Source organism: Vespula pensylvanica, chromosome 1 (assembly GCF_014466175.1).
Source record: "Vespula pensylvanica isolate Volc-1 chromosome 1, ASM1446617v1, whole genome shotgun sequence".
NCBI lineage: Eukaryota > Metazoa > Arthropoda > Insecta > Hymenoptera > Vespidae > Vespula > Vespula pensylvanica.
This window is the reverse complement of record NC_057685.1, coordinates 19,282,814-19,354,902: the sequence shown is the minus strand read 5'-3', so window position 1 is coordinate 19,354,902 and position 72,089 is coordinate 19,282,814. Positions and strand designations below refer to the sequence as shown.

Below are 72,089 nucleotides of genomic sequence, written 5' to 3'. Positions count from 1 at the left end.
TGTTTATGATTCGAGGAGTTCGAGTCAAGGATTCGTCGGAAGAAAGTACAGTGATGCGGCACTATGACTATAGAGCTTCGATCATATAAATCTTCGCTTACTTCGAACTTTGTTCGTTCAACTGGCGTCTCGCCCTCGAATCGCACATACGCTCGAGCAATAAAAAGGAATAGCATGTAAAACGAATAGTAATTTATCATAATTTTACAGAAACGTTCAACATGGAATAATCTAGATACACGAACGATTAATATTTCTAGATCTTATAGAATTCATTAAAATTCGCATGTTTGTCCGAATGGCTACTGATCTTTCAAGAAGAATTCGATATGAATTAAATTGCATGTAACATTGCTTTCTTTGAGTCGTCGAAACGCTTCGCAAAATAAAAAGATATTGAGCTATCACGGTCGCTTAACATCAACTACGTATTAAAGGCTACGAGCGTATCTCTCGTTTAACTTCGTTCGCAAAGATTTTTTAAAAAAATGAGCGCAGGCTCGAAAGTTCTCTTTCCGATTTTCAACGTTTCCGCTTGTTCTCCATCGGACCAAATATTTCAAAGCATCGTAAACTTCTTTTTCTTTTATTTTATTTTTTTGTATTTTTGTATTTTTGTATTTTTTTATTTTTTTTTTTTTATTATTATTGTGCATTCATACGTCCACACTTTACAGAATTATATAAATTTTTACGCGCACCGCGCTCTAGGATACATATTCGTTAAAATTAACGAGGTTTTTTTTTTGGCACCGATGTCATGCTATGTCGATCAAACGTGAGTCTACGAGTTACGTATTCGTCCCTTTCGTATTCTATTTGTCTTCTTTTCATTCTTCGTTCGCGTCTTCGTCGATTACTAAAGAAGGAAAATAGGAATTTATTTGACCGAGAAAAGCAGGAAACACAGAAAGTTCACTAAAGCGTCACGCGATAGAAATCCTTTTCTTTCTCTTCATCCTCTTTTAGAAGCTCGCGAGAGCTCGGAAATGAGAAGACATCGTTAATTGCTTCCTTTCTGTTTCTTAACTGTTTCTCTTTCATTGATTCTTTCAAGGGGAAGCAGAAATATCGCCACTAATAGATCCATCTAGAACATATAAATTTGTTCCACGTTTTCTATCTCTAAAATCATAAAAATATTTCTATCGTCTCTCACATAGACGAAAGCGTGTCGTACACGCGTGATCAGCGGAATATCCCAACCGATACCAGGGCCTCGATTATACACTTAAGGGTGACAATCTCTTTGTTAATGACAATGAACAATTAATGATTAATCGGGATGAAAAATTGTAGAATCGAAGAATTGGAAGATAAGAAGTTAGATTATGATAACTCCGAGAATTAGATTTTCTTTTTCCAGTCTTAGGAACCGACGATTGGAGAAAATATAGATATATGTATGTACGTATATGTGTGTGTGTGTGTGTGTGTATATATATATGTATATATAGTATATATATTGGGGGTAAGTAACGATTAGAGGGTGAACATATTGGGGTAGAGATGAGGTGGGGCCGGAGGAACGCAGGCTCGCACGAAACGTGATTCTCAACCACGATCGCGACTTGTAATTTTTTCTTCTTCGCACAGGGCCAAAAAGATCGATAGATTTTCTTCGAGTTCGATCTTCGATCTCTCGATCTTCTTCGACGCGATACGAAAGTATCTCCTCTGAAGCTATTATTCTTTGTTTCATATCTTATGGGTTTCAAGTACTTTTGCGAGCCCGCCATGAAATATTTTCCAAAATTAGATTTATCTCTTTCTTTTTTTTTTTTATTCAATAACTTCTTAAAACGTCCTCTGTTTTGTCTACTTTTTTCTCAATTTCCCTTTAATTATATCTGAACAGTTTCATTTTTCTCTCTCTCTTTTACATTTATTCTTTTTATTTATTTATTTATTTATTATTTTTTTTTATTATTATTATAATTCTTAAAGAAATATAGATACGTATATGTAATAACTCTTGCATCCTCCCCGTATCCTCCCTCGCGAGAGATTCGTTTCTCGATTTTCCTTCCCCTTTTCTTATATCCTCACGCACGCGCGCACACGCTCGTTTCTTTTTCCTCTGTCTATTCGCACGTTTAAAACTGTACGCTGTCTCGTCGAAGACGAACGATTGTAAAATTGCCCATAGAGGCTAATATTTTGGTTCTCGCGATATTTCGGTTCTCTCGAGATTAATACTACAGGCGTATGTACGTAGGTACTTGCCAAGGCTCGTTCTACCCTTCCAAATGGACGTCCTTTCGAGGTTCTCGCAAAGGGCAGTATCTGATCAATACGTGGTACTTCGTATGAAAAGAGAAAGAGATGGAGAAAGAGAAAGAGATGGAGAAAGAGAAAGAGAGAGAGAAAGAGAAAGAGAAAGAGAGAGAGTGAGGGGAGAAAGAGAGACAAAGAGGGAGAATAGGAGGATGAGGAAAATGAAAATAAATCGGAAGAAACAGAACGGCGCGAAAGTTACGCGAGAGTATTTGTTCGTTCGAATAAAATCGCCGAATCAGAATTGGGCAGGTCGTTGCACGATTAAAGGAAAACTTCTGCGCGCGTGCGTACAATGGATCGAGGATCGAACATTCGCGATATAAAAAAGAAAAAAAAAAAACGCTCGAGCGAACTCGAGTTAAATACGGTTCGATGCTCGATCCTTCCTTTCGACTCCATTCGCTTTTATCGATAAATTCTAGAACATACGTACGAATACGAAACTACGAAATATGCATAAATATTTTGTATATACGTATATAATATATTATGCTATCAATTATGCTCCATGATATAAATTACCATAATATAAACTAATGAAAATTATATGCTTCTTTTCGTCTCATAATATACCATCTCTTCGGTATTTATATACATATATAAATACATCATATGTATATTAATATTTTTAATTCATATATATATATATTTTTTTTTTATAAACTGATTATATCGTCATATATTCCTTTCATTTCTTTCATCGTCCTTTTTTCGATAATCGTTTGCGCAGACACGTTGAATCGTTTTATGCGGAGGAGAAAAGTAATTATTAGAAAAGAAATTACACCCGTTCCCTCTTTTTATCTCTCCGTCTCTTTCTCCTTATTCCGTCGCGCCGAGCATTTCTCCGCATTTCTCGTTACAATTATGGAGTGCCATTGCGCGAGTCGTACGAGATTAAGATTTTTCTTTGTTTTAATCTATTTTTGAAACGACAGAAAACAATTTTAATCTGTCCTACTACGTTCGTCGCTGTTTAAAAAGAATCGATGTAACATGTGAGAATGTGAAAAATTCGCGTACCATAGAAGCGACTTTATTCGTTCTCTTTTATTTTCACCGGTATAAGTAGGCGCACAAAGACGAAAGCTGAGGATTCGAACGGAAATTTCGTTCCTCTTCCTTGCGCGACTCTTCACGCTTTTCGATCGTTCAAGTTTTTAAAAAAGAGACTATCAGTCTTTCGTGGATCACAGAAAATTTGGATACGGTCTCGCGACTCTTTACGAGCGCGATTCCTCGCGATCGCTTATCGAAGAAAATAGGACGATGCTCGAAGATTCTTTCTATTTCCTCGCTCGAGATTAAAGGATGCTGCGTGAGAGAAATAGATCGAGCGCGCCGATCGAGTGCGCGAAAGAATTGAGAATAGCGGAAACGAAAGAAAGAAAAATAATGGACACTGTGCTTTAGAAGATAATATATATTTTCTTTCAATATTTTATGTATTCTACATACATAAAGCAATATATAAATATATTATCGATATTACGACACAATCGTTCAAATTAACACATATACGTTATTACAGGCAGGATATGCGATTTTCTGCAATTTTTACGAAATACCTATGACGAGTACTCTCTCGCGAACCCTTTCACGACGCGAGAGAGAAACCGATCACTAAGGAATTTTACAAAATATCCGATGCCACGCTCGATCTCTACGGCATACTCCATAAATATACATCATATATCGTAATATGTCATTATATAAGTCTAATATACAATCTCCGATAAATTATAAAAATATTATGACGATGTACTATAATCTGTTCCAGTCTATATCGCCCCATTGAATTACGTGCGATATTCAAAAACAGGAAGCTTAAACCAATTGAGACTCGAAGAGGGGAGTTTTTCTTATATTTTCTTTCCTCTTTTCTTCTTTTTTTTGTGCTTTTTCAATTTTTTTTTTTATTTTTTCATTTTTTTTTTGTTTTTTTTCTTTGACGATATACTACGAAATAGCCACGCCGATTTATACTTCTCTCTCTCGGTCTTTTTTTCTCGGTATATTCTTTTCCTTTTTCTCTTTTTCTGTTTCTTTTTCGTTCATTTTTTTTTTCTCGGCGAACTCGAGCGTACGCGAGCAACGAATCTACTTCTCTCAAGAACGACCGTTCTTTAAAACGTCTTATATGTAAAAGCGCCAACTAGATCGAAATTCGACGGGAAACGTCGGATTTCTCTATCGCCGAGTAAACATCGAAAGGGAAAGAGAATCCGATAGGTTAAGCGTGAAAAGCCCAAAGATGCGGTGGTCGCGATAAAGATCTTTTTCTCGTTTTATGGCACGTCGCGATGTTACTGGCTCGTTAAAAGCTATAATAGCTGTGCTCCGAGCGAGAGTGATAAAAGCGCGAAAGCGCACCGACGTCCCCTTTCGTCTCTTTTATTTTTCCCTCGTTTCTTCTCTCTATGTTCGGCATTTTTCTCTCATCTACGTAATCTCAAGTTTATCACAGTAGACATTCGAATCGATAAATAAACGGTATTGCCATCGGAATAGTGCGAATGCCCGTGGTTCTTCGATCGCGTCGATCGAAGATTATACGTATTTATTACTCGTCGACTCGATCGGCCGAACAAAATGTAAGTTTTCTTACGGACCGTTCGAGCATGAGAAAACGAAAGAAACCGGAGAAAGAAGCGATCTCCCGATGGTTCACGGGTCTCCGACTACTTGTCAGTCTTTTTGTAAATTTAATAGGGACGTCGTGGCGCGTCCATTGCTTCACCGAAATTTACGAGGAGAGAGAGAGAGAGAGAGAGAGAGAGAGAGAGAGAGAGAGAGAGGCGGGGGAGGAGCGAGGAAAATCGATAGGAGAGAATACGTTCGAGGATGGGAAAGGTGGATGATCGGATAGACGGAAAGAGAGAAAATCGGGCGATGAGTTCATCGACGGAAAAAGAAAGGGGGAATGAGACGAGAAAGAGAATCGAGAGATTATCTTTTTTCTTTTTCTTTTTTTTTCTCCTTTCTCTTTCTCGTAGATAAAATACAAGATCGACGTGACTATGCCTCGCGATTCGTCAAGCGTCGCCGTATGATTCGTCATCGTCGTAACGGCCAAACACAAAAGTTCATACGCAAATCCATTCACCCTTGCACTTTTGACGAATGCGAATTTTTGCCTCTCGTCAAGACGTCTCATTCACACGGCTAGCGTACCTTAATTAATTTCATTTATTTATTGCTTTGAAATTCCGTATTGAAGACGCGTCGGTCTACCTCATATAGCCGAGGAAAAATATCATGGAGATGATGTATGAGAGGAGTAGATGAAATGGAAGGAAGAGGAGGGGGAGAAGGATGTGCTGTCAAAGAGGGAGAAAGGGCTCGAAGAGTATTTTCAACGGGAACATGATAATTATCTGGGGCACATCGTTAGACAATTAGTTAGACAATGACCATGTAATTCACGTAAAAATGATAGATTATTAGCGTATTAAATACCGTTAATATTTATATATATATATATGTATTTCTTTATACGTGTACGTGCTTGTATAAATATTTAAGTTCGTGTACGTGCGTGTGGCTGTGTGTGTATGCGCGTATGCGTGTTCCTTCCCCTTGTCGCGGAGTGTTCGTGTTTCATTTTTTTTTACGCGTGTGCTGACGCACGCATCGTATGTCTCTTTTTTTTTTTTTTTTTTTTTTCTTAGGCCTTAATCACTCTCATCGCATACTTTGAAAGTATGCAAGAAGATCTTCGAACGTGCTTTTTTCCATCGAAGTCGTCCTTCCTTTAAAAATTCGGAATCCTTAAAAAGACCGCGCTTTAAACCGAGTAAAAAGAAGAAAAGTATGTACGCGCGTATCTCGCGTCTTTTATGTGCCTCCTCTTTCCTCGCAGGAAGAAATCATCCAAAGATCGCTTTCTTTATTTATTTTCTTTCCTTTCATTCTTTATCTCTTATCCTTCTTCGTAGCGCCACGAGTCGAGACAACAAGACTGTTTGATTGTTTCCTCGCGAATGGACGTACAACGGTGCGAGTTTCGTCGCGAGCGACGAAGTCGAATTCTTTCGCTATCTCGTCCCTCTTTAACCTCTTTATTTCTCTCTCTCCCTCTCTTTCGAAAGCATCGTAAAATATATCAATCTCTTTTTTCTGCCGATCGTACATCTTGCGTTCTCACTCTCCTCCTCTCTTTCTTCTCTTTTACTTTCTGTATATATATATATAATATATCTATCCCTTTGATCAAGGAGCCCGGGTATACATATATCTATATATATATAGCGATAATTAATAACGAAGATCTCTCGATGGTGATTAAACGGCGAGACTATTTGGACCTGCTCGAATGAGAACCAATCCACGCGATGGCCAAGCGACTACGTGCGACAAATTTTAAACGGCAATAAATTTTATTGCTTTTCCGTTTCTTTTCTTTCCAATTTATTTTCTTTCGTGAGGACTGTGCGAAAATACTTTTTCCCGTTCTTCCTCTTCTCTCTCTCTCTCTCTCTCTCTCTCTCTCTCTCTCTCTTCTTCTCTCTCTCTTTACTCTCTCCAACTATAACGAATCGCATGAACGAACCACCGTTATACACTGAATTATTATTATTTAATATTATTATTATTTATTACATCGTGTCGGATGTCGTGTATCCTATAGTGTCTTTACAAAAATATATATATTTATATATATATTTCAGCACGTTGCCTATTGAAAACCTATCGTTAAATAATACTTCTCGACATTGGTCCGGACGCGTCAAATGATTCGAGAACGATGCCAACGAATTGTCCAGCTAGTGTGAACAGAGCTTAATCGTACGCAAGACGGTATATCTTTTTTTCTCTTTCTTTCTCTTTTTGTTTTCTTTATTATAGTTTACTTGTACGTTCCCGATTTATAGTTATGTATCTTTTCTCTCGTGTTTAATCGCGTTCCTCACTTGCCGCTTTCCATGTTCTTTTATCGTGGATTGGCGTCCGTACTTTCGCACAATCGAGGACTTATAGTCTCCAAGAATTTCGCCTTGCATTTTATCAGCCCGCACAGTACGCGAGGACTCTCGTCTGACACAACACGCTGGTTAGTCCTCGCGACAGAACAGATCCGCTTTACTCTCTCCGCTATTCTTCGTTTCTTCTTCTTCTCCTCCCCCTTTTCCTCCTCCTGCTTTATCTCCTCTTTTCTTCCTTCAGCTGCAATATAGCGTCGTGTAGTCTCTTTGTGTATAATTATCATTCGATCTTCCGTCGTGAAATTTTTTTTTTATTTTCATCTTTCTCACGTTACGATAATCAGTCGAAAAGCTATTCGCATATCATATTCATATACGTTTGTAAATAAATATATATATATATACACGATAACGTTAAATATATATATATATATATGTATGCATATGTATGTACGTACGTGTGTATGTGTGTGTGTGTATGTACGTATAATATATAATATATATATACTATATGTATATGTATATAAATCACTTATTTGCACGAATCAATTGCATTTAGCCATTACTTCTTTTAGGTAATTAATACGATAGTGAGCGAGCGAGCGAGCGAGCGAGCGATTTGGGAACGACCAAAACACATCTACGAGGCTAGAAACCTAATGGATGACCGTAATGAGCTTTCGTTTTGATCGCTTCTGTTTTTCTTTTTGCAACTGTTTCCTTTCCCATCATCCCTTCCTCCCTTGCTCGTTTACGCACGGTTACGATAATAGACAATAACACACAACACGACTGCCGGTGAGAAACTCATGGCGGCTGCCCTTCGTCCATAAGTCGATACGAAATATAATACATTTTTTCACAATTTTCTCTTCTGTATTTTTCCCTTTTCTCTTCTTTCCTCTCATTAATGCTTCATGCTATTGTGTATTCTCGACGAGACTCGCTTGGCTTATATCGTCATAACTTCCTCACACACGCAGCCTTAAATAAGTAACTATAGGCTATAGGAGCGTTGGGCAGTACATGGATCCTCTTTTCTTTTTTTCTCCCTCTATCATTCTCCTCCTTTTTTTTTGTCATTCTTCTCCCTTCTTTTTCTCTTTCCCCTTTCTTTTTTCTTTTTTGTTCTTTTAATCATTATCAAAGTGGTGCCGTCGCGTTTTTGGGCGTCGCTCGACGCGGCCGTAGATAGTAGCATCTGTATGTATCGTTTCTCTTTTTCTCTTTTTTTTTTTTTCTTCTTTTTCCTTTTTACTTTCCTTACTATCTTCCTTCGCCTTACCGTCTTATGTGGGTTTAATTCGTAGCTATGAAAAGTCTCACGGTAAGCGCGGTACCTCGTTAAAACTACAGAACAGAGGAGAAAAATGGTACCAACTGCGATGTTTTACAAACGAGATGGGTAAAGGTGGCACGTGCTAGGTAGATAGGCGTATACGTAATGTGAGATTAACGTAATAGCTGCTCATTAAGGGCAACAAGTAACTCATATCTTTTTTTATTTTTGCGATATACGCGAAAGGAGGATAATCGCGAGGAAGATGCAAAGGGACGTTGAATTCTGTGATACTTTTGTCACAGGAAACATCGTGTAATTTTTTTTTCCTACGTTTAATGTACCACCGATCGATCCGTTTATTGCTGAAAAGATGCTGCCATTCGACCACAAGGAAAGACGTCCACTGTAGTCATATCGCTAATTAAAAATCTATGGTGTCTGATCTTACAGTTCTTTCTTAAGTATTAACACACTACATTGATAATAATTATATACTATATATACGTATATATATATATACACATATATAATAAATATATATATATATATATTTAATGTACGTTTACGTCAAATAGTATTTTTACTATTTTATTATAGCTTATGTCGGGAATGTGTATTACGAACGGGTCGATGTCCTCTAAATTCGCATTCTCGGACTGCTCGAGAATTTCGAGAATAGTAAAACTCGTTGGATTGAAATCTCTGAGGATAATTATTACAAGGTTTCGGAATATAGTTTATACGGATAATATCAATCTGTAATTGTATCGTATCGCGACGAATGCGGTATGATCGTCGGTAATACTTCGTTACTCGTATTACTAGAATAATATGTATATATATATATATATATATATATATATATGTATATATGTATATATATACATATATACTGATAGATATCTATATATCATACACAGAGCATAAGTATATAATATTCATCATCATATATATATATACATATGTATATATATATATATGTATGTATTTAGATTTAAATATTACTTTTAAACTTTTATAACGTTTCATAGATCGAAAAATAAATATAAAAATAAACCGGGCATTTAGGTATTAATATTTTGTATCAATAATCTTTTTATTCTCTCCATCTTCTTTCGTTCTCAGCCTATCTCCTTGTTACCCTCCTCGTTATCTCGCATTTCCGTCTGATTTGCTCATTGCTCTTTCCTTCGTTTCTAAATTTCGGCGTAAGATCTGACCAACGAACGTTTTCTTTTGCATAATCTCGCGTTAACGCGTCTATTTTCCTTTCGTGTCGTTCGAAGATTCGTTCGATTGTGCGTTGTTGAATCGATAAAAATTCATCGTTGACCCCAAGAAAACTAATAATATCTTAACATCTCCCGTTTTCCAGTCTCTCTTATATATCTTAATAAAATATCTCGACGTGCTGTCGTCTAAGCCGCCTGTGTCTAATAAGAAATGAAATTATTCAAATATTCATATATTGCTTCTATGAGCGATGCCCTTGGAGAGCACGTGGCATCGTCCTACTAGTTCAACAATATTTCGCTTCGACGACGTCTTATAATTGCAACCTTTTCCGATCACGAACTAGTTCGCGTGTAGTTCGCGTCGTTCGTTCATCGAGACACTTAACGCCGACGATCGTATATCCCCCACGTTGAGGCCAACACAAATCATATATAATATATATGTCCCAGCATATCGCGAATTCGTACGCCAGTTCATCGATTACGATAAATAAGATTTTTTTCTTTTTTCTACTTTTATCCTTCGTCGAGCATATCTCAACGCTCCACGAAAAGGTATAAAATTAATTATTCTTTATCATATTACACAGCGTGTTTCATACATCATACATACTCGCTCGATTCTTCTTCTTCTTCTTCTTCTTCTTCTTCTTCTTCTTCTTCTTCATCTTTTTTTATTTTTTTAATTTTTTCCTCATATTTTCCTTATGGTCTCCCCATCGAGTTTATTCTCTCTTAAATATTAATTTTTAATAACACTGCGCGCGTCTGTTTTTTTTTTCTTTTTTTTTCCCTTTTTTTTTTTTGCTTTTTTTTCTTTTTGTAGTAATTTCAAGTCGTCATCGCGAAACATCGCGCTTTTTTTTTTCCTTAACCGGGCAGCGAGTTGGATTTATCCACTCGCCATGCGGCTTCATCCCTTAAACATCTACATACTTATATGAATATATTTGGATCGATACATTTTATGTATAATCGTGTTGGTATGTTCACACGTGCAAACAATATTCACTCGAACGCACGCACGACGCGCGTTTCTTCGTGTGTATGTATGCGTGTATGTTACGCTTTTACGTGTCTCTATGCGGCTGAGTGTGTGTTTGCGTGTCCGTTTATTACCTCGATGGATACAGCAATAGTAATATGCTAGCCGAAAAGCTAGGGATTAACTTTTTTTTTTCGTAACGCGTCGTATCGACAAAATGCTCTATCACCTAGATTATAGTTATCATAGTAAAATAGAAAAAATCCCATTCTTAAACGAGATTACTATTCTATGCTCTATTACTAATAATAATAATAATAATAATGATCATAATCATAATAATAATAATAATAATAATAATAATAATAATAATAACAACAATAATAATAATGATAATAATAATAAGAATAAGAATAATGATAATAATAATGATAATCATAGTAATAATAATTAATAATATATAAATATCTATATGTTACGCGCATTACGACACACATATATAAGACACATAGACAATGTACATGATAATATTTGTAATACAATCGTGTCGCGTATCTCGTTCTCTCGCCAATGAGATCCCTGATCGATCGTGTTCGATTTCACCAATTTCGTGTGTATCTTTTTTGAAGTATCTTTTTCGTACCATTTAAAGGATCCATCTCCTGACGCTCGTTCGTCGTCTCTTTATCGGTTCGTCGGTCGATTAGAGAACGATCAATGAGCCGTGCAAGAGAAAAGGAGTCGTTCTACCTAGCGGACCCTTTGCCTCGAATTAATCGCACCACGTAAAGCGGACAGGATGTAGTACGAAGATTAATTGCGATAAATTAGACAGAGTCGATTAATCTTCTGTACGCCGATGCTGAACTCGTTGCACCCATTCATTCGACACGTTCGATCGCACCTGTGCGGAAAATAATGTTGCGGCTAGCGTTTACAAAGACCGCACGCGCCGGCATGAATTTTGAACGTCGAACGAATCACACGTGACACGTTCTTTAGTCTACCGCGAAAAAAAAAACGAATTTTAAAGTTTCACTGTATGTGAGTCCTGTAAATAAACTATCGGCATACGTGTAAGCTGCAATAGAATATAATCCTAGGATTTTCATTGATTTGTAATTATTTAAACCGTATTTAAAGCGTTAAGTCCATTCGAGATATCATCTTTTTTTTTTCATGACGAGCAAACCGGACTTTGAACGGAATTCATAATCGAGCTTCACTCGCTACGACGTAACTCTTTGTATTTATTACCGTCGAAACAACTCGACTACGTAATAAAAATCGACGCTCGAGCAGAACACAAAAGTTTATAAAGCATTACCGCATCATCGCCCCTCTCCTCGATCTTTACATTTTTTAAACACATTTTTTCTATGCTAATCACATCTGGATATATGTATATATATATATACAGACACACACACACACATATATATATATATGCACTCGTATGAACAAAGAAAGTCAAATCAAAATTATTAAAATGATTACGCTAATGAATGAAAGTGATGAGTGAAAAAATAGTAAAACTGATATCTCTAAGTAAAAGAATGGCAAGTTATTGACATCAAAACGACGAATGGAAGAAGGTCATATTGTATTACGTGCCGGAAGGCCTTTCAGTTTTCTAAAATACATATTGCCAATAGTTACGAATCAGTTGTCTTCGATTGAGAGAATTTAATGTTCATAAATCACATATATATGCATGTATATAAGTTTCTCCATTGTAATCGACAGGCCTAACGTGTACGCGATGGAGTTGGGTATACCTAGTTTATATTTTTCTTCTTCTTTTCCGTTGGTGTAGCATGTATTGAAAAGAAAATTTCATTTGAGGCAACCTGCGATGTGATTTTTCTATGTAAAAGATCAGCCGTTGAATATACATTTCATGCAATTTTATTTCTGGTCTTAATTATGCGATTTAGGCTTTACGGCTTGTATATGATATAGAAAATGAATAACGTGGTGTTTTTCAGTTCATTAACGATGTAGAGAGCAGGTATATGGTCGTCGCGTCTCTGCGACCCTTACGAGCTATCGACCGAGAACGGAGAGGGGAAAAGAGTCAGGGGAAGAGATTGCGTGAGAGAGAAAGAGAGAGAGAGAGAGAGAGAGAGAGAGAGAGAGAGAGAGAGAGAAGATAAGAGGTGAAAGAGGGAGGTATTTGCTATCTTTCTTTAAAGATTCTGTATTGCTCCTCTTTCTTGAAGGAATCCCGCCAAGCTCTTAAAAAAAAAAAAAAGAAAAGAGAGAGAGAGAGAAAACGCGCGAAACGTTTGAAAAAGGAACGAAATTAAATCGATCGTCCTCTGAGCTCTCCGGCAAATATAATCTCGAGCGCTTGGCATTCTCCGTGTTTCAAGATATTACGTTTGTTGTGTCTTACGTAATGCAACCTTAGGTCGTTTAAATATGAAATAATTCTCTTTTCCCTAATGGAAAAAAGATTGTATTATCTAGTCCCGTGAGAATAAAAAATAATTTATCTCTATAAAATGAAATAATAGATGAATCGAGTTAGTCCGTGAGCGGTCTTCGTAAAAGTCACGTTGCCGTTCTAGCACAGCACATCTAAGACTTCGTTCTCAATCACAGAAGTATATCCACGTCGAGTATGGGGACAATAACGACGCACTGACCTTCAAGTCGAGATTATACTCCAACGGGAGTCGCAAAGTTCGAAATGGGAATAGTTTTCTCTAGTAGATCCGACCGAGTTAAGAACGATATAATGTTATAAGCTGCAAATTTAAGGATCTTTGTTAGATATTTTTCGTCGATTTACAAAGAATGTTAAAAAAAAATATATTTATGTATCGAGCGTAAAAGAATGGCGAAAGAATAGCGTGTCGCAAAAAAAGGTAGAGGTTTACGGCCCTGGAATCGGCCTCGGGGTGGCTGCTAACCGTCTCTCTCTCTCTCTCTCTCTTTCTTCCCCCCTTTCAACCCCTCACAGCGGAGAATGTTCTCTGCAATTTTCCAGCGACGCGTGCCAGGCCTATACATACATCAGGCCGAGTAGCGCGAGAGCGAGCACCATTGCTGCTATCGATCTACTGCGGAGCAATGGAGGCTGCTGCCGAGAGTATAACGTCGAGGGGAGAGAAGAGAGGGTTGAAAGCGACAAAGAGAGAAAGAGGAAAGGAGAGAGAGAGAGAGAGAGAGAGAGAAGAGAGAAAGAAAGAGAGAAAGAGAGAGAGAGAGAGAAGGGAACGACACGACGGTCGGTCAATTCAACGAGGAGAATGTGTTCTGTCGTGGCCATTCGAGTTGTTACGTGACGAACAAACTCCCTTACTATTGCATTATTACCTCCCTTACTACTGCATCTATTACCGATCATAATAAGTTTTTGTTCGATTCAAAGCTATCAGCAAAATTATTAATTGTCATCCTGACCGAGGGAAATAAAAATTTGGAAGGATTTGTTGAAAAAAATAGAAATCAGTCTATTGTTCACGAGGAATTTCTAAATGATAGATGTATACGAAACGTTTCTGATTAAAATATGATAATTAGAAGAAAATAGGCGAGGAAGTACGATCGGTAGCGAACACGCGATCGCAAATCATTCGTGAAACATATAAGATATTTTCGAGGGACGTTAAAAAGGTTCGAAAACGCAAGAATCGAATAAAATAAGGGTGGAGTCGAGCACGAAGTCGAGCATGGAGTCGAACAGTACGGCAACCTCGCAGCCCGATAAGCCGCCATCGTGAGGACGGCGGCATCGACCGCAGCCCTAACGCTGCAATGCGACGTTGCCATCCCAACGGGCAACAACCCTCGACCAAGGCGCTATCGTTGTGCGAGCCACCGACAAATTTTCGCGGCACGCTCCTGCTTCGTGCGCTCGGTCATTGGTCGACGCGGACATGCGACGATCAGGGCCGTCTACGCTACTTTCATTGCCCGGCTCGACGATCTTTACATTTTTCTTTCTTTTCTACGACATCTTTTTTCTTATCTTCCTTTGTCTGGATCGCGCGGAGAAGCATATATGTATATTCTTTTGAAAATCTCAAGAAACTTTTTCGTTCCTCCTTTCTTTTCTTCTCTCATTTTTTAATATACTTTACGAGCTAAATTTATATTACACAGACAGTAATTATATATACTTATGTGTTCGAAAAGCTTTTTCTCTAACGCATGCACACCTTCGTATCTACGATAATGTATATATGTATATATTGTCATAGGAAGAATACCGTTCGTATTTCAGCCTTAATTTTTCTTTTCCTTCCGAGTACGACCAGACAAAGACCATCTACCTACTTGCACAACGAATAATTATACGCGCGTGATTACACCCTTCGATCTGAAAGTCTTGTTCCATTTTCCGCTCTAACGCTAACGTCACACCAACTCCGATTGCGGATGCCTGCATATTTAATGGTACCACCCTCAAAGTTAATTTTCATTCTCTCTTTCTCTCTCTCTCTTCCCTCCCCCTTTCTATCTTCACATTTATCTGTCTATTAGATAAAGTTCACGAGGGAATTATTGAAATACGGCATTGAAAATATTGAATGGATAAAGAAACCCAAATTTCGGAATAATCCTATATCGAAGATCAAATTTTCATCTAACTTGTTTATGACGATCATCGATCGTGAGCGTTTGAACAAAAGAAGAAACAAGAAACCGATTTCTACGCAATCCGGACTTTGAAGATTCTCGAGAGAGAAGAATCTTTCCATAGAATTGAAGACAACAAAAAAAAAAATTTCCGAGGAAAATCTCGATTCTTGATTTTTATCGGTACTCGTCGAGATTAATACCATCGTAGTCGGCTTTGAGTCAATGGTTAGACGCTAAGAGATTGGTAGGTGTACGAATGACGTATGATATTTAAGAAAGGTGTGAATGTGTGGCAATCGCAGTTTGACTTTCCATTTTAATCATGGAAGATAAATGATACACGCGAAGGCGAGCCGGCGTTGATGCGATGAAACGATGATCCTTGCGGATTTGATTCCGCAAACTATGAATAGCGTGGAAAAATGAATACCGCGAGAACACACTTACAGAGCGAGAAGGAGAGCGTGCGAGTGCTAAGAGAAAGAATGAAAGATAACCAGCGTCGATGTGTATAAGGAAGAAAAAAGAGAGAAAAAGAGAGAGAGAGAGAGAGAGAGAGAGAGAGAGAGAGAGAGAGAGAAAGAGGATTGCACGAAACTGAAAGCAATAAACGTGAGTACCTTTAGGAACGGCCAGATATAATCGAAAGAAAATGAAGAAAAACTAAGAATCAATTTATAAAAATCACGTAACATTTTATTAAATTTCTTGTTATCCAGTAATAGATGCATGTATTGTGTACGTGTTGTTTTCTTGACTCTTAAGTTTTGTCACTTTTTAATAAAATATTTGGTACCATTTTTTTTTTTTTTTTTTTTTTTTTTTGTAGGATTTCTTAACATTAGACCACAATCTGTCTGTACTATTTTGTTTTGTTTTTTTATCCTTTTTTTGCCGCTCTGAGAAACGCGAATTGGCCATTCGCAGTCGGATTTCGATATACAAAAGGAGGGTGGCATCTTGCCGTTAGTTATTTATAAAAAACTTAAGGGTCGTACGGTACAAAAATAAATGTTTCGGAAGTAGGACAATGGTGGACGGCGGCGTTCTCATTGATTCTCGTGAAAATCCACGCCGCTCGTCTCGAACTCGCGGAAAGACATATAAAATATAAAAAACGGTGCTCTGCGTAATATAATATATATGTATATATATATATGTATATATATATTAATATAAAAAATAATTCGACAAAAATATATTACGGGATAAAATATGATTTTTTAATAAGTAGTTGGATAGAGTGTGTGCATGTGTAGCGTATATACGCGTGTTTGTATATGTATTTCTGCTTCTTACCGAAAACAATAAATCATTATCTTTAGACATTCGCAAATGACAATAATGATAATCGGTATGCACTATGCCATTTATACTATCGGTATATCGGCTATAATAAAAGTAATCATATGTTATAAAATCGTAATCATAAAAATAAAATAGTGATAATAATAATAATAATAATAATAATAATAATAATAATAATAATGATAATAATAATAATAATAGACAATAATGAACATAATAGTAATAATCACAAACATGATTATATCAAAATAGGATCGTCGGGTTGCAATAGTCGCGCATGTTTGATTCTTGTTTCCTCCCTTCGTCTTTGCTCATTCCGAGATATGCGATGTTATTCCAATTTACTTACTCGCTTAACTTTGTCGTACTAAATAAATCAAACATAGCTTTTAAACAACCGGACACAGAACACAGGGAAGAAAACATAAGTACACGTCATGTGAAAATCATATTATATATTAAAATATTCATAATAATAATAATTAATAAGTCATAATATATTATCGCATATCCGCAAAATTACATAAAAAAATATAGAAAATAATAAGCTTGTAGCTCTATTCTCACTATCCCGCTCTCTCTATAGCTTTCGTTCTCCTTTCGTACTGTCTTTCTCTTCATCTTTTCTTTATATTTACGAACCTTATTTTCTTTATCATTTTGCCGAAAATAGCTCTGCTATGAATCTTTCTTTCTCCTTCTTGCTCTCCTTTCGTTTCACTCTCACGCTAGTGATTATCATATCGTTTTATAGCTACACGTATATCGATACACTAATTATCATTACCGTTATTTATCATGAATATGTCATACGTATATATATATATATATACACACACATACGTACACGCACACACATATATATATATATATATATATTTACGACATACATCGTGCCATCAGGGTAAAATGGGTGCTAGTGAATAAGTGTTCGCGCGTGTTTTCCGCACGTGCGATGAGTGTGTGTATGTTTCTGTGTAAGTGTTCCGCGAGCGAGGGGGGAGTCTTTCCTCTATATCAAGTAGTAATATCATTCGTGGACGCGACGTGGTCGCGCGAAGGATTAATCTCGCTCTTTTCGAATGGTAGATATCTCTTGCGAATTAATATCGATTTGCGAAGAAATTGCGCGTCAACGACGAGGCGGTATAATGAGAGAGAATATTATGACAAAAGATAAAAAAAAAAGGAAAAAAAAAAAAAAAAGAAATATGCAAAAGTATCAGAAGAATCGTCCGATCGTCTCTCAGTTCCGCACAAAGCTGCAACGTGATTATTGCTAAGTGAAAGATCGACATTATCAATGATTGCGTAGAGAATTGCAGCCTCGTTAGTTGCACGAACGAGACGATCCGTCGTTGGCTGCCTCGTCGTTCTTCTCGAGAATGAAGGAGAGCCACGATTAAAATCTCATTAGCAACGCAACGCGACAATGTTTCAAGAAATACTATAGAGACAGTAAACGAAACCGATTGAATAGGAGAAGAGTACGGAGAGTGCACGTGTGTTTTTTCCTTTTCCTCTTTTCTTATTTTTTTTTTTTTTTGTTTCTTTTTTCTTCTGTCTTGAATAACGCGTCTTGTGCTACCCTAGATTTTGAGAGAGATCTTCGCCGCATTGCCGACTCGCGGGTCGACACGCGTTTTAAAAGCGTTTACTTTATATTTCAGGAAAAAAAAAGAAAACAAAAATGATCTGTCGATAAATATTAAAAAATTAATAATGATCTAATAATAATATTAAAATTAATAATAATAATAGTAATATAATAGAGAATAATATTAATCTTAATAATGATAAATACACAATGAGGTTTATAACATATTGGACATAAAATATCTTGGCTACATATATTAGAGTTCTCTCGTTATAGTGTTGTCATTTTTTCTTTCTCTCTCCCTTTGATTGATCTTCGCTCGTTGCATCACGAGTGATTTTGAAAGAACGCTCTATGCACAACATTCAATATATATAATATAATTAATATAATAATAATATAATTAAAAAAATGCATAATAATAATAATAATATTAATAATTCTCATAATGATGCGATAACTACGATAATGCGGTATATGCTTTTATACGTATGTTAGCAACCAAGTTAATCGAGGAAAATCTTAAGAGATTTCAAATCAAAGATTTTCCTGTTGCTCACATTCGACTCCTTTTTCTTCGATTCCCTTGAAATATCTTTACGTCACCTGACATCCTAAGAAACACGGACCCCTAATCACCCAATCTCTTCATGTCTTTTCGATTTCACCGTAGTAATGTCGTAATGCGCGAGATCAATGTTCTGTTTTACTTCTTTACACCTACAACACACATCCTGCATCTATTTTTACGACAATACGTGCGCACGTATTATTTTTTTCCACGTCATTCTCGGAAAAAGAGATCTCGGATGCTCATGATTTTCGGTGTTTATGCTACAATAATATTCGTATGATGATAATAATAATAATAATAATCATAATGATAATCATAATTATAATAATATAATCATTATATATATATATATAATATATATTTATTTATATATATCTATATCGAAATACTGATTCTCAAGTCTCGAAGCGGTTGCCATTCTCGGATCGTGCCTGATAAAGCAGACGATATTCATTTTTTACTCTTCACGATGACGAAGGAACGAAAAAGGAAGAATGTTCTTCGAGAGAATACTCGAATAGGGCTGACGGCGACCCTTCGTACCTCGTCTATCTTCGTCGCGTATTCCTCCTCGATGGCGAGAGGACGGACGAAATAAAAAAGGCCGCTTTCGAGTCGAAGCACGTGGAAAGAGCCCTTTTTCTCCTTTTCCTATTCTTCTTCTTTTTATTTTCTTTTCTGAGATCGAGATTGTGGGCTGAGAGAGTGACCGTCGTAATCGCCTCGATCGAAACGAATCGATCGCCTTTTCACCTCCTTCTTCTCATCGATCTTTCGATGTTTTCACTTTTCGATCGGCGATTACGACGTATTCCATTATCAAGAAAAATTCAAGTTAATTGAGTAGAGGTAAGTGAATTCACATGGTAAGGCGTTCGAACGTCGCCTTCGAACCAAGTATGAGCATAATGTGTAGATATATGTATGCGTGTCCAAGTATATGTATCTCACGTAACGCGAAGATCGAACGTAATTACCGCTTGGTACACCCTCAAACGCATGGCCCTTATATCTTTATTCGCAAAGTACGAACATATTCTACGTGTTATTATATACTTTTATATTATATGTGTGTATATATATATACTTTTTTTTTTGTAATATACATGTATATAATAATATATTAGATATTCGAACTTTCTCACTCATATCCGATCACTACTCATTTTATAGCTTGCAGAATGGAAACGTGTGGAAGTTGGCTTGGTAAATGAGAAAACAACGAAAATTGGCAATGAAAAAACAAAGTTAATAAAAAAAAAGAAAAGAAATAAAGAAAAGTAAAACGAACACGAACAAAAAATGAAGAGAAAAAGCGTATACACGTTGAAAGCACTAGAAATCGAAATCGAACGCGAGCCGTTTTTCCAATTAGCTGCTTGGATTTTAACCCGGTCCGTTTTCGCACAGCTTCCCCTCGGATCTTCGCATGCCATCTTGAGAAGAAGAAGAAGAAGAAGAAGGGAAGAGAAAATGCGCCAAAGAGATAAGCTACGAGCCGTTTATCGAGGGAAAAAGACCGTGTGCTCCGGTACCGAAAAATACGATCTATGATGCACGATCGAAACGCTACATTAAATACAATATATCTATATGTATATACGGTTCAATAATAATAATAATCATGACAATAATAAGTAATCATAATAATTTTAATAATAATAATAAAAATCGGATATACCTATTCAATAGAATATAATCATATAGTAAATAGAGTTAAATTAAGCAACAACGGTCATTTTTGTCTCTTTGTGTATGTGTGTGTGTGTGTGTGTGTGTGTATGTGTATGTGTATTTATTTATTTATATATGCATTTATATATATATACATACATATACACATATATATATACGTATATATATACACATATATATATACATATACATATATGTGTATATATATATATATAACTATATCCGTGCCGTACTTGTGTGTGTATGTATGTATATATATATATATATTTATATATATGTATATATAAGTTTCAATAGCTCTATAATTAAATTATTACTAACTCTATATGCATTTTCTGTTTCTTTTTTTTAAGTTTCTCTTATTACTTTGCCATCTATTTAAATCCCTATTAATCTCCCTTACGTGTAGTTATTATTATCTGAGATATGTATCGTCGTGTGGGTGTGTGCCTCACATTCTTTAATCTCGCATAGTTTCTCTTCTTTTTTCTTTATTCCTTTCCTTCTTTACACTTATTTTCATTTTCCTTCTGTCTCTCTCTCTCTCTCTCTCTCTCTCTCTCTCTCTCTCTCTCTCTCTCTTTCTCGTCTCTCACTGCGTCGATCACTGCCCTCTCATTATGAAATTCGAAGGATGGCGGGGCCAAGAGTGGGTGTTACAGGCAGTTCACATAAATGTCAACGCTACGTTCGACTTTTTCGCCCGATAAATCGATCCTTCTCTCTTGCTTCGCGAAGATCTTCCTCTTTTTTTCATCGATAAAATTCAGCGTCTTCTCGATCATTCCTGTAGACTACATATTGATCTGTCTTTTAGTTTCTCCATCCTGTAATACGGTGCATGTGTAAGTGCGTGTGGTTTTGCGTCAATAGTATTTTCGTCCTGTGATTCTTCTCTTTTTTCTCTTCCTCTCTTTTTTTTTTCGTGTGTTACTTTCGTTTTCATTTCTCTTAATGACTTGCTTCACGCTTTATTAGTTTTTTTTTTTTAACTTTTGCTTTACGAAAATGGCAGTTATCGGTCACAGCCAATGGGCTATTAATAATCATTAAACTTTACGTCTTTTTTATTTTTACATTTATAGTTATTATATTCATTTAGCCTTAGTCACGAGGTCTCCCATTTAACGTGCTTCCTTCGTTCTTTTTTCTCTGTGTTTTTTTGTCTTTTTTTCTTTTTTTCTTTTTTTATTATTTTAAATTAAATAACGTCTCGCGTAGACCTGGCCCTCTTTCGCGATCGTACGCGCATTCCTACGTCGGTATCCTGCGTTCGCGAAATGGCCCCTCGCGGTTTGGCAAGGACAATGGCTGCGCGGGAAAAACGCACTGCGGAGAAAAATCGGAATTTCCGAATGTTCCGCAAACTTCGGCTCGAACTTGACTTCACATTAACAACGACGAGAAATAGGCTTTTGATTTACGTATGGCACAATAGTTCGTACGAATGTTCTCCCGCTCTTCGCTTTGTCCCTATCGACAAAGGACGATTTCGCGAGCCGAGGACGAAGTTCGAACGCTCTTCCTCCTTCCCTCTTCTCATTCTAATTTCGAGAATTTCTCTCCTTCGTCGAACATCTCTTTCCATAGATGGGACCGTAACGCGACAGGGTCCGGAGAAAGAGAGACTATCTTTGCAAGGAAACGACTACGAACTACGAAAACGACAAGAACGGTGTCTACGCGATGCCAGAACCTCGGCCAAAGTGAAGGCTGCTTGATTATAATGCGCGTAGTATCGTTTATGTGTTTCTTTAATTCAGCAGAGTCGTCCCAAAGTCTAGCGGAGGTTCTCGACAATCCTTTTGTGCTATTGTAACGGCAATAATATTAATAGTAATATTAGTAGCAATGATAATAATGATAATGATGATTATAATAATAATACAAGAAAACGCAATAAGATAATGAAATAAAAATAATGATAATAATAGTAGTGATAATAATAATAATAATAGTAATAATAATACGGGAAACGTAAGACAATAAAATAATAATAATCATCATGGTGTTAGTAGTAATAGCGATAATAACTAAATAGTGATAAGAATAACTGTTAGTCGAAAACTACACCGTTCGTCATTCGTGTTTTGCCGCAATCCTATTGAATTTTAATAGATTTTATTCGGCAGTGTCCCTCGAACGCGAAAAGATTTGTTAGCGACGAAAAAAGATGAAATTTCGGAAACGTAGGAAAAAATCGAATGAAACGTTCGAGAGAACTTGCGTTGGTACAAATATTCTCTCGGCACTTTTGTCGACCGAGTGAACGCAAACGAGTCGTTGCCCAATTTGTAGTTTAACGGCTCTTTGTATTGCGTCAATGTGCTATTGTTCTTCTATTTCCTCTTTCTTCTCGTCTCTTCCTTTATCTCTCTCTCTCTCTCTCTCTCTCTCTCTCTCTCTCTCTCTCTCTCTCTCTCCCCCCTCGGACACCCTTCGTGAAGCGCGTCGACGTTTTGAATTTCCCGCCACGCTCCGAGTTCTGGCAACCGTCCTAATAAACCGCCTCTACGCTCTCCCTTCGGCAGGTCTGGTATTTTCTTCCTCTACCCTTTCTCCTGTCTCACGGTAATTAATACCGCGTTTCACTTTCGTTTTTGAAGACGCTTCTTCGTTAAATAATAAGATGTAATAGTAAATTCTTCGCTCATTTTATATGTTATATCGACTACTAATCACTCCATACATATTCGCCTAAATGTAATATATACGAACGCTCGTCTACGCGTATATGTGAATATCTGTATCTGTATGTGACCGAATGTGTTGTGTGGTGTTTTTGTATTATATATTACATATATGTATTTCGAGAGCACACGATATAATATATACACGAACGCGTGCGCGATCTTAATGCCCGCGTATCATACGAAAAAGCTCGTCTTCCACCTCGATATCTCCATTAAAACGCGGATTACCTTCCCTTCGAAACGAAGAACCACCGTATTTCAACTTCTGAATCAGACTTTTTCAAAGCGAGCTCTTCGCGTTGCGTTACGACAGATTATCTGTCACACGAGATCCATCTGCGAGCGTGCGCACGCGCGCGCGTGCGCTCACCGACAGCGAGATCCGCGCGATTCGGAACGTAGTTATACTAAAGAGAATACTTATAAATATATCTTTTTTATATGTATATGTATGTATATATATATATATCATATAATATAATATAATATAATATAATAATATAATATATATGTGTACGCGTCGTCACAGAACCTTTCTTTACGCATTTATTCTTCTGTTTTCTTCATTTTTTTTCTTTTTTAATCTCCTTTATACTTAACATAGAAAAAATATAGAATTTGCTTTGCCACGAACTTAAATATAATAAAACTTTTTCTCTTTCTCTCTTATGTGAGCGTCGTTTATAATATATAAATATAAGTTTTTGTGTTTGTATGTATACATGTGTGTAAGCTTCGTTCGGAGTCTCAAGGTTGTCTAATATAACGTTCTCATCTATCTATGAGTGTCTCCTTCGGGTTGTCTGTGCGCGTGTACGTGTGTTGTTCGCGTGTATTCGTGTACGAATAAAGGAGAAATTTCTTGTCCTTTTTTTTTTTCTTCACGAGTGTATACGTCAGCTAGATAAGTTACGAGAACGCGTTCGAAGGAAGAATTAAGAAAGAAGAGAACGATATAAGTGAACGATGCTACGCGTTATAATATATGAGTCGCGAATATAATACGAAAAGAAAACGCACGGCGGACAAATGAACGAAGATGATTTATGCGAAAATGAAAAAAGAAAAAAGAAAAAGAATATAAAGAAAGATACTTCGAAGCAAAAAGAAAAAATAGAAGGAAAACTAGGCAGGAGCGTGTTCGGCTCGAGCGATTAGAAAATATATCTTCGTTTTTTATCCGCCATCGGTTGATGATAAACATATCTGCTTATGTGTGCCCGTATTTCTGTGTTTATATACATACATAGTTTTATATGTATATATTTATATAATATACGTTATTTGCAACATAATATTTATTTTTATATATATACATATATATATATATATATATATATATATATAAATCTCGGCTTGTATTTCGGAGCTGCGACCGAAGCGTATCACTATTTTTGTTCGACGCGAAAATGAACAAATGGCAACATTCGACGACGAGCGGCTCTCGTCGACGGAAAATGAAAAAAGATAACGACGTTGAAGCTTCGTTTCTTTTTCCTTTCGCAGGGCTAATCGTACGCGGAACTTATTAAAAGAGGTTAATCGTCAAATATATGAATCATTTATCTTTTCCGCGAAACGAATTCGAACTGACTGCATCGAACATCCTTTTTCGATCTTTTCCGTGCAAAGTCGTAGAAAGAAAGAAGCAAGTTGCGAAAAATAGAACGCAAAGACGCGTGTTTACTCTCGAAATCAAAAGAACGAATTCGGGTTTAGGGCGAAAGAGGCCCTCGTCTTTTTTCTAACCGGATTGCGTCCTGTTTGGAGAGAGACACACACAGAGAGAGAGAGAGAGAGAGAGAGAGAGAGAGAGAGAGAGAGAGAGACAAAGGACCAGGGAGATATATATATATCGATAGATAGATAGATGGATAGATAAGTAGATAGATAAGTGAATAGATAGAGAAAAAGAGAAAGAGACAGAGAGAGAGAGAGAGAGAGAGAGAGAGAAAAGAGCGCAATATAGTGACACATATTATATATGTATATATCTATGTAAGTTTATATATGCATATAGCTTCCGTATATACGTCTATATAATATAATGCACTGTAATATAATAATATAATAATTATGCCTCTTGAAAAAAAGCTACGTATGCGCAAGTCTACGCTTAAAACGTGTGATTCATTTTTCAAAAATTCTTTCTCTTATTTGAAAAGCTCAATCACTATCACGAATACCAAACTTTTTTTCTCGCTTGAAGGTCGATGCCTACGATACCTCTCGACGCTTCATTTTCTCCATTCATCATCTTTCTCTCAAACTTATTCTTATTATTATTATTATTCTTATTATTATCATTATTACTAGAAATATTATAATTACTATTATTGTTATTATTATTAATATTACTACGTTATTATATTGTTATTCGTTAAATGAACGCTCGTAACAACTCGATCAAACCACCCGTCGTCCCGTCGTCAAAACGCGCGAAAAATACAAAATCTACATCTCAATAAAATATCGTCGCGTTCGCCGAGGCCGACGAGCACGCGCAAGCGCGCGTCGTCGAACTCGTCGGATCACCATATATATATATATATATCCATATATTTATATATACTTTTAATATATTAATATTATTACTATTATTATTAGTGTATCAGTGTTATTATTATTATTATTATTATTATTATTATTTTTTATTATTATTATTATTATTGTTATAATTATTTCAATTGCTATGTCGCTTATATAAATGTAAGATAATACTCTTAGTAGCGAGGGATGTCGGGTGGAACAAGCGCGTTTTACGAGTCGTCGTACGAGCTATGTTGCGCTTTGAGAGACACGTAAGCATCGTTCTCCGTTCGTAGAATATATTTCTCTTGTTCTCTCTCTCTTTCTTTCTCTCTCCCTCTCTCTCCTCTCTGCCTCATTCTTTCTCTCTCTGTCTCTCTCTCTGTCTCCCTCTCTCCCTCACTCTCGCGTCGTCCTTCGCTTCGCACTCAAGTTTAATAATTATTTTCATTGGCTACGTAGCATTTCGCGCGAAACCTCGAAATCACGATCAAGTGCCCTCGACGACGAAACGAGAGATCGGACATCACAAGATTCCTGCCGTTAACGTTGTCTTTCTTTTCTTTTTTAAATTATCGTCGCCGAAGGCACGTTGCCGATTTTGAAAAATGCCGCTGCTGGAAGAAGTATTCTGTCGAACGTGATCGCGTTTAAAGTGGCACAGATGAGTATCGTTGCCCCGTATTGAAAAGGATGTACGCTATTAAAGGTTTTTCACGCGTACTTCGATTCGAGAAACTCGCTCGGAAAAGATTTATTTTATTTAACCAACTGGAATGACTGATCGTTGAAAATGAAAGAAAATTTCGTCGAAAGGTGGAACAGATTCGAGCGATTTTCGTTCAAACGCTCGAATAACAAGGGTGGAAGCCGAGACGAGATCGTCAAGAATAAATAAGACTCTTCGAAGGAGAGAGAGTGTCGCTCTCCGCCGAAAGTTTTCCGATAGTTGACGAAGTAGCGGAGACAAGGTTCCTCGAAGGAGGTCATACTCGTAGGGCCGAGTCGAAGCTCTTCGCCTTCGAAAAGCTACGCATTGAGACTGGAAGAGAAGGACGCGACGACGACGAGAGTCTCTACTAGTATTTATTTGTTCTCTCTCTTTCTTTCTCTCTCTCTCTCTCTCTCTCTCGCTCTCGCTCTCGCTCTCTCTGGTTTTCTCTCGTACTAGCTCTCTACTCTCTGCGTGATAAAACTTAAAAGCTGACTTCGTTGTATCCGATCGGGCACTGGGAACGAGACGACGTATCAGAAAAGTCGAAACGTTCCTGGCGCGTTAAAGAGATTATTGGCAGCAGTGGAATTGAGAGATTGTGCGCGTCCGTCGTGCTTGTTAGCGTGCGGGAGCTGTGCTCGGGTGCGCTCGGGTGCGCACACGGCCGTTTATGAGAAGATGCGAAGCGCCTGTAGAACGGGCCTGGAGCAGACGGGGCACATCGGAGTGGAGCTCTCGCAGACCCTGTTGCCGCAGTCGAGACAAAATAGATTGTGTCCGCAGGGCACGAGGGCGGCGGTGACCTCTTTGTCGCCGCATACGACGCACTCGCGACGGCCACCGGCGCTACCGCCTCCTAGAAGGGAATCCGTCGGCGACGCTGGACTCGCCGATGCCGGAGGCGAGGGCCTCGAGGGTAGCGCGACGCCGGGAAATGACCAGATCGAGGAGGCCGAAGCCGCCTGAGACTCGAAAGAGGGCGACTCGCCGAGGCCCTCGTCTCTCTCGAGGCCGGCTCCCCATATCGCTACGAGATCGTGCAGTCCCGGTGCTCCGGAGCTGCTGGAGGAGCTGCTGCAACTGCCGCTGGAGGAGAAGCCGCCGCTGGAGTCGTTCGAATTCGAATTGGAGTCGTTGCAGGGTGTCGTTCCCGGTGGCACGAGGCAGCCGAGGATCGAGCCGAGACCGCCGCGGCAGAGAGCACCCAAGAGATCCTCCTCGGCGAGACCGGTGCCCGTCCTCAGGGCGATGTGTCCCTCGATCTCGCGTCTCGCGGCTTCCACGCTTTCCGGCAGGCCCGTCACCTCGAAGACCGGTTCCTTGTCGCGACTCGGCGTCACGATGTACGTGTGCGTCTGATGTTGAATCCTCTTGATCGTCGCTCCCTTCGGTCCTACCACCAGACCTACTACTCTGTACGGTACTCGTACCTGGATCGTCACGTGTCCCGGCACCGAGGCCGGTGGACCGGGCGGTGCACCCAGCAGCGCGCCCAACGTGCTCTTCCTCGACGCTCGGATCTGCGAAAAGTGCTCCGCCGCGGAGAGGATCTCGCGCTTGGCGCGCGCCACGTCCTCCTTTCGTCCGGTCACCACGAACACCGGCTCCTCGCCGCGTACAGGCGTTTTTATGTAAGTGTTCGTTTTCGCCCGTAGAGCCTTGATCTTGCAGCCTGCAATCAGAAGAAGAATCGTGTGAGCGTTAGAGGATACCCTTGCGTTTTCAGGGGAGAGCCAGAAAATGAGCCGGCCCGGGGAATAATGGCCGGCTCGTCGACGAGCCACGTCGACGCAACGAGAAAAAGGAGAAACAGGAGGAGAATAAGAAGAAGCAGAAGACGAAGGAGGAGTTCTCGACCCGTTCGGCTCTCTTTCTCTCTCGGACTCTGGCCTTGAGCCGGCGCAATGCTAGCAATGCAGGTGAACCACTCTTCTCTCTCACCTTTCCCCTGTGCTCCCCCTTTTTCTCTCTCCTTCTCGCACGCACGCACGCACGCACACGCGCGCACACTCTTTCATTCAGTTCACTCTCTCCTTCTGTACGCCGACCGGAGAGAGACCGAAAAGGCGTCACCTTTTATCGCGTACCGAGCTCTCTCTCTCTCTCTCTCTCTCTCTCTCTCTCTCTCTCGAAAATCCAAAAAGTAATATTCTAGCGTTGCGTCGGCTGTGACGACGACAATGTTTCCTTCTCTCGCTCGTATAAAGCACGACGTCTCCCGTCTCTCGAAACTCTCCGTAAAAGACGAGTTCGACAGACGCGACTACTAGACGCGTGTCCTTCCACGCTCGTCACGCACGTCTGCTCCGAGTCGATTGGCGCCCTCGGCGAGGAGTCCTTGCATAACGCGACAATGTCACGGACGTTCTCGTCTCTTCGGGGCCGCATGCTGCAGCATAATCTTGACATCGATACGAGCTCGCGAAACATCACCGCGATTGGTCGCGGTTTAACCACGAGAAAGGGACTCTTAGCATAGTTGCTAAAACGCATCTCGTCATAAGCGAGTGAACGAGAGAGAGAGAGAGAAAGGGAGAGTCGCTCGAGGTCGATCGTCTGGTGGGCGTTTAAAGCGTAATTACCGAGAGATCGCTAATCAAGCAGCTTTTTCTTTTAATCTAATTAAACCGTCCTTTGAATGCTCACGAAGAGACTACTCGCGTTGTCGTCTACGAAAAAAATATTTCACGTACGCGATGAATCCTTCTCGTATCTCTCGTATCCCTGTCGATTTTAACGCTCCAAAATCGTCTATGCTTGCAACGAAACAAAAGATTTTTAACGATAAACGATGGGATTAAGACGAGTTAAACCGACCTATCGTCTCTGTTCTAACTTGCTTTAGGATCATTCGCAAATCATTCGTGCAGATACGTTCGCTAATTACGTTTGTGGTTTTCTCGATCAGTCATCGAATAGGAAGCACGTATTCCGACCGTGTTACGAACTTTCTTCGGTTATTCGATTTACGACTCGTCGCGAGACAGAAAGGAAATTACGCGAGAACACGAGCACCTTCTTAGGTTAGGAGGATGAATCTTGTTTCGGGATACATCGATCACGTTTATTTATAGAACTCGTCGCATTTTCTCTAACCCCATCTGTCGACCGGTTCTTATCCTTAAATATCAACTACTCGTACGGGGTTGGATGGGTCGTAAATAAAATTCTCTCTCGATCGCGAGACGAACGTATGCTAGCTTTGCGAGATAGTCGAACGAAGATTACTCGACTTCTCGATCGATGAAACGTAGCGATAAAAGAGAAAGAAAAGTACGAGGAAAGAATTTTTGTTGCACGCTCCAACGATTTTAGATCGCAAAATCGGATAGAGCGACTTTCTACGAGGTTTTCCCACGTTTTGCGTAATTCGCCTATGGCCAAACGGGCGTCGATCGCTAAATAACTTGACATGCAAATGAAAGGAAGGAAGAAAGGAAGGAAGGAAAGAAGAAAGAAAGGAAGGAAGGAAGGAAGGAAGGACGGAAGGAAGGACGAAAGGAAGGAAGGAAGGAAGGAAGGAAGGAAGGAAGGATGGAAGGGCAGGTGGAGAATCGTACGCGCGCACGTGGGTCGCAGGTAGGCTCCAAAGATCGAAGACCTGCGAAGGAAAAGAAGAAAGAGATGGTGCTGAAGTAAGATGAAGAGAATAAAGAGAAGAGGAAGGTTGCTTTCCTCGTGGTCGATGGTGACGACGATGGTGTGGTATGGTGTGGTATGGCGTGGTATGGCGTGGCATGGCATGGCAGAGATGGTGGTGGCTACTAGGATGCAGAAAGAAGAGGTGGGGCGTGGGTCGTAGACGGTTGAAGGGCCGCGGCCAAGGTGAGGTGAGACGGGGAGGGAGAGAGAGAGAGAGAGAGAGAGAGAGAGAGAGAGAGAACGTGTACGTGTGCACATGTCCGACTGTCTGTTGCATCGTTCTTTCGTACGTAAGTGCATGAATGTGTACGCGTGTCCGTGGAAAGAGAGAGGGGTCGCCGAAGAAAACGCAAGACTCTTTTGCCTTTGTCCGTCTTCTCGGAGAGACCAGAGAGGAAGAACGCGAAGAGAGTATCTCCAGAAGAAGCCTATTTCTCTCTCTCTCTCTCTCTCTCTCTCTCTCTCTCTCTCTCTCTCTCTTTCTCCTCGTTCTTTCGATTTTAAAGAGCCTTTTACAAAGATTTTACTTTCGTAATTATTTTTTATATTCGTATCGATCGTAGAGAAAAAATATCTAATTCCAACATCTTTCAGTAGACATATTAAATTACAACGCTATATATGTTATGAGCTTTGAATCGCGTAATGTTCTCTCTTAACTTATTTGTTTTTTTTTTAAAGACGCGTGTTATCCGCGTATCGGACGGGCGTTCGACACCCACGACGAATATTAAGGCAAATCATTTTCACGACGCGTCACACTTTCAAGTGACGTTGCTAAAATCTGCAGAAGCAGCGGTGGCGCCGGCAGCAGGGCGGTAGCTTCTCTCTAAAGGCCGCAGGATCAATAGTTACACGCTTCTATAGTCGGAGACTGCATTACACGACGGCGCCATGCACTGCGTGCAACGAGTATAGGCATACCTTAGAGAAACGCTCTTTCTTTGATTGAAAAAAGAGAAAAAGAAAAGGAAAGAAAAAAGTGTCAATGTCGCATTCATTCCAACTCGCGTTGCTTAGAACGATTTATATCTTTTTATCATTATTTTGTCGTTATTGTTTAATATTAATTCAACGTCGTCCGTCGTCAATTTTTGCAGCTACTGTACTTTCCGGGAAGTCCTCGGTAGGCGAGGACTTTCGAAGAAAAATTCGTTTGAAAGGGACAGGAACCCGCGGGCCATCTGTTCGGGGCTTTGCTTTAATTACGGCCTCTACACCCAACGACCGCTTTGGAACGAAACAAGCTCGCTCGCTCGCTCGTTCGTTCGCTCTCTCTCTCTCTCTCTCTTTCTCGTTTCCGAGGATTCGCCGGCGAGGGTCGCTCAGCTTCGACGGAAAGTCGATCGCAGAAGAAGCAGAGAAAGGAATTCCGACTCGTTCCACGGCCGACTGACTGACTCTCCTTCTCGTTGCGGACGACCGATCAAATTTTCAATCGCGACTCTCTGTTTTCAAGACTCGTACATGCTCGTGTCCGAAGAAACACGTTTCGTAAACGTAGGAAAATCTATGACGTCTGAGCTATTCGTCTACCCTGGCCACGGACAAAGGAAAAGCAGGTATCGAAGACCCTAACCACGCACACCAAGAGAACGTGTTCAACGTTCTCTGAGTTTGCTTAGGAGGCGTCTCAACGTTTTTCACAACGTGGTATCCGCTCGTTTCCGAAAGCCTGTTTTACAAATACGACCATGTTTTAATTTGTTCTTCCTACCGAAGATCAAATACGTTCGAAACGAATTTTTCCCTTTGACGTGAATACAATGCACGTTGCGATCGTTAGTAGGCGATAGTATCTCGATCGATTAAATATTTCCTATATGCGATAGTATCGTTCGTTTTGAAGAAAATGACGATATCCGGAGAGAACGGAGAGAGCGAAAAAGAGGAGATTTTGTTTAAGGGGCCTTACGGGCCTTTAAGTAGCGGTATCCTTTGCCGACTCCGAAGATTTCTTTGGTAGCTGGCCGCACGAGCCGCGTCGGGTATCACGAGTTTCTCAGGCAGGTCAGTGAAACTGCGCCGTCAAGTTGAAGGCCAACACCCCCACGATACAACGGCCGAGCACCACCGTCGCTATCTCCCTCTCTCTCCCTCTCTCCCTGTCCCCCCGCCCCTCTCTCTCTTTCTCCGTACCCCCACCAAACGTGTCCTCCTATCCTCCTCCTCCTCCTCTTTTACCCCCTCTCTTTCTTCGAGCGACCTCGCGCGCGCCGGAGGAACGTCCGAGGAAACACCAATAACGCCAATAAAGTCGGGAACGTGGTCGTCGCGGGGACAACGCGGCTCACGATTCTCCACGTTCGCTTTGCGCTCGTCTTGGCATCGCCAGAGTCCGATCGATCGAACGTCGGATCCTTGGAATCCCTCGCCTACTCGCAATCCGATCGCTGCATTTCTACTCTTTTCAACGTTCTCGAACGTTCTCTACGCTTTTCGCGACGTACCTATAGCCAGAGAAAGAGGAAGAATAGATCTTTACGACTTTTACGAGAAAGCAAATGAAACGCCTTTTCTTTTTCCTCTGCGAAACTTCTCCGAGGATAGGAAGAAAGAAGCATTAAATTTATGCAAAAACAGTATATTAATAATTTCTCTTGCATTCCCCCTCTCTTTCTCGCTCTCTCGTAACTAAGGAAATTGCTTTCTTCTCTGTTTTCCTTCGTGGACCCTCGAGAAAGCCAGAAATTCCAGGTTCCTCTCGAAATAGATCGATGACACTCGGCCGAACGATCTCGCGTGCGTGCGAACACGTGGACGCAGTCGAGCATCTCTCTCTCTCTCTCTCTCTCTCTCTCTCTCTCTCTCTTCCCGCGAGTATAGTGGTTCGTTCGCGCGCACGCTCGAACGCCCCGTACTCGCGCCTCACTTCGAGGCCGATGTCTCTGAAATAACCGAGCGAGGCTCACTCGCCGGACAGGGGAATAAGGTGCAATGCACGCACCCGTTCACTGCGCTCGCTTCTCTATCTATCTTTCTCGCTCTTCTCGACTCGTGCACGCTGCTGCAGTCGCGTCCAACACTGTTTCGAATGGCAGTGGGGGTCACACTATATTAAGATTGAACTCCACTGACACTGCCGCCCAACTGCGTTCATTCTCCTCCGATTCTCCCTCCTATGCCTCCTTCTCTCATCCTCCTATACGTCGCTCGTCCCTCGCCTTTCGACCTGCCTCTCTTTCCTTTCTCTCTTTCTCCTCCTTCTCCCTCCTCCCCCTCCCCGCCCCACCTCTTCCTCCTCGTTCTTTCTCCCTTTTTCTCCTACGCTCCGAGCCTTCTCCATTTCCGTCCATCCACCGTCTACTATTACTACACTAGTACTGCTGCTACTACCACTACTACACCGATGAAACATCGACGCCACGACTAACACCGATATGCTACGTATATGTATACGTAACTCCAAGTCCGGCCTGCTATCTTTGCGATAATGCATCCCTGAGCGAGCGTTCTCGTGCTAGCAAGGGTCTTCCAAGGTCTAGCGATAGAAAATCCAGATTGTGACAGAACGTTGTTTTTCCTTGAAAACGAGTCCGAGCTTGAATCGGTCGCTGGTCTTTTTACGAGGGAACGAAAAAATAAGTGAATTTTCTCTCTCTCTCTCTCTCTCTCTCTCTTTTTCTTCTTCTTTCTTTTACTCGTCGAGTATTATCGAGATGGAAGGAAGAAGGTGTTCGTGACTCCTTCGAGTCCTTCCTGATTAATGGCTTATCTTTGAAAAACAAGTAGCTTGTTATAGAAAGACGACGCTTAGAATTTCATCGAAATATATTCGCTCGAAAATTCGTAGATCGCGTGAGAAGACTCGTAAGATGGCGTACGATGCGAGCCGATAGAAGGAGCTAAATAATAGGACCTAAAGGGTTACTCGTTACGCGTTAGGAATTCCAACGCGTCTCGTAGCCCCGAAAAGACGATCGTACTTGTAAGACGTCGCGCGACGCGCAAGCAAGGATTAAATTACGACTTTGACTTAGTTATTTTTACCTCCGAGCGCACGTCGAACGCGTTTACGCGAGCATCCAAAGTGCGTATCTTATCGACGAACTTGAAGAATACGAGAAATATAAATAAATGTTTAAACGAAGCTCGCAACGCGTTAAAAGAAACGACGTCTTGCATAACGTCCAAGTGTAACGACGACTCGATTGGACGGTGAACGAATAATTGGAGAACGAGAGAGAGAAAGAGAGAGAGAGAGAGAGAGAGAGAGAGAGAGAGAGAGAGAGATATGCGTATACATATACACGTATATAGTCAAGAAAAAAGTAATACGAAGAACGACGTTCGATTATAATTACACGATATTGGATGTCACGATATTAACGAGCCACGGCGGATATAATGGGACGTGCTGGCCACCATGGAAGAAGGCACTCCGACCAAAGTGCCTCTCTCGACGACGGCCACTCGAGAGGCCGAAGGGTGAGTCACTCCGCCGATCGACCTACCTCAAACTCTTCTCCGCCGTTAGAGAGCGGAGATGTACAGTGCGGTCTAAGAAAACTCTAAGAGAGGAGAACTTCCACGATCCAAGTTGCTTTATATTTTCCAGTTTTCTCCATCCGCTGTTTATTTATTCATCTTTTTATCTTCGCGTCGACCGAACGACAGAAAAAACAAAAAGCTTGAACGGTCCTTCCTCCTGCGAGTATAAAAAACGAACGTCCTTTGGTATGTTTTTGTAGTTAGGATCGTAAGGAACGTCGGCGAATAAGGACGATCGGTCGAGGACGTCTACCCTTCGCGTCGTCGGCTGGACGTCATCGTCGACCCCAACGAAGCGCGGTCGATCGATTAACGTCGAGCCATTACCGACGCTCTCCTGACCTCGAAGCACGCGCGCGGTTAAAAAACATCGGGTACGCGCGCGACCCTAAAATCGGGGCTCCGTCGTTCGAGAGGAGACCCTGCCCTGTTCCGTGCCCGTTCGTATCAGCTGTGCGCCTTGAGCACGACGATCGCTCGCCATCGAAGCAAAAGCCGGGGGAAAAAAGGCTGCGTGTTCGTTCCGCTTCTTCTCTCCTCCGACGTCGAAGGGCTCGAAAAGGGCGGCTATCGATCAGGCCTCTCTCTCTCTCTCTCTCTCTCTCTCTCTTTCTAGCAGTCGTAGACCCTCCTAAAACGTTGTACGGCTCGCTTCCTTTCGTCCTTCCCTTACGTTTCTCTATTACCTTCGAAGTACCCACTTTCTTTTTCCTAAAACGAAACTCTTACCGTTCTTTAATAATATTTTACCAGCGTAAATTCTCCACGAGTAACAATACCGGTTTGGATTTCGTTCGACGCGAGGCCGAGAGAAAAGACGCAAAAGCGGATCCTCCAGATCGTAGTCCTTTCCTTTCAGGAAAGATCCACTCTCGTTTCGGGCCCGCATCGGCAGTCTCGTTCCCCCTATTTCGCCAGAAGCATAAAACCTTCGGAAACCTCGAGAAGCCGACGTAATTCGAGGCCCTAGAGGGGCCTCTTCTCTCTCGACCGACCAGACGAGCAGCGAGCTCTCCTTTGTTCGCCTTCCTATGCTACTTTTCTTCTTCCTTCCTCTCTCAATCGCTTCTACCAACGACCGGTAAACTCGTTTCGGATGCTCGTCGTTTTATAAAACAAACAGCTCGAAACGTTATATTCGAAAATCTCGAATAAGAGCTCCGCGGACACGCGACAAGTAATTACGCCGCGGAGCAACGAAAGAGCGTACAACGATATATAGGTATAGGAGCCCTATAGATATATTTTCCGTTCGATTTAATTAATTAAACGTCGAAACGTCGATGACAAGATCCATTTCGATAAACGTCGAATACCCTGTACCTCTATACGTATTCGATCGGCGAGAAAAAAATATCCAGGCTACCTCCTAGAACGATGAACGAGGGCGGGCTGAAAAGTGATTTGCGAAATTGATAAAAGAATGCCGATTAAACGCGATAGGAGGGACTTAAAGTCGGTCGTTTAAAACGATCGTGCGAAAAAAATCTCGACTACCGGGAAAGAGGGAGGAACGGCGAGCCTGCGAACGGCGAGCACCGAGACTTCGAGTTCCACCGCACGACTAGGGTTTCCTGTTTCTGCTCCGTGACCAGCGACGAGTGTAATTGTTTTCACGACTCGCCGCGGCTTCGTCGTCCGTTGCTCCGCTCGCGCCTACATGACGACGTATCGACTCTTAATCGTCGATAAAACGCGAGAGTCGATTTGTTATTCCATCGGGCGAACGGTCGCGGAGACGCGCGAGACAAATTTATACCTCGCGGATACGCGTGTTCCTCGATGATGTTAGAAACGTATGCGCCGTACGGTATCGACGAATCGCTAATTATTACAATGGGCTACGAAAATTGTCCGGAGATAGAAATTTTCATAAGATTATCGTTCGCCGATCTACCTCCGTCATCGATAAGGATTCCCAATCCATTCGGACGCGATCCGAAATTAAGTTAAATTTTATTATATAGCCTTACGCAACGAGAACTTCTCGATCATCGGTTCGGAGAAAGGTTGACCCGAAAAGATTTCGTTCGTTTATTTCGAAAAATAAACGAGCGTTTGATAACTCCGACTTGAGAATGCTCAAACGTTTACGTAACTCACGTGTTTCGCGAGATGAGAGTATCGTGAGTACGTATATCTATCTTCTCAAACTATCGCGTAACAAAGACATACGATTTTTCCATCGATCGAGAGAAAATGGAAATCGCTGGATCTCGTCGAAAAGAAATGAGGTCACCGGTATAATTATGTAACGCTTTTGGTCAAGCTCGTCTTTTCGCCGTGCAACCCTGCCAGAAGGATCTCGTTCGCGAAATCGAGAGATCGATTACGAAGAAAGAAATCGAGAGAAAAGACGTTTCGCAAGGTCGCAAGAGGCCCACGAAATTTTTCATCGTAAATTATTTTTACGCGTCACCCGGTATATACACGTGCTACGCGATACCGATTATCGTGGTGGACAGCTTTGAAAGAGGGAGAGGGAAACAACCAAGGTAAAGTAATGGGCACTGGAGCGAGAAAGACAGAGCGCGAAAGATAGAGAGGAGGAGGGAGAGAGAGAGAGAGAGAGTGCACATTCACGTCTGTGTATCTACGAGACTTGCGCATATTTACAATCGTAAACCGTAAAATGCGTCGAGTTACTCTGACCACGTCGTCGGAACGTTAATGGCAATTCGTCGACTCATTCATTTTTACGCATAGACCTTCGGCGTTACTCGAAAAATTTATACGATTCGTACAGTCTCTCGACCTAAAAATCCACTAAATCTTAAAGTCTACCTGGAAATATATTAATCGACTCGACGGTAGAATTTGGTCGACACGTTTTGACTGTTTATAAACGTTTATTCGATGCAAGATGTAATCGAGGAAAAGGAGAAATCTTTTTGTATAAATTTGCTCGTAGAGAGATTTGTTTTGAAAGAGAGAACATCGAGTTAAGAAAAGTAAACGCACGGGATGAATCTTATTCGAGTCGAATTTTTAATCAAATCCTCTTTTGAAAAACATTGGCGCATTCTTCTTTATCGATGTTCCATAGACAAAATGAGAGTTCGTTAAAAGGATTATTGTCGTATCTATTATAATCGTGTATCGAACTGCGCAAAAAAATGAAGGATACTTCAAAGCAAACATGAAATTACTACGATGTCTCCATATGTTTGAGCATAAAGAAAATGTCACCTTTCACAACTCATCGATGGTGTTACACGTTCCGCCTTGAGAAATATTCTCGTCGGAGCTCCGTGAAACTTTCGTTTATTCGTATTACCGCAGAAAACTATCGAGGAGAACTTTCTAATTAATTTATCTATCGTTGAATTTACGTTTGTCGTTGGGAGATTTATAAATTCTGATCGTGTGTAGGAAACGAATCAAGAGGCGCGAGATTATTATCCAAACGAGGCTTATTTCGAAATTAATAAACTAGGTTTAGAGAGAGTGGTCGGTTAGCCAATTTCCAAATATGGTCGAGTTTGAATATGATCAGCCTCGTTTCTTCGAAAAGAAAAAGAAAAAAAATTAAAATAATAAATTGTCAAACCGAATCGATCTCTAAATTTCATATATTTATTTCTCGTTGGGTCGGTCAGCAACGCTCGAGACGAGAACGTTCGATCAAGGGGGTTAATATCTTCGGCAAAGCCTTTGCCAGTCCCTCCGTTCCGTATCGACCGAGAATGGTCGATGTACAGGGTGACGAGAACGCGCGCTACAACGTACCTTCTCGCATATAACGGACCATTTTCCGTCTGACGCTCCACCCATTTTTTTTCTAGCATTATCATCGTGACTCATCTAGAAGGCGCAGCGTGAGGGACAAAGAGAGAGGGGGAAGAAAGAGAGAGAGAGAGAGAGAGGGGGAGAGAGTAAATGAGAACGACGAAAGAAAAGAAAAAACCTGAAAAACTTGTTTTTCCGATCTCTCGACGCGTCTAGGAAAATGTGTACGAATTTTCGTGAAAAATCGACGAAAAATTCTTTACGAGTCGTCCGAAAGAAAAAAAGAAAGAAACGAACGGATCGAAGACAAAGCGTTGATTCCGAAGGGTGGATATCGAAGATCGAATTAATTATTCGTGTATACGTAGGACGGGCTTACTCAACGACGTCGCCCAACCCTCTTTGTCGTTCACCCTCGAGCGTCGATCCCTTCTCGTCGTTGTCGTCGTCGTCGTCGTCGTCGTCGTCGTAGTTGTCATTGTTGTATAGCACGCACATACGTGAGGCACGCGTGGCTTATCGATCTCGCTCGTAAAAACGAGCCCTTCTCGTTCTCTTTCCCTCTCCTTCCCCCCCCTCTCTCTCTCTCTTACTCTCTCACACTCTTCTGCTCTCACCTCAAAGAAAAGGGAAACGTGGGAAAGGGGAGAAAAGAGGAGAGGTCTCCTCGGCTCGAGGTATTGACCTAACAATGAATCATCCGAAGAGCATCGATCGTTGATTATTATACGCTTTACCGTACCTACACCACTTACTCGTATCGTAAAATATTCGAGCCCTTAGCCGATTTTTTCTTTTCGTGAAATTTAAAAATCGACGGATGAACGAGAGAGCGTCGCGTTGAGATAGAAACGCGAGTCGAATAATATTCTAAATCGTTACAGTGTATAATACGAAGATCGTCGACGTAGTCGCGCATACGCGTACGCGAGAAAGTTCATTGGTATTAGTAGACACTGTCTCTTCCACGATATGACATCATTCGATGCATCGTCGAAGAATATATTAAGAGGTCAATGAATCGAGAGTATTACCTGTTTGCTAATAACAAAGATTACCTTTTTTACGCGACGTATTTATACGTATACGTATAAAATATCGATTATATCGAAAATAATCTTATCCGAAAAATCAAATTCGAATTTCGTTGACGAAGAGTACATGACCCTCTTCTAGTAGGCGATCACAGATTACGTATTTTATCGAAATAAATAAATGCGAGCGTCGAGCCAGATTCGCTTCGAAAGTGCCTTCTCAAAAGGTACACGTAATGTAGAACACACGTACGTACACGTTCTTTGCGTGTTAATCGCAATACCGCGCGATTAGCGACAATCGGTCGTCGGCTCGTCGACGATCAATAATTAATTGACGATTACGCGCGCGCTACGAAGAATCGCGAGTTCGATATATTGTACGCGAGAACTCCCGCTATCTCCCGTACGATAAACGGTGACGCGGTGTTTTCATTGTTCTTCCATTCACTCCTTCCATTCTGCTACGTACGTACGTATGTACGTACGTACACGCACGCATGCACGCACATACGCATGACGGACGATACGCGTGCATCTCGAAGAGAAATATATACAAGTTCGCCCAAATTTCGCGATTCTACAATCTCGATAGATACTTTTGATTTCGTCCTCTGTGTTCGATCGATAGAAATTGGCGATGACGTCGTCGAACACACCCCGAGTTCGTTCGTTGATGAGTTGACGAGAAATGACGCTTCCATCGGATAATTTCAAATTCCGTAGAACAAAAGGATAGGTCGAAAAAAGAAATGAAAGAAAGGGAGAGAAGAGGACAGGTGCCTATAGGCGCGATACTCGACGCAGCAGGTCGGTTGCACGGGGTCACCGGAACGAAACTCGTAGATTTTCAACGAGGGCGTATCAACATTTGCACAGCTGTCGGTCGCGAGTTTTTTTCAAGAAGAGAGCTTTAAACTACTACTACGGAGGAGTCATGTATACCGCTAACCTCGACATGCTCTGGCCTGGAGGCTGCTCTCCTTCTCTTTTTTCTCTTACAGTATCCGGCACGAGTGAGACCACTAGAGAAAGAGAAAGAAAGACAGAAAGAGAGAATATGAGAGAGCTTTCTCGCTCTCTCATCCCCTCGGAACGTGCGTACCGATCGATATTAGGTGGTGCATGCTACTCGTGGCGTCGTGCCACACGTTGGCTTTGGAAAAGATTAGAAAAGCCGGCAGCCACGCCAATGGTTTCCATGGGAACCTTCTTCAGGGACAGCAGCCGGCGTGTTTCGGGGTTCCGGACCCGAAGTCGTGCCATTTATTCCATTTCCAAAAGAATCGTTCGAGGCGGAGAAGGACGAATATAGAAGAAACGAATTTCCACGATCGGAGGGAGCTAAGCACGAATAGGAGAGCCGTGTCCCTTCTTTTCTAACCTACATACGTTCACCGTCAAAAGAGAAAGAACTGCGCGTCTGTATTCGTATCCGTGTCCCGTAGATATCTCCATGTACATTCGTGAAAATCGTCTGGGCGTTATTAAATTCCACCATTGTATATTCATCGGTGCATCGAAATATTTTTTTTTAAGCGTTACTCGATGGTTCATATTTTAAAAGTCAATCGGAAAAAGATCGATACGCTCGTTAAATGTATTTTCATTAAAATGCACATTGTGTACCAATGTATTTCATTTCTAAATATAGCGTTCGAGAGTTTCAAACGGAAACGATACGGTATTGTTTTGATTTATATAATATATACATATATATGTGTATATATATATATACATACATACACACGCTTATTTCAGAGGAAAATCTTTCTCAATTTTTCGCGTTAAAACTAGCACGAACTAAAAGATGGTATAAGACGTTTTCGAAAAGAGGGCAGCATTTTCTCGAAGCGTCGAGTGGAAGCACTCTCTTCGTCCTCAAATATTTTTTCTATAGGTGTAACGGTAGCGAAGAAGGGGATGGTCGAGTACCTGAAAAGGGAGAGAGAGAGAGAGAGAGAGAGAAGCTATCTCGTGCTTCTTGGGCCGAGATTTCCAAGGCTCGGTTCGACCAATTTTCGTTTGTCGACGACGGCCCGACGAGAAAGTATTTGTATACTTGAATTGTGTGGGCGGAAACGAATGCAAGAGAGAAAGAGAAAGATGAAAGGCAAAGTAGACGCTTGCGACAAAGAAGAAGAACAGACGGCTCGTGAAAATTCAGGCCGAGTAAATGCTTCGACTCGCTAGCAAATTTTCCGCGTGGTTTATGCAAAAAGTGGTAAGTTTGTAAATTCGTGGAAAAGGAAAAGGAAGAAAGGGATGAAGAAAATGAAAAGAAAAAAAAAGAGAAAAAAGGAAACGAGTGAAATTCTTTTTGAAAGGAAACTTCTTAAAGAGAGGATAAACGTCGGATTAAGTTCCTTCTTACGTTCTCCCAAATGACCTGTGCACCGTTAACGGTTCAAACGTATACCTGCATAGGGTACCTACTTTTCCTTCGGAGAAAACCTAGAGGGAAAAGGAAATGGAAAAATAATTCGTTCCGAATATTCCAAGGTTTCTCGACGGTATACACAATGGGTAGCTTGGCGACCCAACCGGAAAGCAACGACTGCAACAACTCCGACAGCTGCAATAAACGGATGTTTTCAAGAGCCGCCGTCGTTCGGGTTTCATTTCTTTTCTCGCATTTCCTCAAAGCGTCTACTCATAAATCGACGTAAAAGTAAAATTACGAATCGACTCTCGGTTGAAACTTGGGAAACGACGTTTTTCGAGAGGAAAAAGAACTCGAGGTGTATTTCGAGAAATTTTATCGTCGAAATTGTTTTATTCGCTTTCGAAGATAAATGCGGGCTACTTCGAAACGGGACAATCTCGGAAAGAGTAGACAAAGGAGACGGCCGAAGTTGACTGCAATATCGCGAAAGTGCACACGGTGGCGAGACGTCTTGCAGACGGAACCTTGAAGTATTTTGTCCTTGAATTCCTTGCGAAAGACCCAGTGAATCTCGCGCGTGAAATTCAGACGTTAAACGTTCTTTTTTTCATAGAGGATCGGGCGATCGATTCGTTTTATGAAAAAAAAAAAAAAAAAAATTAAAAATATATGCGTGTGTGTATAAGCAAGGAGCGAGTCGATAATTACGTATCGATTATAGGAAAGTATCTTTCGTGGAAAAGCTTTGATCAAATGGGTACACTTTGTAAAAAGGAAGGCAAGACAAATGCAGATTTCCGCGAATAGGCGATATACATTCTACGATCTACGGGCAAAACGATGGGTGCTCCTCTTTACGTTGACACTATGTATTATCTCTATATTTACATTGCAACTATCGATTCTTGGCTCGCAACTTAAGCGAACCGTGCAGTCGCGTAAAGCCGATCGATAGTTTATCTATGACGATATACCCCGCAAAACCACGCTATATATTCGTACGTATCTACATACGTCTCTAAATGTACACAGTATAGCTCTATGTGTCTATTCCCACGGTGACGCTTGTATCACGAGTCGTATGATTTCTCCAGGAAAAAAGTAAATAAATAAATAAATAAATAAATAAATAAATAAAAGGTTTATTAATTACGAGTCCTACGATACGTCTGTCGATAAGAGAAACGTTGTTTGCTTTATCACGAGATAAATTTATCTATGACCTATGACGATCGTACGTAATAACCCAATAAAAAGCGATTCTTTAATTTTTCCAAACCTATTGGCCGAGGTCGTTCAACGCGGTCTTAACCCAATTTCACTTCCGTCTCGACCAAATGACATTTCGAAGCTACGACGAGAGATTAATCCGATTCGGTTCCGACGACAAAAACATATTATCCGATCTTTTCTAGGAAGAACGGATAAAGAGATAAAAGAACAAAAGGAAAGTTTGTAAATTTTATCTGTTGGACCACCGGAGAGAATATTCCAACGAAATCTCCGTCTCCTGGGGAGGAAGAAGACTCGGTTGAAGGACCAAGTGGAAGTAAATAGATCGTCCAAGAATACCAAGCGAGAGGAGATGAGGCAGGAGGAAGAGAAGATGGAGAAGGTGGGGAGTGTCGCAGCCTCCCGCAAAATTCGTCGCGAGATCTCGCCGTGCGATTCGTGTGAGAAGTGAAGAGAGTCTCGAAGGAGTTTCGAGAAGCAGCTCGAATATACTCTCTCGATCGCTAAATTCGCTTCCAATTCGATTCCATCTACGTATTAACTCGATAGAGGCGGATTAATAAATACGAAAAGTACGTTCTAGAAAGTGTTGTAGGAACGTTTGAAAACAGAGACGAATTTCTCGCACAGAGTTACGAGTTTATTTGTACAAAGTCTTACTGTATGTTCGTTGCACGATGTTACACAATCCAATGCCGGCAGCCTGCCGGCGCCCATTTATGTGTCGCGATCAGCCCACGTAACGATTACTAATATCCAACATCCGATTTCTAATTCCTAATCGCTTGTCCGTCGCGAATCGATTTCTAACCAAACGCTGCTTGTACGAAGTTAATTCAAAACCACTAACGAGAATTAACTTTGGCAATAGGACCGACGAGAGGGTTGAAAACAAACTGGAGCAACGTTTGAGTATCGTAGAGTCTTGGAGCATTATCGAGAGAATGGCGATTCGCTCAGATTCTTTTCCCATTAGTTTCTGCAAATTCTTTTGCGAAAATAAAAAATCATTCTTCCAGTTGTTCGATCGGAAATTTCATCGACCTTTCTTCGTAATTATCTCGTCTAATATTTCTACAAATACTCACGTATCGATTTATACACACACACACACATATATATATATATATGTATGTATGTACGTATATGAACGCGCATTCGCGCAGGTATGCGTAAAATCAACGACGCGTCATCTAATGAAAATAGAGAGGTTTTCGATTTCTTTCAATATAATATTATATAGCGTATTTACGGATACGATATTCCGATCTGAATGTGAAACTGTGTCGGCATGTCCTACGTCACCGATCTTTACTTTGCGTTCATTCGTAAAAAGGATTACCTTTTACGGATTCTGCAAATATATCTACGTATTTCGAAGAGGTCAAAGGTTATCGAACGCAGACGTTAAGTCGCCGGTGGTGCAGGTGCCATCGAGCTCGAGAGAATTCGCGAGGAATCTTCGAAGAACGGAGACGATCGAAGAAGAGGTTGGAATAGAATGAAAAGAGGACTTGGGAGAGACAAAGAAAGAGAATCGCGTTCCGCGAAACGCATCCTTCTTTCTCTTTCTCCGTCGTTTATTCTCCTGCGTGATCCTGGCAGTGTACACGGGTCAAAGATGCAACGACGATTCGCAAATTCGAGAAAGCGAAGAAAGGAATGATCCGAGAGTGGAACGAGGAGAAAAAACAGCTTCTTCTTCTTCTTCTTCTTCTTCGTCGTCGTCGTCGTCGTCGTCGTCGTCGTCGTCGTCGTCGTCGTCTTCGTCGTCTTCGTCGTTTGCTCGAACGAACGTCGAGAGGGTATGCTCCGCATTTTTGTCTCCCACACGAGCCAATCCGGGTTCTTCTTCTTCTTCTTCTTCGTCGTAGTTTGCCGTCTTGGTCTTGTTCTTCTTCGTCGTCGACTGCTCCTTCTCTTTCTCTTTCTCTCTTTGTATCTCTCTCTTTCTCTGTTCCACTGGCTCGAGAGACTACCAAAGGCTACGAAGAAGAAGAGAACGACGAAAGGCGTGCGCTCTACGGGAGAGAGAGAAGATTCCAGTGGTAGAAGGGCCGTTCTGCCCTGCACATCCCACCCGTGGTTTCCGCCGGCCTTGGAGCCACTGAACCACTCCGTGGTTCAACGATTCGATGCAGCAGAGGTGCTCAACCAAATCTCAAAGAACACCTCTCTCTCTCTCTCTCAAGAGAGAGAGGGAAAGAGAGAGAGACGAAAACACGAAAAAGAAAAGCGATACCCGCTCTCTTCCTCTCTCCCCGTGATAAGGACCCTTCTTATTTGACAGAGATAAGAACGCGAGACGCAGCCCGACTTTGGCTTCGTTTCTTGGGCCCCGAAGACAACGACGACAAAGCGGCCAGTTTTGTACCACCCACGTACCACGCGAGTAACCACGAAAGACAACCGAGGTAAGGTGCTGTAAATCGTTGGAAAAAAGTTTGTCGGTCGTCATTTTTCCAGGTAGATGACGTCGTCGATAATAAAAGACAAATGGCGCTTTCGAGCGAGTCGAAGGAAGTTTCTGAGAAAAATCGAGATGCGAAGGAATCGACGAACGTCGAAAGAAACGAACGAGTAATTAGGAATTCGAGACACGATCGGACACCTTCCGTTCCATCGTCCAACGGGCAATGAACGATTCTCTTAGCGAATACGCCACCCAATTTTTTCCCTTACTTTCTAAGCCTCTCCAGTCATCGGCAGGAAGTAGTATAGTCTCGACGAACGACGCCTCGACTCATCGCGGAGATCTCGGGCCGCGATACGCGTGCAAACGCTCCTACTACCAGGGGCCCGGACCTACCTAAGACCCTTTTCTTTCTATCTCTCTTTCTCTCTCGCGCGCGTACGCTTTACGCATCCGAGAAAACTAGAAAAATAGACGGCAAAAATAGGAAATCTTGTCAAAATAAACTCGTCGAGTCGTCCGGACGGATTCGATCGGTCGGTAGACCTTTCGCGTTTTTCGATATCCGTCGAAACTAACAGTTCGCTAACAGTCGAAATAAGAAAAAGGTAAAAATGGTATATCTCGTAAAAGCATCGCGAGCAATCGTGCGACTTTGCGAATTTAATTTAACGTCGAATTATTCATAAACCTTCCTACCTTGGCGTTTTACCGTAAATTACACCGACCCTCGTCTTTTCTCCACATCCCGGCGCGTAATTGCCCGTACCTTCCCCCCATCCACTCTTCTCTCGATTATATATCGCTCGCTGCATCTCGATAATAAAAACGACTACACCTTCCGTGTCGAACCTTATTCCACGTTAAGTCGAGCACGAGAGAAACGACCGAACGACACGACCCACTTTTTACTGGGGAAACTCTATCGAGAATTTACTTGTTTCCTATGCGAGAAAATAAAGACGATCGAGACGCGTTCGAACGTCTAGAGAAAATTGAAATATCGTTATCGAGTCGACCGATTATCTTATATCCATGAGAGAAATCGATCGGTACTCGGCGGCGTTCGAAAGGAACGAAAAACGAGCGAGGTCGATCGCTTCCCATGATAAGAGCACTTTGAGACAATTAATACTTTATGCGCTGTAAACGCGAATAAAATCGCACCTGTTTGGTATAAACGGCTTCGCCGAATAAACTTTACGACGAACGGATTAAGCCTTACGAGACAGCCAATAAATTCCAGCACCATTTTGTCTTTCCTACGACGAAGGAATCGTCGGGTTCTCGACGCCAAACCGATCTCCCATCTACTTTGAAAAATCGAGCCAGACGATTCCATCGTAGATTTTCTCTCTCTCTCTCTCTCTCTCTAAAGTACATTCTAAACATAAAATTATATTAAACGAAATACCCTCGACGCCGTAAATCTTCGAGGATGTCGAGGCTAATGGCCTAAAGGGACGAGGAAGAGAACGACGACGAGTCGAAGCAAATCTTTCGCGAGGCAACAGCGGGAGCCGTGAACGTTTCGCGTTTTACAGGGCTTCCTAATGGATCGATGATTCCCTCCTAGAGATAGAAAGATAGAAAAGAGAGAGAGAGAGAGAGAGAGAGAAAGAATATTTCCAATGGTAGGTAGGTACTAGGTGCAAGAGATGCCATTATCTTTAGACGTAACCGCTCTCGTGGTACCAACGAAGAGTAAGACGAGAAAGTACGTTGGTAAATCTTTGTGAAACGCAGGTATACTCTTAGGATCGGGGTCAAATCTATAAGGACAAGGGTCCGGTAGACCCTTGTCAAGAAATGATCCTGTAAATTGCCGACTAGTCGAAAAGGAAGATCGTATTCTATGCGAAGAACTTTATAAAACTCCGATGAGTCCTCTTTCCTTCTTTTCTCTTTTACTTTCATACCTGAGGATAGACCAACGCTTTCTCTTTCGAATGACCGTCCACGCAAAATCGTCGTTGCGAAGATAACAACGGAGAAACGATTAGAAAGTGAAAATGAAATAATACTACTGATAGACGTGAATAATAACAGACATAAGCGCGTACAACTAGATTTATAAAGTTGTAGGTAATGAAACGAGGGGAGGAGAGATAGAGAGAGAGAGAGAGAGAGTAGGGAGAGGCGGGAGGAGGAAGAGAGAACGCAGATATTCTAAATTACGATCCGATGAATCGTTGAAAAGGAGTTAACACGTGGCACGCGTCGATACCTAGCGGATGAAACTGGAAGGAAGAAAAGAAAAAAAAAAAAAGGAAAAGAAACCGAGAAGAAGATTGTAGTGGTAGTAGTAAAACGAAACTCGTTTAATTATAGACAAGCACCTGTCCCGCAGGACGCAGACGTCGTCTCCGGCCACCTTGCAAGCTCGTCGCCTTAACTCGCCCAATTAACGGCGAATACTTTTCCCCTTCTCTCCGTCTCTTATCTTGGGCGTACTATTATGTCGACAACGTTCATGGCCAGCTCCCTTCTATCGGGCATGGCGTGTCCGATAGACACGAAGAAGCGCGTCGAGAGCGTTCTCGTGCGCAGGTGCGTGTCCCCGAAGGCGTTGGACCAAAGTCCGTGCGATGCACCTGCGATCGGCCTGTGAGGGAGGAGGAGGGAGGAAGGAGGGGGCAGGAGGGAGGGGAGGGGGAGGAGGAGGAAGAGGAGGAGGAGGCCGACGACTCTGTCCACGGCCCAGAGAAAGAAAGAGAGAGGAGATGAGAAAAAGCGAAAAGATGCAGACACAAATAAATTGCAAAAACGTAATAATAGTGAGAAGGTGAAGGAGAAAAGGAGAGAGAGAGAGAGAGAGAGAGAGATGCCGAGGGTCTTTGGCTGAGGAAAGAGAAGCGCGCTTTGTCTCAAGGCGAGCTGCTCTCCTTCGAGGAGAGACGGCGGTGGCGGTGGCGGCGGCGGCGGCAGCGGCGGTGGCGGCGGCAGCGGCGGTGGCGGCGGCAGCGGCAGCGGCGGCTCTTCAAAAGACCGAACAAAGGAACGGACACGCACGAGGCCCGCGAACCAGGCCCACGGACGAAAGAAAGAGACGATGGGACCTTTACGATCGAAGGTTGAGAACACTGTACGTGAGAGTCCGCTCGTCTCGCAAATTTCTCCTTCTTTCTCCTCTTCTTTCGCGTCTAGTCTCGTAGTCTCCTCGGTTGCATTGTTTGCTAATCGTCGCGTATCGACAAGATTCTTTGAGCGATATCTCGAAGCGTAAACGTGTGAAAAAGATGGAGAAGCCTTGGGAAAATTATTTGTATCGAATACGACGACGGAGTAATAATACTGATCTCGATGATCTTCGTTCGTTCGTCCGATTGTTCCTTTTCGAACATTTCGACGACGGATATCTAATTATTTTCAGACGTTAAAAAATTCAATCGGCCGTAGGGAAGAAAAGAGCTACACGGTGGATCGATCATCCTCGCTAATCACGTTCGACCGGCGCCGGACTCCTTTGTTTACGAGAATCGCAAGGAAGATGGCACGGCTCGCGGCATGCTAAGGCTGGCAATCACGTATAGGAATGCGAAGCATTGAACTATGAAAGAAAAGAGGAGGAGAGAGGTAGGGAGGAGGACACGTAGAAAGCAAAGTTCTCGTATTCGTTTTCCTCGCTCGCGGTATCTTCGACTCGATTAACTATTATCGCGATTAATTGACCAAGTGCAATGACATTTTTCGCCGTTCTCTCTTTCCTACGATTTGAAGGAAAGCTGCTAGCGTCCCACCGCCGAGAGAATACGAGTCGAGGTCTATCGATCGGCCTATATAAAAAGAAAAAAAGGAATAAAAGGAGAAAATAAGATTTATCATTTCCGGCGGGTTCTTTCGGGGGTCTTCATAGTCGTCGAGGACGTTGCTGCTTCGAGTGAAATTCGAAGAAAGAGTGCCGACCTTCTCGCGATATTCTATGGATCGTCACGTAATCGTCGTTCCTCTTTTCGGTCGGACTAACTTTTCGAGCAAGTATAAAAAAAGTCAAATCAATGGTGGATCGAAGATAGCAAGGCGGTGGCGTAACCCGCAAAACGTCGTCGTCCTCTTAATGTCTCTTTCAACGTCACCTCTTAGTGTCTCGCTAACGATTAGCGACGAATCGAGGTTAGCTCGCGCCTTCCTCCTTCGAGCCAGGCCAACTCCTCCTCCTCCTCCTCCTCCTCTTCCACCTCCTCCTCCTCTTTTCGACGAGATACATACCACCGCGTGCATTGCCGGTTCGTTAACGAGCAAGGCGAACGAGATTTCATCCCGAGAGACCTCGAAATGCGAACAACGAGGAGAGCATGGGAAGAAGAAAGAAAAAGAGAGAAAAAAAGAAAAGCGTTTTGTTCGAGTGAGGTCGATTCTCTCTCTCTCTCTCTCTCTCGACGAAGCACCGCTCGATCGCTATCCGCGCTCTTCCTCTTCTCGAAACGGCGCGGTAACTTCTTTAATTAAGTAAAAGAAGGGTAATCCGTGTGCTCGCGACAAAGGAAAGTCGAGGGAAGAAAAGGGTATCGGAAAAAGCGAAAGAAATGGGTCATCGAAGGAGATTTCGCGTCGAAATTAGCCCGCTCGAGAGCTCGTTAAAGAGAAGTAAGCGTAATAAGATGGGCGAGAGAGCAGGAGCATGCCGTCATCGCTTTCCCTTTCCGGGGCTTTTGCGATTGTGTAATCTCCTCCTCCTCCTTCCCTTGTGTCTGCCGCCCTCTCCTCTCTCCTCGAGCTCCTCCTTCGACTCTCTTCTCGGCAGCAGGCGCAACCTTCGAGAGCACGTGCCGCACACGAGAGAAACAATTTCTTTTTTCTCACGGCGCTGCGGTACACCTTTCGGCGCGAAGGAACACCTTGGCTCGTCCCGGCTATCCGAAAAACGTGCCACGCGTTCCACGTTCCTTCGAACGGCGCGATCTTAACGAGGATTAATCGACCAGATAAACCCTTCTGTTCCCCTCTACTTCGCCATTTTTATCCTTTTCCTTCTTCTTCTTCGTCTTTCCCCTTCCTCTTCTTCGGTATGCCACACCACCGACCTTGCTCGGTTTTTCAATTACTCGGGAGAGAGTGAGAAAAGAGATTGCTTTGGTAACCTAAGTGTACATCGATTTACTTACTACCTTGAAAATATACGTTTCTTTCGAAAGGGGAATATCGGATAACGACGTGACTTCGATAACGATAATCTGTATTATTCTTAAGAGATGGGAGAAAGAGCAAGGGAGTGGGAGGGAGGGAGAGAGAGAGAGAGAGAGAGAGAGATGGAAAGCACGTGTCCCTGATCGCAGCACGATTTCGATAAACCGGTACGGAGCAAAGGAGGTTCGTGACACGGTGTCCTTCTTCGAGATCGAGAGTGAATCGAAGCACGGCCAGAGTACTCGGAGAGGACGAGTGGCCCGAACTGGCTTTGTTTAATGCCCTGGAAACCCAAACCGCGTATATACCCGGGTATCCTTTCTATATACATCTGTACGTACGTACACGTTCATCCTTTTCAACTAATTATTACTCCAAACAAATTTATCCGAACAAAGAGTAATGTTTTATAGAGCGATAGTATTCTTTTTCCTTTTGTTTTTCGAACAAAAGCTTTCTAAAAATTGGAAGAGATTAAAGAAAAGGAAGGAATGTTTCGCGACAGGAATTCTCTCTCTCTCTCTCTCTCTCTCTCTCTCTCTCTCTCTCTCTCTTTTCCCACCCACATATACGCACGTACACGACTAGCGCTCGTCGACTAGCACGAAAGGCGTGTACACGGACGTAAACGAGAAGACGTAGCAAACATTTTGTAGCTTCTCGAAACCTATATGTATGCGTGAGCACACGCTACGACCAGCGAAAGGACGAGGTTCTCTCTCTCTCTCTCTCTCTCTCTCTCTCTCTCTCTCTCTCTCTCTCTCTCTCTCTCTCTCTCATTCGTTCTCTTTTTCTCATCCTCAGAGAACCAGTAAAAGTAGTAGTAGTAGTAGTAGTAGTAGTAGTAGTAGTAGTAGTAGTGTAGTAGTAGTAGTAGAATAGTGTAGTAGTAGCAGCAGCAGCAGCAGCAGCAGCAGCAGCAGCAGTAATACGATGCTGGTGGTGGTAGTAGAAGCAGTAGTAATAGCAGGCAGTCTTGAATCTTGACCTAGGACACGCACCGCCGACTACGTCACAGTTCGACGTACTACGAAAGCACTATTACGTGCACTCCGCGTTCTTTACTGCGGATACAAAGGTCGAACAGGATCGAACCTTTCGAGCCCTTTGACTTTTTCTCACCAAACTATCAATTCTGTTTCTTTTTCCTTTCCATTTTTTTTTTTTCTTTTCTATCGAAGGAAACTCATTACGATCCAATTTCTTTATCGCCGTCTATCTATTATTCTATTTAAAATAATAATTAGATATCGTGAATTATACGACGGAAAGATTTTGTTGGAAAAACGTAAAAGAAAGAAAAAAAGTTTGGGAGTTTGTGGTTTCTCGAAAAAGAGAGAGAAGCGAAGAAAAGCGAATAACTTCCTCCGGGGCTCCGGCGTGGACGGAAGTGCCACGTCGGGTGCATTGTTGCGAGTCGAGCGCGCACGGAGCCGGCGCGGATCGGCCAAATGGAGCGAAAGAGAGTCACCGGTGGGAGAAAAAGCCCGCACACGAACTCTCCTCTTTTATACGTCTTTATACGTACGTACGTACGTACATACATGCATACATACATATATACATACATACAGACAGACAGACATATATACATGCATTATATATATATATATCACACTACGTCCACAGACGCATAAGCGTAGGTGCATACTACGTATCCAGCGCTCGCCCGCACGCTCCAACGTAGTTACGTGAGAGAGCGTGTAGGTGGTCGGACTCGCGGACCACTTCCTCTCGGCTCGTGCGGTCTTCGAATAATCGGATACTCTCGCTTGGGAGAACTATCGATGAGAAAACACACCCTTCTCCCCTTTAATCAATTTAAAGGAGAAAATCGAACGTTCGAAACGAGATCTCGTACGAGCACTTTAACCAAAATAATGATTACAATTTTTTAACGACTAGTCATGGATTAGCGATTAATTATACTCCGTTTCGAAAGTAAGCTTCTCGAAGGCACGTTTTCAGCGTAACTATCGAATAAGAAAGTGACTAGATTCTATACGCGGTATAGATAAACCGGTTCGAATGGAACTATCGGTCTTAAGAAGCAGCAGCTCAGAAAATTCACGCCTATCGCGCGAATCGTTCGATGAAAATCACCGTCGAGTCCCCGTCGATCTTTCGCCGGAAGTAATCGATTTTCCTTCGATGAGGGATCATTTCTCTCCCGAGTCGACTTTTATAAATGGGATAGTCCCGTTTCCGAGGCTCGAAGGAAAGGAGAATCGATGCTTTTAACACACCTACGTTCTCTTCTCTACATCGAGGAGTATAATCTGCGTATGAATTTCGAGGACGAAAGAGCACGCGGTGGTATCGATCCGTTCATAAAAGTCGAGGACAAGCCGAGGGTATCTGGATTTCTACGATATACATTCGAAAGAAATCGAGTAAGGACGGGACGACCTCGATAACGTTCGTGTTATCGACATTGTTTAAATACGACGACTATTTTTCGATATATAAACGTTAAATCTTCAATATTTTCGGATACAATAATGGATCCAATGGCCAATTACGAAATTATTATATATCGGTCAGGAAGACGAACTCTCCGGATAGTGCCGATATTATCACGCAAAGATGCGTCCGAGTGAGAAGAATAAAAAAGGGAAGAGATGGTGGGAGAAAAAGGACGGAGGTCTGACAAAGGAAAGGAAGAGGAGGTGGAAAAGAGAAACAGAGCGAGAGAACGCGGAGGGAAGAAGAGGACGAGGAGGTTGATCGGACCCTTTGCACGCGTTCACCTACACACACGACACACGTGCATACTCCACTTGGCTCGTTCTCGGTGCGTGAGTACTCGCGTCGTTTTCTACCTCTCTTCCTCCCCCTCTCTCTCTATCTCTCTCTCTCTTTCTCTCGGATATTCGATATCCTCTCGCGTGTTTCGCAGAGAGAGAGAGAGAGAGAGAGAGAGAGAGAGAGAGAGAGACGGAAAGGAGGGACATACACTACGACACACGCAAAAGTAGACGCACGTACGATGTATGCAACAAACAAAGACGTTTCCCACTTCCGATGGGCCTCGCGAGCCACTCGAGCGTCCCTATCCGGGCGAAATTCTATCTTATCCTGTCTCGCGTGATCTATCGAACCACCCGTTGAACCAAAGGCCACGCGGCCCAAACACTCTCCGATAAGTCGAGTCCCGTGAAAAGATTAAGAACGGCCTCTACCTCCCGCGGTGGACCGATGCCAAGATTCGCGACAGAATTTAATTCCCATCCCTCCGTGTGCCGGTTCTTCTTAATTATCCCTAATGTTAAAAGAAGAAGAAGAAGAAGAAGAAGAAGAAGAAAAGAGAGATCGCAGAGGGTCCTAAATAAGTTTCTCGGCTTCCTCTCTTTTTCATCGACTCGGATTTACTTTAGGGATTAAAGGCGAGATCGTTCGTGCTTAATAAGCAGGTCGGTCGGTAAGAAGAAAGGATACAAATCGTCGACGATTATTACGCTTCTACCCTGGTAAGAAGGGTGATCACCGGTGACGAAGATCGCAGAAGAATCGCCCTCGTTCGCTGTTTTTTTCCACGAAAAAGCGACGATAGTGGGTGAAGATCGATCGCGCTCTCTCTCGCATCTCTCGGTTACATCTTCCTCGCTGGTTAATCGAAGAAGACGAGTATTAATAATACTCGCGCTCGCCTGACCTACGTCGAAGTTTAACGGCCGTATCGGCGGATGTCATTTGAATGAGAATGTAATAAAATTCGCGTGCAGCATAATTTCATTCAAGGTCGTCGCGCTCTGCCTGCAAGCAGATGCAAAAGCGACCGATTTAACGTCATTTATTTGGTTTCCTTAGATCCCGTCACAGCGGACGTCATTATTTTCCCAGAAACGAGAATATCGAGCGGATCTTGATTCTAAATATCGATACCTTTTGATTCTAAGTTATCAGACTAAACTTTGATCGATCACTTTTTCAAATGCACCGAACGGACGTCACCGATGACGTCAAGTGCAGACGCAAAAAAGAATGCAGCGGAGAAGAACGAGCAAGGAGAGGAAGCGTACGAAAAAGGAGAGATACCTTGAAAAGGATCCCACGATTCGCGTCTCGTAGTCGAAAGGATTTTTCGAGCGCTCGCCGGTGGAGCCCTCGAGAAAAAGGCGGCTTATCGCGATCTCGAAGGAAAGGGCGGTTCGAGAGGCGAGCGACCTCCTCGCTTTCTCTCTCTTTCTCTCTCTCTCTCTCTCTCTCTCTCTCTCTCTCTCTCTCTCTCTCTCGAGGGTAGTCCCGTGCACATGGCAGACAGAATAAATAAAAAAGAAGAAAAACCGCTCGTTTCGAGCAACGCGCGCTGTAAACATCTGCTAGGCGGGGGGCTCTCGTTCGCCTTTCGACAGTGTTTCTCATTCGAATTTAGGAGAGAAGATATTCGGTGTTTGGCTCTCTCAACCGGTGGTTTTATCATCGACGTCTCTCTATTGGACGTGCGCGTACAAACGACGTATCTTCTTTCTACCTTACTCCACTTTATTTTTCTCTTTTTTCTCGCTCCTCCTCGGAGCAGAGGGTCGGGCGTTGATCGAGTTTCGAGCATGAGAACGGAAAGAGAGGCCCGGTGTGGGTAGGCAGCTGCTTCGGAGGCCAACAAAGGCATCGGCAACCACCGCACTACCGTCGCTGCCAGCAATTTCTCGACCCCCTCTCTGCCACCACCTCTTATTCGATCTCTCTCTTTCTCTCTCTCTCTCTCTCTCTTTCTCTCTCATTTCCTTCTCGAAAAATACGGTAGTAGTCGAAATCGTTCCTCTTCAAAGCCGATAGATCACCTTGGCCAACGAGCGAGTCTTTCAACCATTTACGATACTTTTACGATCGGAAAAATATCGATACATCGATGAGTCACGAGGAATCGCCTAACGAGCGATGCTTCTTTCCCGAGAAGCGATCGAGATTAATCCGGAGAATACGCGCGAGAGACGCGAGACACGGGGTCCTCCTCTTTCGCTTCGAGAGAAAGCGCGCCAAGTTTCGACATCGTCGTCCGCAAAATCGAAGGCTCGTCGTAAACGCACGTACCCGTATGTAGGTACGTATATAGAAAACAAGGCGTACGTACGACCGACGCCTTTTGCCGGCTTTCCAACGTCGTCGGTCTTTCTCTCGACAGCCGACAAAAGGAGGCCCGTTTCCACGACACCGGAAGTTCTTCGTTTCGTGGTCGATCTTGCGGTCGAGAAGAAGCGACCGTTCCGAAACTACAATGGCGAGTTCGTCCAGAAACGTCTCTTTACATCGTACATATGTACGATGCACGTACGTACGTAAGTTCGATCTAATAGCGCGACGAGACCAGCTCGGAATCACTATAAATGCGCGAGGAGGGGAAACGAAGGGTCGACGAGAGTCCATCTGTCGAGCAAATGCCAGGTGATCGAGATACGAGAGAACTCGACGTTCCAATTAAATACTATTTTTACTGCTTATCGTCTTTACTCGATTATCCGTTCGAGAATCGTATCGAGATCGCGAAGGAGAAAAAGAGAAATTCGTACGCCGGCATATGCCGCATTTTATCGCGATTTTCGACGAATAGAAAAAGTAGCACTCGAGAATCGAGAGTTTCAATTTTCTTGGACGAAAGATTCCGCAGTTTGGGAGAGGCAAAGGGAGGAGAAAAAGTTTCATAGGGCGCTCCACGAAGGCCGAACGCCTTGACCTCGTATACGCTAGTCGTAAAAGATCCGTAAAGGAAGAGGAGGAGTAGAACGGTCTCTCTTTTCTTTTCTGCTTTTCACGGAGTCGCGTTAACGACGACGAAGGGTCGCCGTGGGTCCGTTGACACGCTCTCTTTCGCTCTTTCTCTTCTATAGAGGAACGCGACATACATCCTTCGTTTCTATGCTGGAAATAGAACGGTCAACCTTACCGAGAGATACGACGACGACGCGAATACTGTATTCCTCCTTTACTTTGTCCGTGTTCTATCCGTTGCCTTTTCCGACAGAGTTACTTGGTCGACTTCGATCGTACTTTGAATTAGATCGCAACCGTAAGATCGTAATTCGTGGAAGTTATAATTACGAAGCAATTTTTTTATTCCCCCTCGCAATTCGGTCCCTCGAAGAGTCACGCGGTGCACGAGCTAACGACCTGGATAACCAGCCGTGATGTTTCCAAAGTAACGTCATCGTCGAGCACGACGCGACGAACGCGCGAGGCGACGAGAGTCCGTCGACGGAGGCGTTCATTACAGCTTCCGGTCCACGAGACCGAGAGAGAGAGAGAGAGAGAGAGAGAGAGAGAGAGAGAGAGAGAGAGAGAGAGAGTAGAGCGACACACTCCTTCTCTCTCTCTCTCTCGCTCCGCTAGATACTACTATACGAGATACGAGTCGGAGCAAGACAGAGAGAACGATCGAGCGAAAATGCTTAACAAATAGCTACATCCTCATAATGGAACGGCGTATCAAACTCATTAGACGTCGTTATTGGATCGACGCGGTCGCGTTCAAGAGAAAATTGTCATCTTCTCGCGCTCGATCGAACTTCCGAGAGAAAGAAAGACGCACGGAGATGCAAAAGCAAAGTACAAAGCAAAGAGAGAGAGAGAGAGAGAGATATGCAACTATAGCCACATATACGAGTACAAGTCGGAGCCGCTATTCGGCCACGCGAGTCCATGGACTCTCGAGTTATGGGAATGATTCATGGCTAGGTATGTTAAACTGGTTTCGAGGCGGCCAGAATGCGCGCGCTCGCGCGCGACTGAATGAGAAAAAAGCTCGCGTCCCGATCTACGAGACACAATACGCCGCGCCGTTCGAAAGATAGATAGAGATAGAGAGAGAGAGAGAGAGAGAGAGAGAGAGAGAGAGAGAGAGAGAGAAAACGGGCTTCGGTGCGCGTTGCGCATGCAAATGCGCAACCCCGGTTTCCTCTCCCGGCGCTGACGCGAGAAGGGTGCTCTCTGTTGCGCGCGCGCGCCTCTACGGCCAGCTGAGAAAGTTCGTTCTTTCCGGAAGGTACGTTAACCGGTTGTTAGAAAAAGGAGGAGAAGCAGAAAGCGAGCGGCGTGCGATACGAAGAAGAATCTTTAACGCGTACCGACGCGTTTCGAAACGTCTCCGGAAGAATAAAATACTTAAGGATCGAAATTTGCATCGATTCCTAACAGCGATATTCATAGCGTTGCTTTCGTTAAATGTTAGAGTTTAGGCGTCGAGGTAAGATAACGTAATCGTTCAAGAGGAATCCGCTCGGTCCTCGAACGGACGAATCTTTCGAGAGCCGTGGCGCACGGTGCATCTTCGTGACGCGTAATCGTCCCGAAATAAAAGGAAGACGTCGTGAGAGAAAGAGAGACGAGAGAGAGAGAGAGAGAGAGAGAGAGAGAGAGAGAGAGAGAGAGACGATCTTCGCGTTCCACACTCTCGCTACGTAGCGTCGTAAGTCCCCTTCTTTCCCTCCGTCTCGCTCGCGTGATTCGGTCGCACGACCGTGGCAGTGACTCTCAACTCACGGTACCGAGAGAAAGAGAGAGCGGTACAAAGAGCCAAGGGAGAACGGAAGGGACGATAAGCACGTACGCGAATCGCAACGAGGCCTGAATTTAAAGCGCGATCGGCATGACACCGTTCCTACTGCCTGCTACGACGATCCACGACGATGTTATTGCACGCTCGATATTAGCACTCCCCGCGTGTAACCTACGCCGCTTCCTCCTACGTTCGAGCGAGCTTTCGCGTCGTTCGTTCGCTTTTTCATCCTCGGACGTCGTTCTTCTCGCTTTGATTGATAATTTCAACGATACGTCTATCGCGCTGATCGATCGAAACGGTGACACCTCCTCGTACATACGCGTCGGATAGATAAATTCGTCTTTTCCTTCTTTCAACGTTCGCGAAAGAAAATAAAGAAAATCAAAGGCGCAGCGCGGCACGAACTCCGATAAACGCATCGCGTCGAGCGATACGATTTAAATCGTCCGTGACGACGGCTCTTGAAACGGTTTCTATCGGCGTGTAGTCGTACGTAGTCGGTCGATCGATCGTCGGCACGCGCGATCGGCTTCGGGCTTTCTAGTAGAACTAGACACCCGTCTGTTCTAATCGCGAGTATACACGAGTCGTATAAATCGCGTTACGCTCGTCCCTTCTCCCATTTCCTTTTCCGTCCTAGAACGATAGGACGGAGCAAGACGTCTCGGAGTAAACGGAATCGATCGATCGCTCGACCGTATCTACGATAAACCGAGAAAACCCAAAGGTCGAAAAGTTCGTTTTCATTGAAGAAGTTCTCAACGTACCGTTTCAAGATTTCACAACATCGATCGTCCTCGACGATCCTTTCGAAGGACACAAACACGGCGCGGTAACGATCGTACGCTCGAAATAAAAGGGAAAATAATTTCAAACTCGGATTCGAACTCGATATCTCGCAGCTCGCTTCGCTTACTCGTTCCAACGATCCGAGAGGGCAGGCCTTTCTTTCTTCGATGCATTTTGCCCACGGTGTCTTTATCGCTTTTTCCTTTTTCTTTCGAGCAAAACGCTCCGCCGAGACCGTCGAACGTGTTTCGCAAAATATCGCAAGATCGTAAATTCACGGCGAGCGAGAGAGCCATTGCTTTGATTCTATCGATACTTCCGCTTCGTTTGCGCCTACGCGTCGTAAGAGAGAGAAAGTATGATAAAAACCTGCGGAGAGACGATCGTAGGCAGTCGATATTTTCGTTATAAATGACGAAAAGAGAGACGGAGACAGAGACAGGGAGAAAAGGAGAAACGATCCGATAAAGATGCTTTAAATCGTCTCGCCAAAGTACATACGTATGTAGTCACGTAGTATCTATGTATAAACGGTTATGTACGATCCGAACAAAGCGCACCTACACCTGGCACCTTTCTCGGAAGCGGCCTTGGGGAAAGACCGTAGGGTAGAGACAGGACACCACCGGTCGATGAACGAAGGATAAAGAGAGAGAAAGAGAAAGAAGAGAGCGTCGTGTAGCAGAGAGCTGCTCGCGAACCTGAAATATCCTGAAACGGATCGGAGAAGAAGAGAGGTAAAGTCGGCAACGCCGAGCAAAAGCATTGCCACCGAGCTGCGTCAAGGCTACTGCCTGAGACTCTCTATCTCTCTCTTTCGGACGCGTCGTCGGACGTCGCGGACGCAGAACACGAGACTTCTTTATTTATGAGACGCGCGAGCAATGTGTATCGTTCGAGGCTACGATCGAGACGTAAAAGCGAGATAAACGATAAAGAATAAAGAAGAATGATAGAGCGAGCGAGCGAGAGAGAGAGACATATGCACAATCGACAAAGAGAAAGAATCGAAACGAAAGGATCGACGATTCGTCGTCTTATTCGAAGGTCGAGAGAGACGATCCGCGACCTACGACAGGGCGAAGCGAGTGAAGGTTGTACGTGAACGCGCACGCGCGCGCGCGCGCGCCTGCACCTTCGCCATGCACTCTCTTTTTTCTTTCTTTCTTTTTTTTTCTTTCTAAAACGATCATCCTTTCCCACAGATATCTTACCTAGAGTGAAATTTTCGTCGCTCGAAGCCTCGAGTTTAAAGTTTAAAACGCGCGCGAAAGAGAGAGAGAGAGAGAGAGAGAGGAACAACACGACCTAGGACAAAGTTAAAGAGAGAGAAGGTTGGGAAGTTCTCCCTCTCCCAACCCCCTCTCTCTCTCTCTCTCGAGGAGAACGAGGGAATTTCGCTCGTTCGAACGTAAATTGGCTTTAATCGGCGACGTTTACTCGGTATCGAGTTTCCCGCGGTGCGTTGCGTTCTAGCGCGCGTACCACACTACGACGACTCCTCGTGGCCAATGAACCGTCGTCGTCCATGGCGCATCGCGTCGCATATATCGACGTGCAGCCACATTTTCCGTTTCCCTTTTCCACATTCCCTTTTTTCCTTCGTCTTCCGACTTCATTTCTCGACTACAACGAAAACGACTCGAGGGAACGGGACCGTCGAATTTTGTCAGCTCTACTTTCATTTAGGATTACTCCTTTTAATTTTCTCTTCGACTCTAAATGGACTTTTCCAGCTACGAAAACAATGTTTCAAAATCGCTTAGAAATGGCGAGGAGTCGTGACGGTTTCGCTAATGGTCGATTGTAAAAATAGTACCGAGTTATTGCTTCTCACGCTTTGGTTATCGTCGCGGTATACACCGCGAAATAATGCGAAGGAAAGAAGAGAAAGAAGGAATAAAAGAAAGAGAGAGAGAAAGAGAGATAGCGATAAGGGACGACGTACGACGACGCAAACGCAAATTCACGACGCGGTGTGCAAAGTGCATACATAAGATAATATATAACATGATTTTCTAGCATTTCTAATTTTCTTCTTCTTTTCGAGAACAATTTCGAGCGGGAGAAGAAAATGAAGGGCGGATTAAACGTGCGCGCGCACTAGAGAACGAGAGAGAGAGAGAGAGAGAGAGGAAATAATATCCAATCGAGCGTACGCTTTCGTTATTCGACAAACGGAGCTCTGTTCTCGGTTATCGCCGATACAGAATATATCGGATAGGACGAGGATATGGCAAGCGACTGTGGAAAAGACTCATCCATCGCGAGGATGTAAGAGTTTGCGAGGAAGCGGAACGTCGGGTGAAAAAAATAAAAAAGAAGAAAGAAGCGCGATAGAATCGAAAAGAAATGATCGAGAGTACGCTCACCTTGTCGGCCGACGATCTCGGCCACGTGCTCGCTACTGGGCACCGGCACGCACTCGGTCATGTTCTGGCTCTTTTTGGAGCGGGCTTCCTCGAAGACGCTGCTAGGTGCCGTCTGTAGAGGATCGGGATCGGCGTTGGTACCGGGTACGGTGGTGGTTCCGCTACCGGGACATCCGGGCGTGCCTTCGAGCCCGAGCATCGAGAGCTCGAAGGCGAGCTGAAGGGCTCGTTGTTCCTCGATCGAGCCGGCACCTCCGCCATTCGTACAGCGATCCATCTCGCTGAACAGACTCGTCGGCATTTTCAAATCTCTTTGTTTCCTCTTAATTTCCCTGTTTACTTTCTTCCCTTAACGTCTCTCACGCCTATGTCCGATTTTATTTTCTACTCGATGCTCACCTCGATGCGCGCACCAACACACCACTTTTTTCGGATCTTGAGAACGGCTCCCCTGGTCCGTCCAATCGAAACGTTTGTCGTTCGCGTTCACTCGACACGAGATTCGAAAACGGTTTCGCGCGCGTACTCCGAAAGAGAGGAAGCGAAGGGAAAAGCAGCGATGCACCGTATAAAAATAACGAGCGTCGTAGTCGTCGTCGTCGTCGTAGTCGCGCTAGTCCGTCTTCCCTCCCTTCTTTTCCTTGCCTTTCTCCACTCTTCTCTTCCGTTCGCTATCACCGCGCTCTGTCCGACTCTCTCCCTCTATCTCTCTCTCCCCGTTCGTTTCTCGTTCGTTCGCAACGAGAAGTTACTTTTTACTCCGATCAACGCACTAAAAACAGCAGCACGGGCGAGTAGGAATGGCTCGTGATACTCGAACGATTCACCGTGCGACCGTTCCAAAAGATAGGGAAAAATGTTCGTTCGCGTTCTCGGCTGCAACTACCGGTCGTCGTCGTCGTCGTCGTGTGCGCAACGCGCCTTCGATATTCGTTCGTTCGTTTATCCTTTTTCTTTTTTACGTATTCGCGTAACGTCTTTCTCCAACTCTTTCTCCTCGTCGCATCGAAATCGTTCGTATGTCGTATGACGATGATTATCGGCGCGTTTCTAGCAAAGCGTGCGCGCGTTCCTCTATCTCTTTCTTCCTCCTTTTAGCGACCGCGAAACGTAGAAGCTGACTCGAATCGTACGAGAGCGTCGTCGCGCGACTGAAGCACACTACTGACAAACAAGACCGAGAGACGCGCTCTCTGTCTCTCTCCCTCCGTCTACACGCACGCCTTTCTTCTTTCTCCCTCTTTCCGACGAAGCCGGCCGTGCTTCTTTCTCCTTCCTACTACTATCGGCCCACCAAAGCAGCACTCTCGTACTCTTCTCTCTTTCTTTCTCTCGCTCTCTCTCGCTCGCTCTCTCGCTCTCGATCTCGCTCCGCGGTCTTTCCTCTCGAAGGCAGGCGCGTGCAACTACCCTCTCGCTCGTGTTAGCACTGCGACTGACTGCGACGTACTGCGACTGCGGATGCCGAAGCCGGCGCGTCGCCATGTGCCGGACGCCGGTTTTGAACGCACCCGATTGGCTGGGACGGTCACGTGGTCCCGACGCCGTTCCCCTCCGAGCTCTCGCCCGTAGCCTCGCCGGCAACCTCGCCGCCAACCTCGCCGCCGGCCGGCCCCGTTCGGCCACCTTCGCGTTCCTTCGTGTCTCCTCGTCAACCTCCGGTGGCCGCGTGCGCCGACGGCGCGCTGTGCTGCCTCCTATGTTCCTCTCTTTCTTCTTCTTCTTCCTCCTCCTTCTCCTCCTCCTCCTCTTCTTCTTCTTCTTCTTCCTCTTCCTCTTCCTCCTCCTCCTGCTCCTCCTCCTCCTGCTCCTCCTCCTCCTCCTCTTCTTCTTCTTCTTCTACTTCTACTTCTTCCTCCCTCCGACACTCGCTTCGCCCAACGATGTTCGCGAAGTTTCCCTACTCTCGTCGCCAAACACCCCCGCCGCACCCGGCGCTACCACCTCGTCGATGTCTCGTCGCGCCACGCCGACTATTCTCTTCCGGAGCGACGAACCCCCGCAACTCGTCCTGATACCCTTCGATCGCACCACCAACGAATATGATCTTCAACGATTCGATTTGACTAACGAAACTCGAGCAAACTCTGCGAACCAAGCCTTTTTATTTTTTTTATCCTTGCGAATTCTCCCTTTCGCAACCCCCCGCGAGCCTCGCAAAGATCCAACTCGCGTGCTATCGTCGACGAGGAGGGAAATGCAACAGGAAGGAAATTTACGACTCCGTAGGAATAATAGCGATGCATCGTTGAGGTCGTAAAGCTTGCTCGCATCGTTCGTGCCTCCTATCAAGCCATAAATTAAACGCAACGTCGAGCGTACCCCAAAGGAAAGCTCTGCCGGATATCAAGAGGAGCCCGAGCTCTCGCTCCGTTAATTATTTCTTTCTCGAATCGTTTTTCTCTCTTTCCAACGGGAGTCGCTACCGCTTCTTTGTCTCTCGCGTCCGCTTTCTCGTTCCGAGGTAAAAAGTTAAAAGCGAGATTATAACGATGATTCGATAAGTCGACGACAAATTTTCAGCGTCGTGTAAAGCGTTAACAAATTTGCGGTGGAAATTCTCTCTCTTCTGGAATAGTAGCCCTAACTCGGAGGAAAGTTAATGGAATTACTTCGATTCGTGGTTAACGGACGAAGGAGTAAATCGAAAACTCGAAATCGTCCGACGATTCGACCGAGTTAAGTTTCATCGATCCATCGTCGTTTAATTCGACGTCGGTATCTTCCTTACCTTCCGTTAAAAAACGCATAAATTAAGGTAGAAGAGTTCGATGAGATAATTCGACTAGAAGCTAATACGTTCGTTTTCGTGTTATTTTTAGGAACGTAGATAGTCGTGGAAAAATACGCGAAGGCGTATACCTGCGATCCAGCCTTCTCTCGAGTCACCAGTTCGACCAGGCAACACCTGTTCGGCTAGCGGTTTTGTTAAGTAAGAGAAAACTGAGAATTTGGCTAAAACGATGCAGAGAAAAGGACGATGGACCTTGAACCAAGGTGCAAGCCGTGTCTCATTGTTCTCTGCCGACGACCCTTCGTTTTCTCTTCTATTCTCTTTTCTTTTCGTACGGTCGCTCGTTCGTTCAGCCTTCGACTTTTCCCTGAAACCAACGGCTTTTATCTCTCTTGGGTAAAACCGTTCCTTTTCTGCCCAGGCTAAAAGACTCTTATTTTGATGAGAAACGTATTTGCATCGAGTCCAGATGAAAATCGATAACCCGTGGCTCGCACGTTCGCGTATACGCGGGACGAGAGCGTCTATCGTAAGCGGAATTATTTCGCGAATAAATAAATCCGCGGCCGATCGTTGAAAATTCGATGAAATTAATCCAACAACGTTGTCGGCAGCCACGACAAACGCATTATAGGGCAACGTTCGAAAATTGGAGCGGGCATCGATTCGCGCTGCTTCGCGCTTTGTGATTTCTCGAAAACGCGTGACGCTAATACGGGGGCGAATCATCGCGTTAGATATTTATCGGAGAGATATTCGATTGCTTTTACGTATCCGTGGCAATACATGGGATTTATAGTTTCGCATCGGTTTACATAAATTTCATGAAAATATTCAATATTTATGGTATCATCGCGTTGGCGTCAGGCAAACCTACGATCGCGCGACGAGTAAGCTTCCCCGTCGTCCTGCATTTCGCGAATCTCTTTTCGACTTTCCATTCCTCCCTAACGACTCCTGTTCGATCTTTTGGAAACGCAACGTACCTCTCGTTCGTGAACGAGATAACACGTTCGAAGGAATTATGGCGAAAGAGTAACGAAACGAAAAACACGGATTATCGGCACCTAATTAACTACGCGATAAGAGATAATGGGAACATAGAAAATAAGATAAGATGGAAATAATAAAAAGGAGTAAAAGAGAAAGATTCATTGAATTTCACGATCGGATTCGGTCGAGCGAGCAAAGGCACGATTCGAGCGACTAGCCGAGCGACTAGCCGAGCGACTAGCCGAGCGACTAGCCGAGCGGCCGATTTTGTTTCTCCTCGCTCGTCCGATCCAACGACCCGTGGTGCGTCTCTTTCTCTCGTTCTCTCTCAAGGCTGTCTCGGGACGCCACCTTTTGCCCAGGGGAGCACCTGCCGAGCGTTCTCGCGCTCCTACCTCCTCACCCGCTCGTAAATACCCCCGAGTTATCGTGTTTTCGAAGCTCGTTACGAGCCGTACCGATGTTTCCGTGGCTTCCTCCTCCTCGTCGATGCTTCCTCGAGCTCTCCTCTCGAACGAACCACGAGCGGAGTCGCGAAATAATACGAGCTTCGCCGTTCGGAATCAGCCAGCAGCATCGTCGGCGATACTATAAAAGCCCTTTTGTTCCCGGACGATGTATCCTCCGATATCGATGCGCAGGCATAAGCGATCCGCCCGACTCTTCTCTTCGGCTAAAATCGAGGGAAACAAAGGAACATTATCGCGCTCGACAATACGATTTGAATTTCGTCAGAAGATAAGATACGTGTACGATGTAAGACGTACGAAGATCGTGACAAACGAAAAGGACTTTATTACTCATAACGGTACAGACTCCTCAAACGCTGTATTAATAAACGTTATTGAATCTTGTCGCGTCGGGACGGATCATAAATCTCAACGAGAAATAGGTAAATGTTATTAGTCAAAGTTTCGCTCGAAGGTAATCAGTTATCAAGACCTACTCGTCGTCAACAAAACAAATGAATCATTCCTTTCCCCCGTGATCTCTCTCTCTCTCTCTTTTCGAAGAAGATTGTTTTCCAAAACATCGGATGCGTTATCGACTTTGTCAGATGTGAAAAATAAGACGAGTATGAATAAGACGGAGGGGTTAAAGGGACTCTGAACCTTTGGAAATAGTTGCCTTCTCGCGACGGCGCGCCGATCTGGCTCCTCTTCGGCGTCCAGCGTATTTTTAGCGCGTGCAACCGGTTGCCTTCCACGGCGATCATTGTCGTTGCTTTGCAAAAGCGCTCCCAAGAGCCGGCCCTCCCGTCCTCGGCAAGGTGTGCAAAGCCGATGTAGCGCTGGCGCGGCGCTGAATCGCTTTCGCGCGACCGTGCGAGAGAACATTTCTTTCGATTTCGATCGAGCGGGGTGTAACAACGCGGGAGAACCGCATTGCTGGCCTCTGAGTCGGCTGCCGTCTGACAATGAGTTGCTTCTAGCCGTATCGACGAAGACGACGACGAACTGGGAAGCTTCTCCTCTCGATAACGACAGACGATCGTCCTTTCTCTTTGCGTCGCGTTTATCGTTTAATCTCGTATCGACGAGAATTTACCAAACGCGTATTATCAGCGCGTGCATTCTATTTTCGTTTAGATCTAATCGTATTGAAAATTGCTAACGTATAAACGCCATCATGGTGGTTAATTTTTTTTTTTATAATTAATATTCGATCGTTTGTTACTTTAAACGATCACGAACAAACGCGCGATCTAATGCACGTATTCGAGTTTTCATTGCTCGCGGGACGAGTCTTTGTAGGAGTGAGAGAGAAAGAGAGAGAGAGAGAGAGAGAGAGAGAGAGAGGGACAGACAGACAAACCGCCGAGAAGAGGGTTTCGGTCAGAGACGCTCTCGGCCATGCTCTCCGTTGCGGGAGGCCACACGATTTTGCGGGTAACCGGATATTAAGCGATAGTCGATCGATATCTCGATAATTCGCTCTCCCGGATAGATGCATCGTTGCGTTCGCAATCTCTAGGACGTCCTCGACCTTGTCCCCTCTTCCTCCTTTGAGTCATTATATTTCGACGACGATCGGACGTTTTTTAATGAAATATAACGTCCTTTTTGTCTTTAATAAAGCGAGATCAAAGAAATCGCTCGAGTTTAATAAAACATTATTCTCCTTTGTGTCTGAAAGCTAATGGAGATGGCTTTTGAATCATTCTACGATTTAAACGTTATTTATTTTCTAATGCGCCGCGAGACGAGTGCATACAGCACGTAAATTTTTCTTACGTTCGGAAGGTTTCTTGCGACACCCTTGCTGGTGTCTGGAGTCTGTGGCACGAGAAGGGGAAGAAAAGAAAGAGAGAGAGAGAGGGGGGAGGTAGAGAGGGAGAGAGAGAGAGAGAGAGAGTGGTAGTCTTCGATCGAAAGAAGAACTTGGTTGTAGGAGAAGCGAAAGGCGGAGGGTCGAATGGAGACGACGAAGAAACGTAGAAAAGGGAGCGCGAGCGAACGTCGAGAGAAGAGGGCCGCTTTTCAGACGGTTCAATAGATTTCGATCTTTTTTCTGCGCTCGAAACGGAACGGGACAACAATGGAGCCAGACGGAAAGCGAGAGCGGTCTTTAAGCTTTCCTATGTACGCTCGATAAATAAAAACGTCCTGGGTATATAAAATATGTATACATATATGTAGGTAGGTATACGTATATATTTTGTTATATAAAATATCGAGACCGTAAAAAGAAATTTTATCTTTGAAGAATATTAATATCGTTATACCTATATCGAAAATCGTTAGGCGTTTTCCTATGTAAAGACGCTTCATAGAAGTTTCGTTGTGTGGGCCTGTAAAACGGGAAAAGGGAAACAAATGAAAGGTAGAGAAAAGATTTCGAGATAGGTCCCAAGAGCGGAGGCTGCGGAAAGCGTGGCGTTCCGTGTTCGAGCGAAAAGCCACGGCTATGCGTGCGTGCATTCTCTCTTCTTTCTCTTCTCTTCCCTTCCCTACCCTACCCTACCCCTCCTCATCCCTCATCCCTCTTGCCTCCGGACCCCTCTCCCTCTCCTCTCTCGCGCAGCCTACGAGAGAGAAAGTCAGTCGACATCGATTACGTGTTGCCAGTTGGGAGTCGAAGGTCCCCCAGCTGTTCTTCCGTCGAGAGACCGATGGACCAACGCCTCCTTTAAAGAACGTCGATTTTTCACGTCTTTCGGGTATGTCGGCTGCGAGAGAGTCCACTCTTCGAAAGATGACATACGCCAAACAATGAACTCTTCTAGGAAGATTGAAATAGACGGTAAAGGATCGATAAAATAAAACTTTACGATCTCGAGACAGCCATGTGACCCGTACTATCCTCCTTCCGACGTGTCTACGTTTTATTTTCGTTCTTTCACGTACGAGTCGACTCGAACGTTATCAAAGATCGATTACATTGCGTAATGAGAAAATAATGAGAAAAAAATGTGTGCATCCATTTAACGATTCGTTTTCGATCGACTCGCTTCCTTCGCATTTGTACGTATCGGCTTCGGTATTATTTTCGTGCCGTTACGAACGAACGGTGCTGCCGTTGACTGCCATTCCCAAGAGACAGATGTTTCGTGAAAAATCGTGCTCGCTTCCGGTCGGCTCGAGACTTCGAGGCGAACGCCTATGTACCCGCTGGTCAACTCGGTCAGCTCGTTCGACTTCCGTCGGTCGAACGCCTGCTCGAAAGATCGATAACGCTTCGTTCTACAGTTCGCTCTATTTATATGCGAGTACCGCACGAGACGGATTATATTCTCCATTAACTTCGTTTCCTCTTTCTGGAGAGAAAAAAAAAAAAACAGAGAGGAGCGAAAAAAGTTACAAAGTTGCGTCTAATCGGGCTCAGAATTTCGATCATTTAATCATTTTCTTTTTTCTTCCGCTATTTCTTATACTTGATTAAGCCTACGTCGGAATATTTGTCTTCCTTAAGAAAGAACAATAAATCAATTCCAGCTAACGAACCATTTGTACCGAGTATCGCTATCGAGAAAAACACGATGTTCCTCGAAATTGGGCACCCCGACGTCTTTTCTCGTGCTCATCAGCCTCGAGCTAATCCATTCGATCCTAGCAAGAAGAAAGCTAGGGGTAGTGGAATGAGAACGAATCGCGTCGGACCGTAGGGTGTCGCGTACGTCACTACGATGCGGGTTTTCCGCCATTATAAAGCCAATAGAGCTACAATTTACTCGTCCTTCCTTCGACTTTAATATTTGTACGTGCTCGCATAGACGCACACACGTAAGAAGGTAGATTGAAATGGGGAAGAAATGGAACGAGTCGCAAAGATTTAAAAATGGTGCAGGCCGAGGGTAAGGAACGATCTGGTTCGATCGCGACGTCGAGGAGGAAAAAGGGCGAGCCTTTTGGCGAAACAGCACGGGGAAACAGCTGTTGGACGATGATGGTGAGAAAAGGACGGCGAGGTTGAGGGCCTCGGAGAGTACGAAGAGGGAGAGAGAGAGAGGAAAAAAAAGAAGGTTACCACCTGGCTTACCTGGCTGTTCGTTCTGGCTTACCTGAAAAGCTGGCGATACGCCATTGTACGTACTATATACCTATTATATACCTGGGGGCCTCGGGTATTTCTTTTGTTGACGAGTTGAGCTCCGAACGAAGGCACCTCGTCTACCCGTTCCCAGACGATGGCACGAGTCTCTCCTTCTCCCACTCTCTTTTTCATTTTATCCTCTCTTGCTAAGGCACAACAACGCGAGTTCACTCTTCTTCTCTTATTCTTATTCGTCTTCCCTACGTACGCGAAATAGCTTTTTTTTTTTCTTTTTTTGAAACGATTCGAAAAAAGTCGTTCTCTTCTTTTCGCGCTTCTCTTCTGTCTCCGTCTAGCCGTGAGACCTTCTTACCCGTCGTTGTTCGAGCGTAACGTCGTTCGCAAGAAAAAAAGGGCTTTATTGACCCGGGCTCGTTCGCCCTGATCGTCGAGTACCGACGATTTCACTCTAGGTACACTTTCTTTCTCTCCCTCTCTCTCTCTCTCTTTCTTTGTGTATGAGATCGCCCTTCTCGTCTTCTCTTTCTCTCTCGTTTCTCGCGTCACTCGACGAGAATTGCGAAGAAAGATCGAATCGCTGCTAAAGAGCCAAGCCCTACAACGTAATAATAAATATGCCGTTCTCTTCCACACCCCATTTCGTTCTTTCTCATGTTCCATCTTTTCCTTCGCTCAAATTATATACGTAATCGCGACGAGACTTTGATACGTGTCTACGTTTTATTACCGATTACTGCAAGTCGAGTTTTTCTAAAGCGTTCTCCAACGAATCGTTTCATTTCTATCGCATTTAGTCTTGAAATATTTAGAGTAGTTTGATCGATTTTAAACGCTGTTGTCTACCTCTCAGCAATAGCGTCTACCTTTTCTCCTTCCTTTCGCTTTATTTCCTTCAATCTCCCTTATATCTTCTTTCTTTTTCTTGGCTTGTGTACCAGAACAAGATCGAATTTCCTACTACACGCTCGATCGTTTACGACAATATCGGATTACGAGTGGTTGTCCTTAGCGCTTTCCAACATGAACGATTTCAATCTGATTAATTTGATCTTTCTTTCGTGCAACTCAGCTGAAGGAAGTTTAATGACCTAGAATCCGATTGCGTGTGCATCTTTCTTCGAATGTTGCGTCTCGTATTTGCGAGACATTACGTTGCGTTGCCTGGTAATGCCAGACGAGAAAGTTGCTGGATGGAATATTAAATGTTGCGATAGCGACCAGTTAACGAAAGTAAGGACGCATTAATCAGAATGTTAACGTAATAGATTACAAATCGTGGTTTTTCCGTCGAGATAAAGCGTTCGTCCGAAAGGCATCGACTTAAGACTAAATTAACACATAAAAACGTTTCGCCTCGATCTCCGCCCTTTTTCTTTTCGATCTTTCTTAGTTTTTCTTTTCTTTCTTTCTTTTTTTTTTCTTTCTTTCTCTTTTCTTTTTTTTTTTTTTTTTTTTTTATAAAACATTTATTATAAAAACTGATGCGTGATATAAATTAAAACGAACTTAAAACTAAAGAATGTATTATCGATAATATGGCTAACAGACTTTACGTAGGCATCCCTCGTAGCGCCTCTTGCAATTTTTTTCTCGCTAGTGCTACGCGATCCTCTTGTCGCTTGATGTCTTCGTCCGCTATGGAAACAGCCTTTAAAGACACACGATTTTAATGATTCGACTTAATTTTTCGTAAAACGTTCGACCGCGAGTACGACGAGTGTTTAAAATCGTTAGATCGTTAATGATCGAGTACTCTGTCGAAAGTTACAAACAGTTCTACCTGTACGAGGGGTTGATCGGGATTAAGAAATACTCCAGGATTTTTTTCCAGTGCCGTTTTAGATCCTGTTTGGCCAGTAACAGGTTGAGAGGATACGTGAAGAGCCGTAGCTACGCTTTGTAACAAAGTTTCTTCGGTTATATACGGTCCTACCGGTTTAAGAGACTTCGGTAAATCCATTGCGTCAAACTCGTATCCATCTGGATCGCAAGCTCTGAGACCTTCTAAACGTTTCTCCCAAAATAGCTGCAAAATTACGATCGTAGTTAATTAGGGTGGTAAGATTAGCCGTGTCAAGACTTGTATATCGGAAGTGACTAACGTATAAAATAAAAGTATATAATTACCATCGATGCTACAACAAAAGGTTACTTCACAAAATAAATATTTAATGTCAAACTATATATATATATATATATACCTTGCAAGGTGAGTATTACGTGGGAAAGTAAAGTAGGATAAAATTTAAAAGCTAGTAAAAATGAAATTAATTTCTAACGTACCAACAAATCCATCGCATCGACTTTCTAAGAGAAGCATTTGCATCGTCATATATCGTGGTATGCGCAAGTACAATGCATTACAATAGGGATTCGATGCAAAGTTTCCACAAAAAGTAAGATACAGTAACGTAAAATCATACGAACGTTTTGACGAGCGCGTTAAATAGAATTACCTGTTTAGGCTTATCTTGGGAGCCGTATTTGCCATCAGCTTTATCGGCTCCTTCCTAAGGGAACGATTGGATGTTTGTAACATGAGAATCAAAAGGGAAGGCGCACAAAATGGTTTCGAATGTTTCCTATATTAGAGCGATCCCTTCTTAGAACGTTTCTCTGATGTACATAAATCTTTGGAAAAAGCATGCCATATTTTTAAGTATCATACGTATGGATGAAGAACGGAGAGAACGATTCACTGCGATAGGGTGTATCAAAATCGTAGTAACTTGTCTCATAGAGATTA

At 43.2% G+C, this 72,089-nt stretch overlaps 2 protein-coding genes across 3 annotated transcripts in view; both read right to left on the bottom strand.

The window, feature by feature from the left end:
• Nucleotides 1-25,137: 25,137 nt before the first annotated feature.
• Nucleotides 25,138-62,824, bottom strand: LOC122627313 (RNA-binding protein MEX3D). The gene is made up of 2 exons (XM_043808387.1): nucleotides 61,123-62,824; nucleotides 25,138-28,083 (listed from the first exon to the last, which is right to left on the bottom strand). Exons 1-2 carry the CDS (start codon nucleotides 61,421-61,423, stop codon nucleotides 27,080-27,082), a joined length of 1,305 nt encoding a protein of 434 aa, XP_043664322.1. The 5' UTR covers nucleotides 61,424-62,824; the 3' UTR covers nucleotides 25,138-27,079.
• An 8,025-nt stretch (nucleotides 62,825-70,849) lies between these two features.
• Nucleotides 70,850-72,089, bottom strand: part of LOC122633693 (methyl-CpG-binding domain protein 2) — a 1,978-nt gene continuing 738 nt past the window's right edge. Inside the window, exons 3-5 of one of the 2 annotated variants that reach the window (XM_043821918.1) lie at nucleotides 71,800-71,853; nucleotides 71,124-71,369; nucleotides 70,850-70,991 (exon numbers count right to left, since the gene is read on the bottom strand). In XM_043821918.1, coding sequence (XP_043677853.1) covers nucleotides 70,893-70,991; nucleotides 71,124-71,369; nucleotides 71,800-71,853 — 399 coding nt within the window. In that variant the 3' untranslated portion in view covers nucleotides 70,850-70,892. The remainder of the gene's footprint in view (nucleotides 70,992-71,123; nucleotides 71,370-71,799; nucleotides 71,854-72,089) is intronic. The other variant, XM_043821928.1, reaches the window with a different exon arrangement.

Excerpts from the sequence above, each read along its gene's own strand:
- LOC122627313 (XM_043808387.1), bottom strand. The coding sequence starts at position 61,423 with ATGCCGACGAGTCTGTTCAGCGAGATGGATCGCTGTACGAATGGCGGA. Across the intron at positions 28,084-61,122 it reads CGAGATCGTCGGCCGACAAG|GCTGCAAGATCAAGGCTCTA; the intron begins GTGAGCGTACTC and ends TTCTGATTGCAG.